Genomic DNA, 72,089 nt, shown 5'->3' with positions numbered 1-72,089 from the left:
AGGCAAAGAAACAGGAGAAGTAAAGAAGAAGGGAAGAAAATGAGGAGAAAGAAGAGGAAAAGACGGTGAAGAAATTCAAAAAACAGAGAGACTAAACAAGGAGAAGGAAGAAGTCAATGAACTTTTTATTAAAGTGTTGTGTTGTGAATTGGATTGTAAAAAATGGATAAAAAGAATAAATGAATGATATAAGGTAAGTGTCTTTGAGTTTTGATTTTAAAATAAGAACGTACACTCATGCACTCATACACAGAAACGTACTATAAGGGTAAAATGGGTGGTTTTTTTTTTTTGATTGATTGGCAAATTGAAATTGTATTTCTTTTCGAGAAATGTTGGTGGCCCTGAAAAGGGCCTTTTTTTCTTTATGGTGTAGTTTAAGCAATCAACTTTAACTGTCTTAAGCCTTTGCCTCGGCCAAGGCCTACTTCTGGACCGCGTAATGTTGATGATGATGATTGGGTTGAAATCACTAAGGGTGGTACGGTAGGCTTAGTCACAGGGTTGACATGTTTAGCTCGGGAAGGTCGTATTCTCTTCGGTCGTGATAAAGAAGTCTGATACATTTGTTTCAGACTTCTTAACTCCGCTAAAATGTCCAACAGTACCGTGACCGTTTGATTTTCACCCTCTTGTTTCTTTGCTGCTACTTCTTCTTGCTGTTGTTGCTGTTGTTTTTTTCTTACCTCTTCTTCTTGCTGGTGCTGTTGCTGTAGGAGAAAAGCTTGTTCCGCTTCCTTTTGTCGTTGTATAAATTTCTCCAATTCTTCTTTCTGTCTCTGTCTAAAATTCTCCACTTGCGGTAATGAAGAAGGTAACGAAGGTTCCGGAACAAATTCTTGCGAGGAGAGAAAATCCACAAAATCCCAATTCACCTCTTCTGAAAGTAAGTCCGGGTTCCCTTGGGTGGTCTCCACTGCTGGTGCACCCCAATGGATCGTTTTCTGAGTTTCCGTCATGTTGAATCACTGTCTCGCATAGATTGACTGTACACATCTAGCGAATCTATATAGACCACGTGACGTCACAGACTGCTCTCTTCGGATTGGATGCGAGCTGACTGAATTTTGTAACGCGTGTTCGGATTGGTGAATAAACTCAATCCGTTTCAATCCTACCTGTACCTATAAATAAGCGCAGTTCACTGCATTGATTCACCTGTTCTCGTCGCTTCAAGATGTGGACCACAGTTGAGTCATCCACCCTTGTGTCTTCCATGATGTTTAGGACGGACATGCTCATGTATGTCCGATCCAAGTGGACCGTTGTCCACAGGACAAACACCAGCCTGTGGATACGTAGGATCTACGTTGAAAGACAAGGATGCCTGAAAAGAGTGCTGATTTACGGACCAACAGTAAGACGCAGCCTAAGGACAAGAAGAAGACCAATGCGGTGCCCTTTATGTTAATGAATACATTAACATAAACCCAAAGGCCCTTTTCAGGGCCAGCCATATTTCTCGAAAAGAGATAGCCTTTCAATTGCCTACCCCTTTTTTAAATCTAAATTTAAATTTAAATTTTTAAAAAAAAAATAAATCCTATGTTAATTTCCCTTGTCGCTAAACAGTCCCACAATTTTTCTCCATGTTCATTTCCCTTGTCGCTCAACAGTCCCACAAATTTTCTCCATGTTAATTTCCCTTGTCGCCAGATTGTCCCACGATTTTTCTCCATGTTAATTTTCCATTGTCGCCAGATTGTCCCAAGGGGGTCTGTAATGCTAATTCCCATTGTCGCTAGGGTATCCCCCTTCACTACTTACGTGTTTCCTGTGATTTCTACAGTTATTTATATCATTCCTTGAATAAGTACGTATCTGCAGCAATTTATCTATGGGGTAGCTGTTTCATATTTAAGAATAAATTAGTTTTCTCTTATCCATGGTATACACGTGTTTTTCCCTCTATAAATATTATGTTATTGATTTATTTTAACATCTGTTTTGAGCAAGGACTACATTGGGGTTTTGCCTTCGATACGATATAAAAGGCAACATTTAGCACACAAGCATTTTTTTTATAGGTTAATTGTAAACGTGTATTAGACTGAATTATCTATTGGATAATATATCATGAATACTATATTGATGTGAATTATCTGTTGGATAATATATCATGAATACTATATTGATGTGAATTATCTATTGTATGCCACATAAATCCCAGGAATCAAGATGAACCACAGTTACATCCCTAATATTTACCAAATGTTTGGAATTTACTTTCAGATTTAAATTACCGGCAAATGTTGTGCTTGCTACAAATTACCACAAAAATGGTTAATTGGTCTCTGTGTTATGATTTATCTTTTAAACGTAAAAGGTAAAGTAATGCATATTGGTACGATGACTTGATTCCATGAAGAAGAAAAAACAATAATAAATCAAAATACAATCGGATGTTTATATGAGTTTTTCCTCATAAGTGTTTTTTTTTTTATTAGTATACATTTCTTTTGCAATTCAATCTTTCTGTTATCTAATGCAATACATAACTGACCCATTGCGTGAGCAATCTTGTTTTATATTTACATATCTTCGTTAATTTATCGTGTAAATCAACGTTACCTTTAATCCTACACAATTCCTTTCTACTTCCGATTTGTGTTCATCTATTGTTTGTTGTAAGCTACTTTTGTTAATTGGATTGGGACTTTGATCATTTTATGTATTTTGTCAATACACGTACTGCCTAGCATAATTCATATTATTAATAACTTATCTACAGCAAATTATTTCATATTTATTCTGGTTCAACACTGGTCTCCAATTTGTTGGAAAGGTTTTCTAATGAAACGCCCACAGTGGTCCCATAGATCTATCATAATTTACTTAACACATTTGTTCTGACTCCCTGTAATACTGATTATGTTTGGTATATATATATATATATATATATATATATATATATATATATATATATATATATATATATATATATATATATATATATATATATATATATATATATATATATATATATATATATATATATATATATATATATATATATATATATATATATATATATATATATATATATATATAATCAGTGTATTTCTGAAGGTGATGGACTCGCGAATGCAATAGCGCGAGAAGATAAAGTTGTACAAGGCGATCTGAGAGCCCTAGATGAGCAATATATACTTGAATATCCGAATGATAATCTTAAACGAAATATTATTTAAACAGTACAACACCTGAACGCGGTGAGATAGATTTTACATCTTCTGAAAAGTTTTCAATAGAAAAGGCTATCAGATGGGGTAATAGTGAGGTTGCAGCCGTTACAGAATATTAAAAGTTATTTTTTGAGCATTATAAGATCACGGAACCCAACTGCGTACTTTCAAACTGTCTGTGTTGGACATCGATGAAATACAAAAGCATCTCAGTGACATAATCAAAGCATATTTTCTGAAGATCTATGCGGCATGGAGTGCGATAAAGCCACACCAAATATTCTAAAACATAACAACAATCCAGATGGTAGCGGTTGTCATGTATCACTGGGTATAGTTACTATTACATAGACCATTTCTGTAAATCTTGTCTGTGATTCCGTAGATGGTAGTTATCAGGCGAGTTCTAATGAATCCCTAGCCAGGCAAGGATATGTTCTTTATAGCTTTTACTCCATCGGTCCCCCTGGATTTTTTTGATTGTGTCAGTGTCCACTAATCAAATTTATTTACGCTGTCACGAATACGATTTCGTCTCATTGATCAAGCTGAACATTTACTGGTATTCCTAAGTGAAGAATTAACTGTAAAATAGACCGTAAGCGACCAACGGTCGCCAGGATAGCCTCCCAAAAAGGGTTAAAAAAGAACAAACAAGAGCACTAAGAATAAACAAAACAAGATTATATTTTAATATTGATGCGTATTAGGCAGTCCACCGTAAACTGTGGACGTGGAGGGAGAGTGTTTGCCTCGAGCCAACATACGGGGTGCTTCACTGCAGGTATAACTCCATGTTTAGGATCCTTGGATTCGGCATCAGTGGAATCCGAATACTTGGTGGATTGCTTGCAATCAGAATCCAAGGATTCTACTAGAAGTTTCTTCAGATGTCTTTTTCGGTTTTTGTTAATCATCTGTTTATGTCCTTTGACAGTGGAATGAATTCAGTAATTGATTAGTCATATATGACCATTTGAAGGTGACGTTGTCACTGCCTGCTAGAGTAATTTGATAAATCAATATTATGTCGCTAATGTATATCTACAGTTATCTAGTCGCTCTTGAAGCATTTCAAAATCGTAGTTTTGTTTTCGGGATCAAGTTGTTCGAAGTGTGTAATACTATTCTTTTGCAATTTCGCAATCGCAGAGATAATCGCATTAATATTTTCTTGGTATTTTTTAGTAAATATATTTTTTTAATTAAGCGATTTATAACTCGCCAAATGGAGATGGCCGTACTCAGGTGATGTCTTTAGCATTATTTTCTGAGATTTAAAACATTATTGGCATTAAGGGAGAAATATATTTAGCTAACTGGAATTGAGGTTCCATTCCCTGGGTCAAAAGTTGCCCAAGAAAATGTGCGAGATAAGATTAAATATGTAGCAACTGAAAAAGAGAGTCTGCAAGATTTGCTATTCTTAACCCCCAGAAGGCTACGACAAGGTTTGATAGGGCAACCGGCAAGAAAAAAAAAGAAAAAAACAGCCGTAATAGCTGACCTTCGCATTCATGCGTGGACTACAAACGTAACGCAATTTCCACATACAAAACTAGCAGATTTTGTAACGGTAATATGTTTTAGTATATTGATAATATAGCAAAAGCGATCAAGTCTCAGTCTGGATGTATCGGTGTGATTCTGAATCCGATGGCGGGTTTGATCAATTTGTGCTACCATCTGGTAAGCTATATCATCCAGAATCTCTTCATAAGCAGATGAGATCGACGGCACACCCAGAAATGAAGCATGCAACACAGTTGTTCTTGAAAATTCAGATGGTAGACAATTGTGAATAAAACGTAACATATACTTCTGTTGTATGTTTCTATGTTTCTTAGTAGAGATGTTTTTGCACAGTTTTCAATGTTTTCTGTGCAGATATATGCATACAAATCAAATTAAATTATATCAATAAAACTTTCAAAAATCCACTATTATTAACTGAAGGATAGATAAGTGCCTATAATTACTTTCTTGTCAGAAAATTAATAATTGAATTCGTCACTTAAACAATGTGATCTATGATTTATGAAGATAATTTCTGAATTTGATCAGTGTCGATGCAGCTATTAAATGTTAGTGCCTCATTCGTCTGCTTAATGGACAAAGCAGTGAAGTTTTCCTGTGAAATTTGCTTAAATCTCCTTTACGAAAAATATAAAGAAGAGGATGCGTGGCAGTGATTTACCAAGTGCAACCTCTTAAAAAGGAATCAGGAAATAAAAGTCAGTAAAAATATCATGAGTGAAAGACTGGGAATGTTAGAAAGTGCAAGAAAACGATGACAGCTACAGTTTGTCCTGCCATTTATACTTATTGTTATTTATTATACTCACCAAGCCTGCTTTAAGACCAGTGTTTCTGAAGAACCTTAGAAAAACACCCTAATGATGCAACACACGCACACACCACAAACACAGAAATACAAAAACGCCCTAAAAGTGAAACACACACACACACACACTCACACACATACCACAGAAATACAAATACATCAAAAGTGACGAAACGCACAAATAAACACACAAGTAGTGAATGGGGCCACCCTAGGGACAATGGAAATTTAACATGGAGAAAAACGCTGGGCTACTCTAGGGACAATGGGAATTTAACATAGAGTTTGGGCTTGTTTAGGGACAAGGGAAATTAACATGAGGAATAGAGTTTGGGCTTGTCTAGGGACAAGGGGAATTGAACATGGGATTTTTTTTATAAAGTTTTTTTAAATTTAAATTTAAATTTAAATTTAAAAAAGGGTAGGCAATGGAAAGGCTATCTCTTTTCGAGAAATATGGCTGGCCCTGAAAAGGGCCTTTGGGTTTTCTTCTTCTTCTTCTTCTTCTTCTTCTTCTTCTTCTTCTTCTTCTTCTGCTTCTAATTTCTTCTTTTTCTCCACCAAGTTCTTATTTTATCTCCTACACTCTTTCTCTTCTTCTCTTTCTTTTTTTTCCCCTGCTCTTCTTTCTTCTTCTCTTCCTCCTCTTCTTTCTTCCTCTTTTCATTTTCTTCTTTTTCAATTTTTTCGTTCCATTTGCTTATTCTTATTCTTTCCTCTTCATCCTCCTTCTCCTCCTTTATCTCTTTCATGACACCACTAATCTTGTCCTTTACCTTTTTTAAGTTATTAATTTCCATATTTAAAAGATGGGGACTAAAAGGAATAATGGTCTTCAACGAGTCTTATTAACATCTGTTCCATCATTCCTAAGTTGTCTAAAACGTCTTGCAATGTTTGTATTTTGTCCATTTGGTTAGAAGCCATCTTCTTTGTAGAATGGTTTGAACGACGAATACTGTGGGTTCTTATAGTGAAAGCGCGGACGTGAAGGAAAACATCCCCCTAAAACATAAAATTGATCTTACCTAGATCATGACCAAAGAAACAGCAACGCGCGGACGTGAAGGAAAACATCCCCCTACTTTTCTCATTTCATATAATAAAACCCAAACTATACTCTCCACATACGCTAAGAAACAATAAACAAAATCCATAATCTACTATCCACACAATCTTACGTGAGCGGTTACAAAACCCAAACTATACTCTCCACATACGCTAAGAAACAATAAACAAAATCCATAATCTACTATCCACACAATCTTACGTGAGCGGTTACAAAACCCAAACTATACTCTCCACATACGCTAAGAAACAATAAACAAAATCCATAATCTACTATCCACACAATCGTACGTGAGCAGTTACAAACACAAACACACAAACACATACCCTCGCACTATGAAAAAAGAGTTAGTGTTTATAATCACACTACTCTACCTACACACACACACACACACACACACACACACACACACACACACACACACACACACACACACACACACACACATTGGCAAATCGATAGTTATTTCTTTTCTAGAGTATTGGGTAGTCCTTAAAAGGGCTGTTTTCTTTTTTGAACTCCAGATGCAACTATCTAATGATTGCACCTTCCTGGCCTGGCGCCACACACGCATCTTCTTCCCCAGTCTCCTTTCACCTTTCTTCTGGGGAGCGAAGAGGGAGGATGATTCGCTTCAGCACCACAATCCTCTGTCTCGGGAATATTGAACGACATCCTCTCTTCTCTTTTCTTTTCCTCCTCTTCCCTCTGTCTTCTCTCCTCCTCTTCCTTCTTTATTCTTTCTTCTTCTATTATAGCCTCCGCAGCCAGTTCATTTACCAGGCGCCTGACATATTCCAGATGTATCTGGAGTTCAAGAAGTTTGCTTATTCTGCTACTATTCATTCTTGTGTTGATCAATCAACAAGGGTAGCTAGACTGCCGAACGAGTTTCAATTTATAGTGAAAGCGCGTACGTGAAGGAAAACATCCCCCTAAAAACATAAAATTGATCTTACCTAGATCATGACCAAAAAGAAAAACAACAACGCGCGGACCTAAAAGAAACACTCACTCACTTTTTTATTCTACCCATCACTATTTTAAAATTTTTTATAAATCACTTCAATTGACTATCCACATACGCAAAGCAATCCAATCTAACCCCGAAATCTACACCTCAAACACCAAATAAAGACATCATTTTAATCTACTATCCATACCAACTTAACCACTTACAAACACAAACACACAAACACATACCCTCACATTTTTTTTAAAAAAAGAGTTAGTGTTTATTTTCACACTACTCTACCTACACACATTGGCAAATTGATGGTTATTTCTTTTCAAGAGTATTGGGTAGCCCTGAAAAGGGCTGTTTTTTGTTTGCTATGGCATTCTTTTTTAGTTTCTAAGAATGCGATGTCCTCTGAGGATAGACTTTCTGGCGATAGGTCTGCTTCTTCGAAAAGAGAAGAAGAACTCTTTGGTGTCGATACGACAATCGACAAAGCCTCTGTCAGCTTCAGGTTGCTGCTGCTGCTGTTGTTGTTGCTGCTGTTGCTGCTGTCTCTGAAGTCTGTACTTCTCTGTCCATTCTTCTTTTTCCCTGTTCATTTCTTCTCTGAAGAGCTCTTCTATCAGGTCTTCAGTGATTTTTAACATTCTCACGTTCTCTATTTCTTCTGGCTTCGGTATCAGACTGTGTCTGACTCTATGCAAATTCACGTAGGCTTCGTTGAGCTTAGCTAGTTTGGAGCACATCTTCGTAGGAGGATGAGTCGACAATGGATGGTTAGACTGGAAACAACCCCGGTTCTTAAAGTCAAAGCGCGGACGTGAAGGAAAACATCCCCCACACGGTTTTTGAGTCGCAACGTTTAGTGAGTGTCATGAGAGGGATAGTAAGAAATGAAAGAGCATCAATCCAACATTCTTATAGCTAAACAAACCACAAAGGCATTTTTTTCAAAACACAACATTTTTTATTCAAAAATCACTTAACACTAAAGAACAACTCTAACATTTTTAACAATAATCCAACAATATAACATCAAAAATTTTTTCAAAACACAACATTTTTTATTCAAAAATCACTTAACACTAAACAACAACAACTCTAACATTTTTTAACAATAATCCAACACTAAAAGTTTCTCCACTAGGTAAAGAGGGATAACAGTCTTCCATGGTTTCTAGTAATCTAGGATGACTTCTCTCAAACTGTTGATTTCTATGGTATTATCGAATTCTGCACACAGGATGACGTTCACCGTTTCATCAGGGTCTCGGTCTTTAAACTGAATTTCCACACGAATCTGGCCGGATTTTATAGGGTGGAAATGTCCCTCGTCGCTTCCTTGGTCTGGAGTGAAATCGAAAGCCCACAAAGCGTAGCCTCCTACATAATCCTCGTACGTAATACCGTGACTGGTATTGGTTCCTAACTGTCCGGTGGCTTCGTACAGGGACAAGTACGATCTCAAGTAATTCTTCTTGGTAAAGTCAGGTTCGAAAAGTCGGGTACACAAGGTCTTGCCATCACGACTGACTTCGATTTTGGACACGCCAAAGTGTTGAAAGTAGAAAGGATTTTTTTCGGCAGCTCCGTTGAAGGCTGTATTCTCGACGATACCAACAATCAAACGTTTGGGTAACTGTCCTTGGAACAGATGATCTTCGATCATGGATCGCTGTCCCTTGGGAATGGTGAAGGTTTTCACTTCCACGTGTCGTATGGGATACTTGGCAGTCGTTCTGTTCAACGTCTGACTGATGTCGTTTCCCACTTTAGGTAACACTTCCACACGGCGTACGTAGAGTCTGGCTTCTAGGATTTTGGTTTTGTAACCGTCACTATCAGCCATCAAATGGAAAGCGGCACTGCTACGATTCAGTCTCAGACGGACATCCACCCCGTTCAGCAAATACTTTTCTTGCAACCACATGTCCAAATGCAAACGATCCATCAGTTCTAAACTTGTGTCGGCTCCCGTGATTCTCTTTCTTCGTTCTAGAAATCCATCATTGTTGTCTTTCTTTTCATCAGTTTCCAATATTTCAAACTTGGTAGGTTCGTCAGCTTCCCATACCACACAGGCATTGAGATGAGTGTTCTTGGCATCTATTCCGTACGTCAAGAGATTGTCCAGGTAGGCACGATAAGGGTAAGTATCCATGCTGCTACTGACCAGTTTGTTATTCAAGTACAAGTCCACTCCACTGAACAAGGAATGCATGAAATTGTTGACGGAGCTACTGCTTCATTGTCTATAGCACCTCCAGTCTTATCTAGAATTTTGACTTTCATGTACAAGTAACTGCTATTAAGATCGATGTAATCTTCGGGCTGTCCTTTGATTTCAAACTCGATGGGAGCGGAATCGGTCAGTGAGGAGACGGGGTGAAATTCCACCCACTGGGATTCTTGCATCGTCATCATCGTGGGGGGCATGGCAAACAGATCCAGTTCCGTCTTGGAACAAGCGCAAGATTCTCGGTGCATCATTTTTTTGTCTCTTTTCTCAATAATCGAAAACGTCTAAGTCTCGAACGGTTCTTCTTTTCTTGGCCTTTCTCGCTTGAAGTCTGGTGAAAGGGTGTTTTCTTCGTCGTCTCTTTCTGCCTTGTCCTTGCTGAATGCCTGACTCGGTAGCGTGCAGGGCATTTATAGGTGTTTCTCGTTGGCCTAAAATGTCTTTGCCCGTTTACAGCAAGACATTTCTGCCTGCCCTCATGAAGGCTTCTTTAGGGTTTTGTTTGTCGATGATGACATTTTGGAGAATTTCTTTGCCTTGCGTCAGTGCCGCATCTTTCAAGGCGTGCAATCCGCGTGTCACCATCGGTTTCAACACCGGGGCCACCGAACGAAAGGCCGATTTTAACATATCTCGTAAGCCGTGTCCTCGCTGTCGAGCAACCCCTCGGTACACTGGATACATGACTTACGAGTCGTGAGAGAACCGTTTTCGAAAATGGAGTTTCACCGTGACTTTTCCTTTGGTGAATGTTATATTTTGTCCCAAATCTCCTTTTATAGCAATGTTGACCGTGTCCAAATACGACTTGCTGACCGGCAAATAGTGAGGATGGACAAATTCGCGGTGAACGTGGTAAGTGTTTCCACCTTCCTCGTCAGCGTTCGTGGCAGAATCTACTTTGAAAGGAATGACACGCACTAACGGTACGGAGGTGTGTCCCACCACGTTGTACTCCACCACATCGGAATACACGAACATCAAATTCAGTCCTTGGTTCAGTTCTACCGGGGCACGAAATAACTTGCTAAAAGACTCGTTGTCGTAAACGATGGGTAATTCGTTTTTCTTGATCATGGCCTTTCTCATGTCCATGTCTCCGCCCAACATGTCAAACAATTCAGGACAAAATATAATGGACATGATTTTACTCCGTTCAAATTTCATCAAGAAGCGACGAGCTGCTTTGTGGTACTCCATGGTGACATTTTTGTTGACATGCTCCAAAGCTTTCAGAAACACGACATTAAACCTGGAGGTTATGGTGCTGACCAAATGTTGACCACTAAAATAATAGCCTGGGGGAATGAACAAGTGATAGGTGGTGTACTTTTGTGTACGGGTTTTCTTGTCATATTTGACATTGCTATCCATCCACTGTTGCATTTGCTCGTCATGAACTTCCACATCAAAAAAATTTTGATTGGGAAGGACATTGAGGACTTGGGTCGGGTGAATCATTTCTACTAAAGCCACTTCCCAATGGGCTTCGTGATCTAACTGGATGGCCTGAGGTAATTTGGCCGTGTAACAGCACAACGTGTTCTTGGGAAACACCTCCATGGAACTGTCACTGGGTAAAGTTAAGTAAAATTAGTTTTGGTGACTCATAATTCCAGAGTTCTGTGGCTGTCCGAGGGGTTACTGGACGTCAGAGGCGTGTCTCCGTCTAAAATGGGGTTCTGGTTGTGATTGAAGTGGTGACTGGCACTGGCACTGGACACAAGGTTCCCGGGGTTCCTGTTCGAGGTGAATTTCAGGGAGGGATTAGGAAGCAGGTAACCGATGCAACTGCTCAATAAAATGGTCCACATTTGTTTGTCTCCTTGTTGCAAACACAAATTGGCGATGGCTGCCCCGATGACACAATACACCACGAAGATTTGGCAGAAAAAGACGATTTGCGTTTTAGGCACACGTTCTCCACACCACACCCACAAGGGTTGTTTTTGTAAATCTTGCACAGAAGAACTAGGTGAAGGAGGAGTGGTCGACGTAGCTGCGTCTGCTGTGTGAAAGGGCATGATGGTCACTTCTTTTTATAGTCGATGACTTGCGAAGCGTCGATCCAAGAATCAAAACTGGGTGGATATCCTTTCCAACGTACTTTGACTTCTTTGACACGTCGTTTGCCCACTTTACGGGTTCTGCGTTCGAGAATGCTTTCGATGTCGTACACGTCGTCTTCTTTTTTGGTGACACGTTGTAACTCGGGCAAATAAAACGTTCCTTTGAGCACTCCTCCGTTCATGTCTTCCAATTTATAGACGGCAGGATGACGGCCATGCACTCGTCCAGTGACGCGAAACAATTCGGTCGTCCAGTTAGGTAAGTAACCTTTGTCGAAAGTGCGTTTGGTTTTGCCAATGCGCACCCAATCTCCTACGGCCAACTCTCCACTTTTCTTGGGGACAGCCCTCGTCGGGGACGTACCAAACAGGTGCTTAAACACCAACACTTGGTTGTCGGGAGTCACGTCTTGCGCGGCACGTCCAATGCTTCGATGGTAAGATTGGTTGTACGCTTGCACCAGGTGCGGTAAGATGTCGATGTACTTCAGAGTGTGGTGATGCGTAAAATATTTCCACATGCGTTCTTTCAAAGTGCGTTGAAAACGTTCCACGATGCTGGCTTTGGTTTCGGGATTCTCGGTGGTAAAAAAATGAATGTCACGTTTCTTTAATTCTTTTTGGAAAGCTTGGTTCAGAAATTCGGTACCTTTGTCCGTTTGCCATCGAAGAGGGTGACGACCGCTTTGTTTCAACACCCGTTGCAGGGCTCGCACTAACTCGCTGCTCGATTTGGAAGTCAAGGGTACGACCCAAGCAAATTTGGAAAAGACGTCGATGACACAAAACAAATATTTGTAGCCACGATTGTAGCTGGCCAAATGAGAGACATCGGCTAAATCGGCTTGCCATTGATGATCGATGCCTTCCACTCGGGTGCGACTTCTGGGAAACTTGCGTCGAATGGGTTTGTGTAAAGTGTAGGTAGCTTGTTCTTGTAACCATCGTTGCACTTGAGGTAAACGGAGACTTTTCAGTCGCGTTTTGGCAGCACGATACAATTTTTGAACTCCTGCGTAACCTGCAGGATGGGAGGGATCGTAGTAAATGCTGGCTAAAACTTTTTCCATTTTTATTTTTTGTGTTAATAAGACACCCACTGTTGGAGGATGCTACTCTTTTTCTCTTGGGGTACTTTCTTGGACTGCAATGCTTTGCGTGTGCGGCCGGCAATAGGTGTCGAAGAGAAGGATGTCTGAGCGAGGGATATCGGTTCTTGTTTCACTTCTGTCTTCACTTCTGTCTTCACTTTCTTTTTCTCTTGTGATGAAGAAGGGGTGGCCATCATCTTTTTAATCCATCCAATTCTGGAGGTAGGTGGTGTTGTTAACTTGCGTACTTTTTCTGGTGGAGTTTGAAACCCTTCCTCTTCTTCTTCTCCTTTTTCTGTCTTGGTCACTGGTACTGGTGGTACTGGTACTGGTACTGATACTGGTGATGGTGCTGGACTTTTCATCAAGGTCTTAAAATCTTTCAGAGTGGGTAGAGCTGTTTCGTCTAAATCTTTCTGGTGAAAGAGTTGCAGTCGTTGCAAGAGTTGACCGTACTTTTGCGATTTTTCTGTTTCGGACAAATCTTGGCGATCCATCAAGGACTGCAATTCGTGTTGTAACTGGGACATCTCGCTCAAATTGGGATTGGGAGGTAAATGCGGGGTGCGTTGTTCTTGCCACCGATGGTATTCCATCCATCGTTTGTAAGGCACTAAAGCTAGTTTTCGTCCTTCCATGGGGTTGTCAGGGGTCGATTCTGAGATCTTGGGACTTCCGAGGGCCTTTTTATCTTGCTCCCACCAGTCCTCCCAACATGGTTCCCAAGACTCCTTTCAGTATGGGACCTAACAAGAGAGGCAAAATGCCTCCACGTTGGACCAACATCTTCTTTTTTTGACGAATGGGGATTTTCTTTCGAACCATTTGGCGAAGAACGTGACGATGCTTGCTTAAGCATTGTTTCTGGTGTTTGGACAAAGGGATCGTGCCTTTCAAAACGTTCAAACAACATTCGCACACGGTATCGATGACCTCTTTGGAGGCTGTTTGAATGAGTTTTTTTCGTAAGGGTGGAGAAGCTTTGGACAGGACAGATAACAGGTCCCCATGTTTGGCTAAACGTGGTGGCAGTCCTTCCCTTTTCTTTCCTTGGGGTTTTCTGGAGGGTGACATCTTTGAGTCTTCAGGAGCACCAAAAAAACACTGATAACCTACTTGGTCACAGGCCTTTTTTATACTGGAACGCGTCGCCACTGATTGTCTTTACGTCGTATCAGTTTGAGGACAGGCATGACACGTCGTGCAGGGGTACGCAACGGACTAAATCGAGCCAGTTCTTGCTTGGACAAATCGAGCAAACTTTGTAACATGCCCGATCTTTCATGGACTTTGATTTTGGGAGAAGGTACTTTGTGAGCAGCAGCCACTGCCACTAAATTGGAGGGTCCTGCCACTGGGTAAGTTCTTTTGGGGGTCATTAACGGAGAAGTTCTTGGTGTGATCAACGTCTCCAAGTACTCTTCAGTTCCTGGTGTCATCAACGGAGAAGTGGATAAACGTGAGGATGCCGGAGACGCAGTCACTGCCGTGGCAGATCGTGGTTTGCAAGTGTAAGGTTGCGTCCTGGCCGAAGTGCCTCTCTTGGGACCAGTTTTCTGTGGACTTTTCTTTCTCTGGGGACTTTTTCTCTGTTTCTTTTTCTGGGGGCTTCTTTTCTTTTTCCGGGGTGGTGGTGTCTGGTCAGAGGAGGGTCCTGCCACTGGAGAAGTTCTCCTTGGGGACCTGGTCTTTTTCTTCTTGGGGCTTCGTTGGACTTTTGTCTTGGGTATAACTTTGGGGGCATTAGGATCCCATCTTAAGAGTGAGCGAATGATGACCCCTCCTAGAGTACCGCTCCCTCCAGGTTTCAAAATGATTTGTTTTTTGGTTTGAGTGTCGATGCGAGGATCGGCCAGTTGGACCAAAGCGACTTTGTTTCGATCGAAAAAGCGTTTGGTTTGATGAGGAATCTGAATGATTCCTTGCAGTAATTGACGTGCCGTCACCGTGAACCATCGTAAGACTTCTTTGAGACTAGCTTCTAAGACACGATCTCGTGTTTGTGGATCTTTTTCTCGACTGATGCGATACAAGGCACGAATCAATTTGACGGGAAGATGCGACTGAAGGGACGTCATGTTCAAACTGTGTGAGACAGACGAAAAAGGGTCTGAGGTTTTTATAGATTTTTTTATGGGGAGTGAAATGAAGTCGAGGACGGAGACGTGTACAGGACAGGCCCTCCGTCTTGGCACCAGTGGTGAAACAAGTGGGTACGAAATCGCAAATCCTCGGGAGTCGTAGGTTTCAAATCGACGAGTAAATAGGCGTGTGGCGTTTGAGTGGCATCGTCGTACGCCTGAGTCAGCCAAGGCGTTCCTAACTGTTTGGCTAAGACTTGCACTTGCGATTTATCTCGAGGGCTTTTAAACAAGACCACGTAATGCGCATTGAGACTGATGGTGCGATGGGCTTTACTTTGTTGAAACAAATTTTGGGTGATGTAAACGACACTGGCATTACGGTGATGCCCTTTGCGCGTGAACCACAGTTTAATTTCTTCTTCGTCTTCTCCTAACATGTCGTCGAAAATGACCAAATGGGTTTGACGGGAGTCAGAGACGATGCCGTCGTCTTCTTTAGGAATGCCTTCCACAAACACGATGGAATCGCCTTGACTTTCTCGCAAGAGGTTGTACGCCGATTGCCACTCTTTGTAACACCACACGATCCGTTGAGGTGGCCGATCGATCAAATGATGTTTATGTTCGATCAAACGTTTGACGAATTCGGTTTTGCCTGAACCGCTAGGTCCAGCAATGAGCATGTTAAAGGGATGGCGAAGACACAAAGCCTCCCAACTGGCACGATCTAAGTGTTCGTCGATGACTTTGACAGTAGAGGAAGAGGGAGCAGAGACAGCAGAGGTAGCCATGGTGTGAGAAATGTCACTTGTGACACGAAAAACAAACAAGACAGGAGTTTATATACTTTTTCAGAACACGTTTATTGAATGTTTTTTTTTCAAACATGAATACGAAAGACAAAAATACATAAAAGCCAAAGACTTAAGTACAAGAATAAAAGGCACATGATAACCACGAACGTGGAATAAAAACAAGTGTCTGTACAACAACCACATGTTTTGGGTAAAGTTCTAACCAGTTCTATAGTAGGGGGTAAGGTCACACAAGTGTCCTCCCGAAAGGGTCTTTCAGGCCTGTCCACGACAGTCCTGTCCTGGGTGACGGGTTCTTCTGGCACCGTCACTAACACGGGTTGAAAAGTAACTTTTTTCCTTGAATAACTCTCGTGCATACTGGGCTACCTCTTGTGTCCAAGCCTCAAAATCCTGGTCTCGGTGATGTCTAACATTTGACTCCTAACCAATCTGGTTTCTTCTTCGTCAACGACATGGTAAGTTACTTCAATGAACAATGAACTATCGATCTTGCCTAGGGTTCCTTTTTATATACAGACCAATACCGACGTGACCGTACGGCAACGTAAAGTGATTGGGAAGTCGCACTCGCTTCTGGTATACAATTTGATAGACTTTTTCCAAGGGTCGACTGACGATGTGGTGAGTGGGTAAACGTACAATCTTGTTCGGTTGATAGGTGGTCACTTTAAAGTTTCCATCCTCTCCCGATTGCAAGGCTTCTTTCAATATCCCAAAGTTGACCACTCGACTGGTACGATAATTCAGAGTCAGTCCTTTCACTTTGCACGTCGTGTGCACTTCTCCTTGTTTGTCCCGGTATTCGTAGCCGTAATTTTTGGGACCGCCACTGACGAAACTTAGAATCTTGTCGTCGGGATGCTCGTCTGTCCAGGCTCCTAAACGGTCTCCTTCGATGTCAGGGTGCTGTTGACTCGGGTGATGGATGTAAATGCAACTGTCCGTGTCAAAGTACAGGACGCGTTCTTCTAACAGTTCTAAAGCTTCGTACAATTTTAAGCGAGCATGAGCTGTCACGTAAGCCGCAATGATGACATTTCCAAAAGGGTCGTCTTGTACAAAGTCCAGATCTTCTTCGTAATTGACCAAGATCAAATCCTCTCGAACGACGTCCACGTGTTTGATGTATTTGGTTTTGTCGTGAATCATCTGGAAGTAGCGGGAAGGTTCTGTCAAATATTCCGTCTTGGGTAAACACGGTCGTTGTGCCATTTTACCCCACAAGCAATTTAACATCACTTTGGCAAACGATCGCCTGCCTTCGTTTTTCTCGATGTGGTCTAAAGAGATGCCTTCTTGTTCGTAGTATTTCTCTTTGAATTTTATTTGGTCTTCGGGAGTGTGACACCAGGAAGGATAGCCGCTGGCTTCTTGCTTCAGTTTCAAAAAGGCATCCACGTAGTCGGCGAAAATGCCTTTCTGAGTTGGGTCACCCTTGTGGTATTGTTCTGTCTTGGGAAAGTGGCAAATTTCGTACACTTCTAACAGTTGGTATCCCATGTCCAGAGCTTTGAACAATTCTACGCTGACCCAGGTTCCCGTCAAGGCACGTTCTTCCTGGGTGTGCTGACAAGGTTGGTCTTGGTTGCACGTTTCGGCACAAGTACGGCACAATGGAAACATCAGTTTGCCTTGACAATGGTGAGGTAAGACGGGATGGTATAGGTTCGTGGGAGGCAAAACTTTACACTTGATCAAGCCTTCGTATTGTCGAATGTTTTTCAGGTCGATGTGTTCCGTTAACAATTGTGGGTGCCCTACAGGAAAGCGACAATATTTGCACACGTAGGGATACAGCGAACACACGTCCAAGTATTTGATTTCTTCTCCTTTCTCTTCGTCGGCTTGGTACAGCAAACAGGTGGCATTGGTCCTTCCTCCGTACAAACTATCCCTCGGGTTCAGCGGGTCCATGAACTGGTAACTTTCCACGAGGCGTTTAAACTCGGGATCGGTTTTCATACGGTGATCGTACTCGTGTTCCCACATTTCCACCACTTGGTATCCTTGCTGTTCTAACTTTAGGCGCCGCTGACAAGTGTCCTGGTACAAGTCTTCCATGGTTCGTTGCAAAAACTGATTTTTAGTGCCACGGTCAGGGTAACAGACGGGACATCCGTGAAATAAGCAACCGTTAAACTCGTACACGATCTTGGGGTTTTCTAAGTCCCAGCCATCGACCGAATACGTTCCGATGGGCTTTTCGCCCCCTCCGTTGCGGACATGCTGAATCCACTTGTCTTCCTTGTCGCACAAGTAATGTAACCAAGGTAGGGCTTTGACCGAGTATTGACGTTTGACAAAGTGGGTCGTTTGAGGACTTATGACAGCCACACTGTTTTCAGGCATGAATCGTTGTCGATACACTAAGGAACACGCTTTGGCAATGGTGCAAGCTTCTTTCAAAGGATCGACCCCTCCGTGTTCCATGAACAGTTCTCGAAATTCCCCACAGCAACGTCGTAAAATGTCCACGTCGGAACGACAATACTTTAGTATTTCTTCCTGAAGTCGAAAGGGTCCGAGGAGTGAGCTTGGTACCAAGCGTAGAAAGCTTCTCGTTGTTCGGTACGCATGTTGTCGGGGTCGTAATAGTGAGCCTCAGGTAAATGGGGTAGAACGGCATGTTGATTGGCTTCCGTATTGAAAAAGTGTGGAAAGTACCCTTTAGCCATTTCTGTCATTCCAAACGTTTTAGGCATTCGACTCAAAGGCATGGCCAAGTAACTCATCGAATCTTTAAACTGCACTTGTCCCACTTGCATGAAAATGATTTTGGCTCCGTTCAAAGTCACTTTAGGACGCTCGGTGCCTTGTTCCGTATAGTATCTGAGAAGAAACTGTCCATCGTATCCGGAGAAATTGTGAGCCATCACTGTGGCATGACGATGACAATCTCCGTAACGTTCGATGTCCTCTTGGCTCCACGTCTTGTCGATGGGATCTAAGACCCATTGGGCAAAATCGGCTAACGTGTTCGGTCCTCGAAAGATTTTTTTACGCCCTCCAGGAATCTTGCTGCAGTGAGGGCAATGACTGAAGATAGGTTCTTGAATGTACTTCTCGCACGCTGGATGAGCCACGCAGAAATTAGGAATGTGAATGCCGGTCTCTTGCATGCATTCTAAATCGAAAAAGATGAAATTGATTTTCTTCTTGTGACCGTCCTCTTTCTCTGGTGGGGGTTGGTATTTTTGCACGTAGCATTGGTGTTCCAAGTCCACGATGTGGTGACAAATGTGACATTTTTTCTTTCCTCGACATACGTGTGCCTTGGTACTGTTGGTACGTATGCCTTGTCTACACGTAGGGCACAATCTCAGGAGTTGACAAGCACATTTCTTCTGTGAACCTTGTGTTTTCAAATGTTGTTGGTAACAGGTAGGGCTGACAAACGTGCGCAGACAAGTCGAACAAGGCAATGGTTCTTCGCTCAGACAGGGTGGAGAGGCCAAACATCCTGGGCATTTCCATCCACAATGCTTGTGTTGCTCTCGATTATTATAACCATAGTCACATTTCTCACAGTAATATCTGTATCCCAGGAATCCGGTGATAGTGGTAATGGTATCGAAATGGTCATCGTGATGATAAACATGAATGTATTTTCCGTCCTTAAAGTCTTGGCCTCGAAACAACAGAGGTCCGCGCATTTCTTGAGGGTGCACTTTCAAGGTGTAGAGTGGAGCTAGGGCATCTTGCAATTTTTGCATCTCAGGAATGCCACAGGGTGTGTCTTTGGACAGGCCAGCTTGTTGCAACAGGAGTTCTGCTTCGTTTCGTTGTTTGGTTCGGTTCGATTTTCGAATGTTCTCCCAGGTTCTTTTCCATTCTACCGTGTCGTTCTTGTTGGCATAGGTTCGTCGCACCACGATGGCACGGGCTAAGCACATCTGGTCTTGAGGGTTGTTAATTCGGACGAGACTTGTTTTGGTGTTGCGAAGGTCGTCCACCAATAACACCTTTTTGCGTCCTGTCCCTTGAGGAAGAGAGACGTGAGCCATTTTCAGTGTGGCTTTACCATCGGTGATGTCAAACTGGTCATTAGATTGTTGTACGTGTTGAATCTTGTCCATGACTTTGGAAGGGGTTAGTTCTGCGGGTCTGCTAAACTCGATCCAAACAGGGGATTTCAAACCGTCGTGAAGCGATCGTCTTCTTTGGGTTGACATTGTCGCTTGAGTGAGGTGAGCAAAGAATCCCACATCTCGGTGATAAACCCTTCTGCTTCCTCCAAGGGTACGTCGGCCTTGAAATCTTTAAACTTCACCGTGTAGGTGTAAGCCGTGGTTCTAAATTTTCTAGAGGAGCGCTTTTCCGTCTCTCGAATGGAATAGTACTTTTCAGGGTTGACTAAGGGTGGTGAACTTGGTTTAGAGGGTTCGGATTCTGGTTCACTCATGTCCTCTTCAAAATCACTGGCATGAATTTGTGCCAAGATTTCAGCCCTGGTACGAGGCGATAGATCACGTTTCTGCCTCTTACTTTCTTCTTTCTTCTCGAATGAATAGGATCGTTTCATCTTGAGTGCAAAACGTCAAATGACTCAAGTTTAAACACCATAGACTAATTTATAGTCATGACAAACCAGCGTATATAAAAGGGTGTGTGTCTTGTTCTTTCACTATTCATTTCACTCTCAAACCGAGCACAACGATGGAAGAGACTACCCAGATGGAACGTTTCGTCAGAGCTTTGCGAGGGGTCATTAGAAAATTCTCTTCAGACCAGCCTACGGACTATTCTCCTTCCTTTCGAGATAAAAGTCAGGATGCTTGCTATATCTGTCAGAAGAAAGGGCATTGGTCTTCAGAGTGTCCAGACCGTCAAAAAAGAAAAAAAAACAGGGGCTAAAAAAGACAAAAGTCAAGATACCTGTTGTTATTGTAAAGAAAAAGGACATTGGTCTCCAGATTGCCCAAAAAAGAAACAAGAGGAGTCAGAAGAAAAGAAGGATTCTTCAGAAGAAGAGAGGGATTCTTCGGAAGAAGAGAGGGATTCTTCGAAAGAAGAGAGGGATTCTTCAGAGGAAGAAGAGGAAGAAAGAAGACAATTCTATTTAAAAGAGGCGAAGAAACAGGAGAAGAAAAGAAGAAGGGAAGAAAATGAGGAAAAAACGGTGAAGAAATTCAAAAAACAGAGAGACTAAACAAGGAGAAAGAAGAAGTGTACGAACTTTTTAAAGTGTTCTGTTGTGAATTGTGAATTGGATTGTAAAAAATGGATATAAGAATACATGAATGATATAAGGTAAGTGTCTTTGAGTTTTGATTTTAAAATAAGAAGCTACACTCACGCACTCATACACAGACACGTACTATAAGGGTAAAATGGGTGAGGTTTATTTTTGAGTTATTGGCAAATTGAAATTGTATTTCTTTTATAGAAATGTGGGTGGCCCTGAAAAGGGCCTTTTTTCTTTATGGTGTAGGAGTGAGTTTAACCAATCAACTTTAACTGCCTTAAGCCTTTGCCACGGCCAAGGCCTACTTCTGATGATTGGGTTGAAATCACTAAGGGTGGTACGACAGGCTTAGTCACAGGGTTGGCGTGTTTAGCTCGGGAAGGTCGTATTCTCTTCGGTCGTGATAAAGAAGTCTGATACATTTGTTTCAGACTTCTTAACTCCGCTAAAATGTCCAACAGTACCGTAGCCGTTTGATTTTCACCCTCTTGTTTCTTTGCTGCTACTTCTTCTTGCTGTTGTTGCTGTTGTTTTTTTCTTACCTCTTCTTGTTGCTGTTGCTGTTGCTGTAGGAGAAAAGCTTGTTCCGCTTCCTTTTGTCGTTGCATAAATTTCTCCAATTCTTCTTTCTGTCTCTGTCTAAAATTTTCCACTTGCGGTAATGACGAAGGTTCCGGAACAAATTCTTGCGAGGTAAGAAAATCCACAAAATCCCAATGTACCTCTTCTGAAAGTAAGTCCGGGTTCCTTTGGGCGGTCTCCCCTGCTGGTGCACCCCAATGGATCGTTTTCTGAGTTTCCGTCATGTTGAATCACTGTCGCATAGATTGACTGCACACAAGCGGTAGCGAATCTATATAGACCAACTGACGTCACAGACTAATCTCTTCGGATTGGATGCGGGCTGACTGAATTTTGTAACGCGTGTTTGGATTGGTGAATGAACTCAATCCGTTTCAATCCTACCTCTACCTATAAATAAGCGCAGTTCAGTGCATTGATTCACTTGTTCTCGTCGCTTCAAGATGTGGACCGATGTGCAATCTTCTACGCTTGTGTCTTCCTTGATGTTCCGGACGGACATACCCATGTATGTCCGATCCAAGTGGACCGTTGTCCACAGGACAAACACCAGTCTGTGGATACGTAGGATCTACGTAGAAAGACAAGGATGCCTCAAAAGAGTCCTGATTTACGGTCCTACAGTGAAACGCAGCCTAAGGACAAGAAGAAGACCAATACGGTGCCCTTTATGTTAATGGATACATTAACATAAACCCAAAGGCCCTTTTCAGGGCCAGCCATATTTCTCGAAAAGAGATAGCCTTTCCATTGCCTACCCTTTTTTAAATTTAAATTTAAATTTAAATTTAAAAAAATTTAAAAAAAAAAAAAATCCCATGTTCAATTCCCCTTGTCCCTAGACAAGCCCAAACTCTATTCCTCATGTTAATTTCCCTTGTCCCTAAACAAGCCCAAACTCTATGTTAAATTCCCATTGTCCCTAGAGTGGCCCAGCGTTTTTCTCCATGTTAAATTTCCATTGTCCCTAGAGTGGCCCAGGGGTGTTTTTAATGCTAAGTCCCATTGTCCCTAGGGTGGCCCCATTCACTACTCACACACATATACAAATACACCTTAATAATGGAATACACACGGACATACATCACACACACATACACACAAATGCTAAGACACCCTAATGATGAAACATACATAACACACAAATACAAAGACACCCTTATTATGCATCAAACCACGTACACATATAAATACACTCTCGCTATGAATTACACACCACACACACAAATACCGAGACATCTAAATGACTAAACACATATACACCACACAAACAAATACAAATACACTCTATTGATGAAACATACACACATCACACAGAGAAATACAAATACGACCTAATGATGACACACACACACACACCACCAACACAAATATACACTAACGATGAAACATTCACAACAAAAATTCACAAACACACTAATTATGAAACACACACTACACACACAAATATAACTAAGCATAATTGCGAAACACTGTTCATTGTTGCAAACGCATTTCATCAGAAATGAAATCAGGTTAAATTGATTGTACATAGAGGTCTAAAATGGATTTAGATTATATACATTTCTTTCTGGTACATGCTAAATAGACCTGTTATCTCTCTGAAGGTCACGTGATCTATATGAGCAGTACATCAACGTAAATATTAAAAATCTAGTCGGAATACAGTAAAATCAAGTTAAGGTCGGGCATTTTGTTTTGCACCTCTAGTCAGAATATAGTAAAATCAAGTTCAGGTCGGGCATTTTGTTTTGCACCTCTAGTCAGAATATAGTAAAATCAAGTTCAGGTCGGGCATTTTGTTTTGCACCTCTAGTCAGAATATAGTAAAATCAAGTTCAGGTCGGGCATTTTGTTTTGCACCTCTAGTCAGAATATAGTAAAATCAAGTTAAGGTCGGGCATTTTGTTTTGCACCTCTAGTCAGAATATAGTAAAATCAAGTTCAGGTCAGGCATTTTGTTTTGCACCTGTAGTCGGAATAATAGTAAAATCAAGTTGAGGTCAGGCATTTTGTTTTGCACCTCTAGTCAGAATATAGTAAAATCAAGTTGAGGTCGGGCATTTTGTTTTGCACCTCTAGTCAGAATATAGGAAAATCAAGTTGAGGTCGGGCATTTTGTTTTGCACCTCTAGTCAGAATATAGGAAAATGAAGTTGAGGTCGGGCATTTTGTTTTCATTCAGCAGATTACATTTATGATCTAGACATGCTTAAAATGAAGAAGCTACCAATAACTATTTTGTTTTGATTCGTCCTTGATATTCATGTTACAATCAGGTGAATTAATGAGGTACACGTGTAATGTAGCCTTTTTGAGGAACATTTACCATGTTCTTATTCGATACTAGGGGAAATACGTTTGAGACACGTTTTCTTGCAAAATGTGTGCGACAACAAAAAAAATTGTGTGTCACAAGCATGCCAGAAAATTCCTTCGATCCCCATTTGCAATATTAGGTTATAATGAATACACAGTTATATAACCCTTTCAATTTACGATAATATTAGGTTATAATGAATACACAGTTATATAACCCTTTCAATTTACGATAATATTAGGTTACAATCAACACACAGTCATATAACCCTTTCAATTTACGATAATATTAGGTTACAATCAACACACAGTCATATAACCCTTTCAATTTACGATAATATTAGGTTACAATCAATACACAGTCATATAACCCTTTCAGTTTACAATAATATTAGGTTACAATCAATACACAGTCATATAACTCTTTCAATTTACGATAATATTAGGTTAAAATCAATACACAGTCATATAACCCTTTCAATTTACAATAATATTAGGTTAAAATCAATACACAGTCATATAATCCTTTCAATTTACGATAATATTAGGTTACAATCAATACACAGTCATATAACCCTTTCAGTTTACAATAATATTAGGTTACAATCAATACACAGTCATATAACCCTTTCAATTTACGATAATATTAGGTTACAATCAATACACAGTCATATAACCCTTTCAGTTTACAATAATATTAGGTTACAATCAATACACAGTCATATAACCCTTTCAATTTACGATAATATTAGGTTAAAATCAATACACAGTCATATAATCCTTCCAATTTACGATAATATTAGGTTAAAATCAATACACAGTCATATAACCCTTTCAGTTTACAATAATATTAGGTTACAATCCATACACAGTCATATAATCCTTTCAGTTTACGATAATATTAGGTTAAAATCGATACACAGTCATATAATCCTTTCAATTTACGATAATATTAGGTTACAATCAATACACAGTCATATAACCCTTTCAATTTACGATAATATTAGGTTAAAATCAATACACAGTCATATAACCCTTTCAATTTACGATAATATTAGGTTACAATCAATACACAGTCATATAACCCTTTCAATTTACGATAATATTAGGTCAAAATCAATACACAGTCATATAATCCTTTCAATTTACGATAATATTAGGTTAAAATCAATACACAGTCATATAACCCTTTCAATTTACGATAATATTAGGTTAAAATCAATACACAGTCATATAACCCTTTCAGTTTACAATAATATTAGGTTACAATCAATACACAGTCATATAATCCTTTCAATTTACGATAATATTAGGTTAAAATAAATACACAGTCATATAACCCTTTCAATTTACGATAATATTAGGTTAAAATCAATACACAGTCATATAACCCTTTCAATTTACGATAATATTAGGTTACAATCAATACACAGTCATATAACCCTTTCAGTTTACAATAATATTAGGTTACAATCAATACACAGTCATATAATCCTTTCAATTTACGATAATATTAGGTTACAATCAATACACAGTCATATAATCCTTTCAATTTACGATAATATTAGGTTAAAATCAATACACAGTCATATAACCCTTTCAGTTTACAATAATATTAGGTTACAATCAATGCACAGTCATATAATCCTTTCAATTTACGATAATATTAGGTTAAAATCAATACACAGTTATATAACTCTTTCAGTTTACAATAATATTAGGTTACAATCAATACACAGTCATATAACCCTTTCAGTTTACAATAATATTAGGTTACAATCAATACACAGTCATATAACCCTTTCAGTTTACAATAATATTAGGTTACAATCAATACACAGTCATATAACCCTTTCAGTTTACAATAATATTAGGTTACAATCAATACACAGCCATATAACCCTTTCAATTTACGATAATATTAGGTTAAAATCAATACACAGTCATATAACCCTTTCAGTTTACAATAATATTAGGTTACAATCAATACACAGTCATATAATCCTTTCAATTTACGATAATATTAGGTTAAAATCAATACACAGTCATATAACCCTTTCAGTTTACGATAATATTAGGTTAAAATCAATACACAGTCATATAACTCTTTCAGTTTACAATAATATTAGGTTACAATCAATACACAGTCATATAATCCTTTCAATTTACGATAATATTAGGTTACAATCAATACACAGTCATATAACCCTTTCAATTTACGATAATATCAGGTTACAATCAATACACAGTCATATAACCCTTTCAATTTACGATAATATTAGGCTAAAATCAATACACAGTCATATAATCCTTTCAATTTACGATAATATTAGGTTAAAATCAATACACAGTCATATAACCCTTTCAGTTTACAATAATATTAGGTTACAATCAATAGACAGTCATATAACCCTTTCAGTTTACGATAATATTAGGTTAAAATCAATACACAGTCATATAACTCTTTCAGTTTACAATAATATTAGGTTACAATCAATACACAGTCATATAATCCTTTCAATTTACGATAATATTAGGTTACAATCAATACACAGTCATATAACCCTTTCAATTTACGATAATATTAGGTTACAATCAATACACAGTCATATAACCCTTTCAGTTTACAATAATATTAGGTTACAATCAATACACAGTCATATAACCCTTTCAATTTACGATAATATTAGGTTAAAATCAATACACAGTCATATAATCCTTTCAATTTACGATAATATTAGGTTAAAATCAATACACAGTCATATAACCCTTTCAGTTTACAATAATATTAGGTTACAATCAATACACAGTCATATAATCCTTTCAATTTACGATAATATTCGGTTAAAATCAATACACAGTCATATAATCCTTTCAATTTACGATAATATTAGGTTACAATCAATACACAGTCATATAATCCTTTCAATTTACGATAATATTAGGTTACAATCAATACAGTCATATAACCCTTTCAGTTTACAATAATATTAGGTTACAATCAATACACAGTCATATAATCCTTTCAATTTACGATAATATTAGGTTAAAATCAATACACAGTCATATAATCCTTTCAATTTACGATAATATTAGGTTAAAATCAATACACAGTCATATAACCCTTTCAATTTACGATAATATTAGGTTAAAATCAATACACAGTCATATAACCCTTTCAGTTTACAATAATATTAGGTTACAATCAATACACAGTCATATAATCCTTTCAATTTACGATAATATTCGGTTAAAATCAATACACAGTCATATAATCCTTTCAATTTACGATAATATTAGGTTACAATCAATACACAGTCATATAACCCTTTCAATTTACGATAATATTAGGTTAAAATCAATACACAGTCATATAACCCTTTCAGTTTACAATAATATTAGGTTACAATCAATACACAGTCATATAATCCTTTCAATTTACGATAATATTAGGTTAAAATCAATACACAGTCATATAACCCTTTCAATTTACGATAATATTAGGTTAAAATCAATACACAGTCATATAACCCTTTCAATTTACGATAATATTAGGTTACAATCAATACACAGTCATATAACCCTTTCAGTTTACAATAATATTAGGTTACAATCAATACACAGTCATATAACCCTTTCAATTTACGATAATATTAGGTTACAATCAATACACAGTCATATAACCCTCTCAGTTTACAATAATATTAGGTTACAATCAATACACAGTCATATAACCCTTTCAATTTACGATAATATTAGGTTACAATCAATACACAGTCATATAACCCTTTCAGTTTACAATAATATTAGGTTACAATCAATACACAGTCATATAACCCTTTCAATTTACGATAATATTAGGTTACAATCAATACAGTCATATAACCCTTTCAATTTACTATAATACGAACAGAACATTTACTGAATAATTAAAACAACCCTCAACTTCTTTATATTTTGTTGATGCAAATTAACTCTGCGAGGACATAAAAGAGGGGACACCATCTGACCGAATGGCCTAAAGCACTTGCCTCTACAGACCTTTCACCTGCGTTCGAATCCCTGGATCGGCCAACCTGGGTATGTAAGAAATCTTGTCAGTAACGTCCCGTGGGTAGGTGATTCCTTGGTCGGGTTTTCATAGGTTCTTTCCCTACACAATATGCTGGATGCCTATCATATGCTAAACAATGGCATGAAACCCATAACAACAACAACACCAACCAAAAAAAGAGGAAACTTAAAATTGTATGGCATGTCGTAAGTGTAAACATCATGGAGACGAATAGAAGAAATTAATTTGCTTAAAACACTTAAATAAGACAGAAGTAATTAAGTGTATTATATCTTCAATATTTATCTGTTCCGATTATAATCAATATTACGAATATCATATTTTCTAAAAATGTATTCATTTCTTGTTGAATATACACATTATACGGACAACGAAGAAAGTAAAGAATTTTTGTTTGAATGACATACAATATTGACACGCACATTTTGTATTCAACATTTTAAAATTGTAATTATCAACGCAAGAAATTGAACTTCCAACTACTGCTGCGCAACTCAACAGAAAACATATGAAACTATCCATTATAAAAAAAACTATCCCCCACAGCCATATAATTGAAAAGACATAATACTTTGAAAATTCAGTCATCGATGTGTACTTGGAGAGTTAAAAGGTAACAACGAGACATAAGGAAATAGAATTTTCCAAATAATAAATCTGAAACTCGGCATATGAAATGGTCTTTTCAACTCAAACAGTTTGATTAAACATGTGAAAGTTGAATTTTTAATATACGACATTGCAGTTTCAGCCATCGTTATTTAATTCAACCGTTAACATTTTAAAACTACATTTAAAAAAAACGGAACCTTCAACTACCTCTATTTAATTCCACAGAAAAGACGGAGAAACTCAACATATCAAATATAACTTGCAACATTACGACTTTGACTCAGCGAGTGTAACTGGAATTATGGAAATGTGAGATTGACATGTCAACTCCTTTCTCATTAGACTAAAGTTTGTCCCCAACTGTGCCTCATACCACGTCCTCTCCTGACAAACAACGTGTTCTCACACTTATCTCCAGCAATGAAATGCACTTCAGAATTATGTCAAGGTTATATAACCGATGTACATTTTTACCTCAGCAGTAACAGTTGTAAGCAAGCTGATGGAGATATCAAAATGTTAGCATTATAGTTGGCAGTGATCATTGTTACTTTGTACTCGTATATTACAAGGGTGAAAGATATTGCCTCAGTTCCTTCGAAACGAGGTACGACGGGATTGGTCAGTTATCTCAACGTTCCGTGATATCCATATATTGTTAACTCAGAAATCGGTATCAGTCTTAGCAAGCGGAAGGTCGGGATTTTTGTTTACTGTCTGTAGCGATTTGTTTTTGCACCAAGGATATATAACAATGTTAGCATTATGGTTGGCAGTGATAGCAGTCATTTTGTTTGTTCTCTTTTCATACACAACAAGCTTGAAAAATGTTACCCCTGGTCCTTCTGGATGGCCTGTGTTTGGATGCCTCTTTCAACTTGAACCCAGTCGTCTCCACTTCAGCTTTGACCGATGGGCAAAGAAATATGGACCCCTAGTTTTGTGCAAGATGGCCTCTACAAACGTGTTTGTGATCAGCTGTCCTCGCTTGATGAAGAAAGCCTTTGCGGAGAAGGGTTACTCCGATATCCTGAATGACCGACCGGACACATTCTTTGCAAAATACATCATGGATGATTCAAAGGGAGTAGTATTTGGTGAGTGTCTTTGTCTTCTCATCTTCCTTTAGCTCTTTCATGTTATTCGTCCCCGCCTTAGTGTTTTCGACGATTTTTTCATGATTTGCTAAAACTGTGTATATATGAATCCTCACCTTTCAAGTTTTACACTCTTTACTGAGAAACGTATCAATTGTATTTTGGCTGTACCAAGGCTATATCGTTTGATAATATTGTTCTGTAAAATATATAACCAAAGAGTTGGGATTCACTCTCATGCATACTAAGACATGTTTGAAACTAAGAGAAGATTTTCTTGAATCAAAAGGATGTAGACGTAACAATTGTTAAAGCAACTGCCACTACACGTAACAGAAGCAGTGTTAAAAGGATATAGCTGATAATGAGGATACATTAATAGAGGATTAGCTGAACGCGTGTTATTTTTCTACTTTTACTTGGGCTTCTTGACTTATGTCATATATAACGTTGGTTTTATGTACTTTGGGTATCGGATGGAATAACTGTACATATTATTGTTGATATTTTGTTACCGTCAAAGAAAGGAACTCGTATCATTTACAATAGTGTCGGTGTTTAAATCGATACTGCATTCATATTAACTTGATTCTAGTCAGTGTCGATATTGTTCATTCCAACATCCCTTATTAAGTTACATTATGTTTTATATTATGGTGTGATAATGTTTTCAGAAAATGAGTCCATTATCACAAAATACAATAACATTTAAAAAATGAAACATTTCATAAATATAATCAGTGGCCTGTAAGGCCGGACGTATGTACAAAGAGAAAGATCTGACCAATACACATGCAAACACAATGTCCAAAAGGTTTTTATTTTAAATAGCGAAAGACTGTTTTAGAAAACTAAAAGTCTTTCTTGAAGGTGGTGCTGTTAAAAATAGCTCAAACAAATGTTCTCATAATGTTTAATCATCCCGTCGACAAGAACACACCAGCATCAAGTCCTTTAGGGAAAACATTTTGCACTGCACTTATTTGCACATAAATTAAGTCCACATCGCCTATACAACAGATAAAGAGCATATCTACGTTGAGGACAATAAGGATGCCTCCAGTATCGTCACACTAATGTTCAAAGACAGTTTCAAAGAAATAAACATCATGTGAGTCAAGCTTATATAAAAGTGTAGTCGTGGTCTCACAATGTAAGTCCTTTCAAAAATACCAAAATGTATCTGACAAGTTCGTCAGCAGTGAGCAATTGCCAGTATATTCAATGATATTTCAGTCATCTAAGAGAGATTTGATACATGGAATACAAATTTATAATTCCGTTCACGGAAGATGAAGTTCACGATAATACCATCTTTAAGATTGGATGCTGTTTTTGAGGAGCCAAGTTAGTGAAGAGCTCCTAAAAATATCAAGTCCATATTAAAGATTAATTTGATCAAGGAGGTTTTCGTTTAATACTTGTCGTGAGACAAGTGAACATTTAGGGTTAAGTTCCAAAACATATATAAGTATAAGCATCCAGGAGTCCCTAACTACATGAATATACGCTCAGGATTAAGCATCGGCATCTAGATACCATAGCGTCCCTAACCAGAGTCAAATAGTACAGAATTAGGTATGGACCTATAGCCACTCTAACGTATTAGGTATGGACCTATAGCCATTCTAACGTATTAGGTATGGACCTCTAGCCATTCTAACGTCTCTTGCTAGAGTCCTTCCTCTTAACATAAATAACAGGAAAGAGTAAAAAGCAACAAGCTTTGTAAATTTCAACAAACAATATATTTCCCGATAATACAAGGTGAAAATGTATAAGAAAGTAAACTTAATGTACTGAGAATTGAATCTAAATAATCGTAAAATACAGACACAAACCCTAATAATAAAAGTTCTAAATAAACATACGTGGAAATCCAAATTGAGTCCAATGCTAAAATTATTGATGTGCTTGTGATGGTTCGTAAATTGTTGATGTCCCAACAATCTTTTGTTAGATAAATATCATTTTTCCAACACTCATTGTATCTCAGTACCCATCAATAGTCTATTCTTAATAGCTTCAAATAAAGATTAAATGCTTAACACTTAGATAGCCACCTCGGGTCCATTTTAAATGCTTAACACTTAGATAGCCACCTCGGGTCCATTTTAAATGCTTAACACTTAGATAGCCACCCCGGGTCCTCCATTTTAAATGCTTAACACTTAGATAGCCACGTCGGGTCCATTTTAAATGCTTAACACTTAGATAGCCGCCCCGGGTCCATTTTAAATGCTTAACACTTAGATAGCCACCCCGGGTCCATTTTAAATGCTTAACACTTAGATAGCCACCCCGGGTCCATTTTAAATGCTTAACACTTAGATAGCCACCTCGGGTCCATTTTAAATGCTTAACACTTAGATAGCCACCTCGGGTCCATTTTAAATGCTTAACACTTAGATAGCCAGCCCGGGTCCATTTTAAATGCTTAACACTTAGATAGCCACCCCGGGTCCAATTATGACCCTGGACTGGTAGTCTTTAAAACGAAAACCTTAGAACCTTATACCGTTTGTTGCTGCTACTGGATTTATAATTTTCTAGGAATGGCGTTCGCATTAATATGGTATTACGACTCTAAGATATTAAAATATGTAATAAAAAAGACTGACAAAGAACATTCGTTGTTAAAGTTAACAAATAATTAACTTCCCTAGAATACAAAGAAAACATGTAAAAAAGGAACTTACTGTATTGTGAATTAAATCCCAAATAATCCTAGAATTACAGATACAAGTCAGAATGATCAAAGTAATGAAAAACAACTTTAGCGGAAATCCAAGTTCGATCAAACGCCGGAAGTGATGACGTGAATATTGTATGCAAATGCCGGCCGTAAAACATCCTACCTGTTCTAGCACAAAACAGGTTTATTCTGATAAGTGGTTATTATGTCCGGATAATACCCGTATGTGCTAAGACCGATATCGTCTTTTTTTTCTGACTAGAGGTGCTGTCAGTGTATGGGAGTACCTACCAGTTGTAGCACAAAAAAGGTTTATTTTTCCTAAGGAGCTAACATGCTATGATAACCCTTTATCTGACAGAACCAGCATGCCTTAAAGAAACTAGTGTTGCTGAAATCTCTCATTGTCCGGTCCCCCGCTGGTCTTTTTCATTGTGGTGGCTTGAATTAATTACAGAAGTTGGTCCTTGCCAGTACAGCATGTGCTGTGTTTCATTACGAGATCTTCATCGTACGTGACATGCAATATTTCCTGGTCATACAATTCTTTATCTTGCTTTGCTGTAAGCAAATCGTTATCAGGTCCACGTCATATTACGTCATATTACTTTAGTGAGAGTCAAATTGAGAGAAATTTCAATGTATAAAGGGTAGGCGTTAATGATGGTATCTTCGAAATCCCTACGGTTTTCGATGTGGGCGTGCATGATGTATTTCGTTTCAGACATTCTTATATGTTATCAGGATTGTGATAATTCTGATACATTTTTTTAAAGTACGCGCTACTCATGCATCACGCAGAATGCCTCCGAATGAGGTCTGAATCATATCTTTTTGATGATACCTAGATAAGTTTTATCACTGCTCTGGCGTTGGTAATATTTGTCTTTGGGAGACACCGATGGCTTTAGTGAGTTTTAAGGTGATGCCAACGTTATTTCTAAAAATGGAGGCCTTATCAAGAGTCTTGGGATTTTGTACTATGACGTCGGAGATGTAACATTTTCCCGCCATTTTGTCGTGTTTATCATTACTAGTAAAATGACAATAATAGACTTGCACCAACAGTTAAAAGAGTTTATTTTAAAATATCGCGTAAAACAAACATATGCCGAATGGTATGAGCTCATTACAACGACCTTAGGTGGGTCTGAAACAGTTATAGGTTGTTGTCCGTTTGGAGATTTTGATTCGATTATGGATACAAAATATCTTCTAAAGTAATTTTTGCGACATAACATTGTTTGTGCGGGTCTTTGTTTGAACCAGTACTCAGAAAATATACTGAGAATAAATTTCATTGCAAAATCTTGGGTTATGATATTTGTATCGATGACATCCCCTGTTTTAGTTATTCGCCAAACGGTTACACCATCGTCACAAATAAAATTTGACAACTGGAATTCAAATGTTCGTTTGCCAGACGTGCATGTACAATGCCAGAGTACTTTTTCACCCCAGTTGTTACTGGGTTTTGTTGTTACCCCCATTCAAGTGAATGTGATTAGATCGAATTTTCATAATTTATTTACATACTCGCTCAACAAAGTGGGTTTATCTTTTTTTAGGATGATAAACGACATATTATTGACGGAAGTCGGAGGTCAAGTTTGAACCCCGTCCGAGTCATACCAAAGACTTACAAAAATTATACTAACAGCTGCCTCGCTAGGCGCCCAGCATTAAGAGGTTAGTGTTAGGACTGGTTGGCCTGGTGCCAGGGTAATGTGACTGGGTGGGGCATCATGCTACATGTCTGCGGCATGATGCCCCAGTGCTAGACATCACTATAAACTGCCACACTGCAGACATCGTAGCGATATGACTGAAATATTGTTAAAGGTACGTTAAAAATTCAAATCACACACACACACACATATTCTTGTGGATGGTGTTAACACTTTGGCTTATGGCTAGAAATATATCAGAGGAAATGTTAAAGAAACCTTAATCGCTTATCTCGGATTGATGTAAACACCAGCTGAGGCCTGGGGAGCGGGAGATTTCAGCACTTGTAGTCTATTCAAAGCATGCCAGTTCTATTTCAGTACATGTAGTCTATTCAAAGCATGCCAGTTCTAGCACACGAGGGCTTATAATAAAGTGATAGCTCCTTAGCAAAATAAACCTGTTTTTTTGCTAGAACTGGTAGGGTGTGTTAGAATCGGCATATTTCCTTACCGTGACGGCACCTGTAGCCAGACAAAGATGATGAAGGTCCTAGCACTTCAGGGTCCTATCATGACATGATAACCCATTAGCATAATAAATGTTTTCTTCTAGAACTGGTAGGGTGTGTTAGAACCGGCATATCCCATACTGTGACAGCACCTTTAGTACAAAAAAGATGATGCCGGTCCGAGCATATAAGGGTGTTATAATAACAACATGATAAACCATTATCAGAATCAGCCAGTTTTGTGCTAGAACCGATAGGTGGTGTTAGGACCGACATTCTTCCATAATATTGCTGTGCCTGTTGAGGCTGTGTAGTTGTGATGTTCCTACAGTATTTTGTTGGATCACAAAAATACAGGCCATGAATATCTCCTTACTTGAAATTTCACTATAGATTCAAGTCTCCATTTCCAAGAATGTTAGTTTTATCAGCACTTTTTACTTCCAGTAAATAAATAATTTGAATAAATAAAATTGCATCCCAAATAAACTACTGGAGACAACAATAAAACAATTGGTTCTGCTCAGACCTTAAAACACGAATGAAAAACGTAAAGAAAAACAAGATTGTGTAGTCCTCTACTTGACTTCATGTCGCAGTTAGCATTTTCTCAAAAAACCCATCTGTTATCTAATAGAAGAAAAACAAATCCAGAAGGTCCCTTCTGTTTACTATATAAAACCTCAGTTATTAATAGAAACTCTATCACTCTAACTATGCTATAAATTTCTCAGACAAAGATACCAATCCTAATACTAATTCATACTCATAGAGAACACATTTAGCTATGTATTAGTATTTTACAGAATAAAAGAAATCAATGGTGCAGGTCGAGTAGAAAATGAACTTGATTTTGGACAAAATCATGTCAACAATACAGTTATCCATAACCAATAACATAAAATAAAATATGATATATGAAACAATGCAATTTAAGTATACATGCACCGGGTCATACTGATCTAAGCTGTTTGACTTGAATAAAACTTGTACCACAAAGTTATTCGGTTGTATTTGCTATATACGGTCATGGCTAGTAGTTCATGCTCAAACAGTTGCTCCGCATGATTATGAATAATAAATTAAATAAGCCTGGCATGCCATATCTTTAGCTGGTCTGTCATGATGATCGCTCATTGTATTTACATTCGGCTAACTAGTTGTCCCAATTTTATCAGTCATACATACTCTTGCACATTATTCGCAATGCGGAGCTACTTTGATTTGGTTTTACAATGCTGATGATAAGTACAATGTCCTGTGATTTCCTTACTAATCCATATGTTTAATTTCATAACTTTTCTATTTGCAACGATCCCCTCAACGACACATCGTTATGTTCCTTAAAGAAGAATCCACGTGTTTCCTTTTGTCGCCAGTCTCAAGTTCACGCTTTGAACTTTTTTCTCTATGATCATTATTTCCTAAGGTCTATCTGAAAGGCAGTGTACTTGAACTGAAGTTGTTATACTTTCTGGGCTCCTTGTTCCACCTCCGTGCCGTCTTTAACGTTTATCACGTCTGTCGTCGTTCTCCCTGAGCAGACGCAGTCTGTTTACACAGGATCTCGATGCGCGCCATTAATATGAATTAACATTCTAGTCTTTCTGTTTATATGTTAAAAAACTGTTTAGAAATAAATCCACTGCATCAGGTTTTTATCTGATAATAAAACTGTATTTTTTTGAGGCAACTTTTAATTTTGACTTCAGCATTGTTGTCCTGGCATGGTAAATGCGTTCTCCAACATATGGTGTCTGCGATTGTTCTTAGCATGTTGGTGGTAACAGCTCCAGGCAAACCAAGATTCAGCGACAGTTTTATTTTTTTGTTGTCAAAGGGTTCTTCCTTCACCTCACGCTCCTCCTCCTAATCGTTCTTACTCTTTCCTTCATTTTCTGAACCTCGTCATACATAATACTCGTTTTTAAGGGAAATACGGACCGACTGTGATTCGTATGAGGAAGATCATGTACAAAGGTCTGAACCTGTATGGAGAAGGCGTTCAGCAGTTCGAAAGCATGGCACACAAAGAGCTGGAATCGTTGGTACAGAATATAACAAATTTAGGAGGAAGAGACTTCGACCCAAAGACATTACTCTCCCGCTCACTGGCCAACCTCATAGGGATTCTGGTAATCTCTCTCTCTCTCTCTCTCTCTCTCTCTCTCTCTGAATGTATCTTTCCTACATTTTGTCCCTCTTTTAACATCTGAGAAGAGGCAACCGGACATCAAGGCCAGTTAAACATGACTGCGAGGTATGTGATAGAAACTTAAGAGAAAATCATGAACTACAGATAAACTTACACACAGTGACTGAGCTAGTTCTGCTATGGGTAATTTGGATGGTACAGCGTCATATTTGCAGCTTCTGTCTTCGTTTGTTTTCAAACAATTTTTATATACAATCACCATTCGTATCGGTTCAGTTTTATATAGAAGATTGGATCATGTGAATGTATCATTCCAATAGATGCACTGTCTTTTTGCATTCAACTGTAATGGTTAAAATGTAAATGAGTAGATAAAACTAAAAATGAAACATACGTTAACTTGACAGTCGATTAAACTCCAATATGTGAAAAACTAAGTTAGAGTCTCTATATTAAAATGAACATTCCATGTACGAGCTCCCTATTCACATTTCTAAAACGAAGAAAGTTTTGAAATATAATTGTTGTCAACCCCTATAATGGTATGTTTATTTTGATCAAAGTTTAGTATTTAGTATAACCACATCATTGTCAGGAAATATTTATCACATGATTGAAATCCTCATCATAGATCTAAACACTGATTATGTTTAGAAACGCAATCACTAATATATTATCGTATTACCCATATTTTACCGTATTACCCATATAATAACATATTACCCATAGAATAACGTATTACCCATAGAATATCGCATGACCTAGAGAATGTCATATTACCCATATAATATCGTATTACACATAGAATATCGTATGACCTATATAATATCGTATGACCCATATAATATCGTATTACCCATAGGAAATCGTATTACCCATAGAATATTGTATTACCCATATAATGTAGTATTACCCATAGAATATCGTACGACCTATAGAATATCGTATTAACCATAGAGTATCGTATTACCCATATAATATCGTATTGCCCATAGAATATCGTATTACCCATAGAATATCGTATGACCTATAGAATATCGTATGACCTACACATTATCTTATTATTCATTTTTGAAAATTCGAATGTCTGTTTTTAGCTTGGACAGGTGTGTAGCTTATGAAGCAGGCTTATTTTAGAAATATCAGCCTTGACAATGTTTGGAATCAAATGTGTATTCTACCATTGAAGCTTGTTACTGGGGGTGGGGGGTAGGATATCATCTATGTGACTCCATTTCATACGCAGTTAACTGGATCCCTGGTGGACGAAAATGATGTAGATTTGATATGGAAATACAACAACAACATCAACGATACCGTTGAAATGTCGACAGATGTTTTTCTGTCTGCGTTCCCTTTCTTACGTTTCATGCCAGTGGAAGTTGGTCGGAGATACAGACGTACAATGGAGGCTAAGAAGGAGCTGTTGGATAAATACTTCTTTTCGCACAAGGCAATCACAATTTATTTTTAATAATCTATTTTGTTATTTTATAAACGGCACAGAAAGAAATTTTTCAGAACTATATGGATTATAGGCTGTTTTCTATGTGAATGACGAAATTCCGAGCACACCGAACATGACTGTTATATTTTCGCATAAACGATTATAAAATTAATGAACCATTAATGATTTACGGAGTGAAAAGTGTTTAATACAGAGAAATATAATGCTGCTTAATTCCAAGTATAATTGCAGTTTTATAGTACGACAAACGCTCCAAACTTGCAAAAGATAACTGCAGTACTGAGTACTTTGGTTTGTTTTCCTTGCTCATTTAGTTGCTTCGGCAAAATCAGCTTGCCTAAACTTTTGTCGAACATCGCGAATTTATTTTGGAGTACTTCAGTTAACTAATTGGTAAAAAAATGTCGAGTTTGCTTCTAGCCATACATTAGTTAAAATCGTTTCAGCATACACTTCCTGAAATGTCGAGATAAACATGCACGCATTTTCGTAACTCATGAACCTGCAAATTCTTACAGCTTTTTCTGGTTACGTAAATTTCTGATAAATGTGCAAGCTATGCAATTCACAGATAACAGCCCAATCAAGTCCGCAATAATAATAAAAGGAGATAATTCGCATTTTTGGCAGTGATACATGATGTAACTAAAGTCACCGAGTCGAACTCGGCACAAAGGTTAACGTCGTGGGTGATTCAAATAACTTCGCTATGCAACGATTAATTTTTTAAAGACAATTTTCTTGGCAGAGAATTAGGAAAACTTAAATCTTCGACTGGAGATTCGCTACTTATCATAAACTTATATAATATACATATATACTCAGAATTTCGTTCATCATAAAATACTTGATGTTATGCATTCTAAAGCAGTATATGCTATTCAGCATTTCGCCCAAACCATCGTTATCCAAGAATTGTGTATTTACTATGCAATGAATCTCAGGAATATAATGAAATATGTGCAATGCATACTGAAATGTTTGAATTCGTGAGGAATTATTCAGATGACGATATTGGAAAATATTTAAAAATCAAATGCAGTTGTGAAAATAGAAGTGTGAATATTAAACGCTCAAGCGTATCGATCAATCACACTAATCCTTGTCACCCAAATAAAAATTAGATTTAACTTGTATTGTTTCATAGAGTTTTTGCCAATAAATATATTCCTTGTAGATATGATGATATGAAATTATTTGCTAGTTTGAGTAAACTGAGATTAAAACTGCTACACAGCAATACAGGCTGTAGGAACTGCTATTCGGCAATGCTTAATGAACTATTTAGATTTCTAAAGTTTTACTTACATTTACTGACAAAGAGGATATGCTGTGTTGAATTCATTTACTTTGTTATTTAGTCATTTCAATTGTAAATATTTCAAAAACTGGACATTTATTCATTATGGAGGTTGCCAATTTGCCAAACACTGCGCGATTTTCACACTTAATGATACAGAATTGTAGTTGAATATTTCCAATAAACTAAAAATCCATGCTAATTTGTTTATTGAATAGCGTAGATCCTATGATAACGAACAGTTAATTCTTCAACTATCTTTACAATTCGATATGGCTACAGATAGCTGTTTTACTTTTTCCAAAAGGGAAATTGCATTTTGTGACCCTATGAGATGGTACCTCTACAGAGCGTGGTTTAGTGCAGGGTAGCGTTCGTCATGTGACCCTATAAGATGGTACCTCTACATAGCGTGATTTAGTGCAGAGTAGCGATCATCATGTGACCCTATAAGATGGTACCTCTACATAGCGTGGTTTAGTGCAGGGTGGCGTTCGTCATGTGACCCTATAAGATGGTACCTCTACATAGCGTGGTTTAGTGCAGAGTAGCGATCATCATGTGACCCTATGAGATGGTACCTCTACATAGCGTGGTTTAGTGCAGGGTGGTGTTCATCAGGTTTTGTTTAAGAGTCATTTACAGACAATAGTCACTGAATCAGTATTGAGTCTTCCGATTATGAGAAACATGTATCATGCACATAAGAAAGACAAATATATTTTGTTTTAATTAGTTTGTCCCATCGTAAAATGCATTATTTTTGGACTTTATACAATGGAATGAAACAAAACGAGATTGTTTTGTCTAGAATCAAAGAATCAATGCTAAAACTGATCACGTCACGTGATGAAAGTCACACATTAATTTTGACCATTCAAATCAGAGAATATGCTGCACTTACAGATGCATTATGGTTGACAATGTTTGCAAAGGGAACTTACTCTACCAACAATAGGAGATATCATTGTTGATTTGGTATGTTTATGACGGAGAATGCATGCAGGTGTATATATATATATATATATATATATATATATATATATATATATATATATATATATATATATATAAGCCTATCAGAAAATATGTTGTCGTTAATGATATTAACCTTATATGAACTAGCAAAGTTTATTGTGTAATTGTTATGGCATTTGGTAAAAGTTATCACTTATCCCCCACTTTCATGACAATACAAAATTAGGAGAGTTTTACTGCAAAGAAAAGTGATTTCATTGTACTATGTTACCACATTCACATTTATTATATCCAATATATCGATGTACCGATCGTGTGAGGACCATGCGAAGTTCGATGGCATAAATGAAACTGTAATATTCTGCAAACAATGCCTCAGTTGATGTCAGATGCAGTATATAAAATACAAGTAAGGCAAATTCGTGTTCGTACATTAAAAGTTATATTACGTTAATGTGTGCATTCTTTTGAATATACCTTTTCATATATAAAACATAATATAATGTACTGTTGTGCAACAGGAAACGTACGTACCCGGACGTGAGCGTGGATTGGTCGATGTCCTCTTCAAGATCCAATCGAAAGAAAAGAGTGTTGGAGATACACAATGGCTGACAGACTCCCAAATCAAGGCTTTCATCCAGGATATTATATTTGCTGGTATTTCTCATATATTTCGCCATTTTAGTTCAATTTATTTTCTCACAGGAGACTAATCTATTTGGAAAGAAAAATGTGTCTGTTTCTGCCAGTATGGTGCGATGGTCCATTTTAAATGTAGCAACACGTGTTACTCCATACAGACACTGGTGGAGTAATCCCATTTGAAATATAAGCTAATCCCCTGTTCACGCATTGCCAACAAAAGTTGAATAGTACAAAAACACGTACTGCATTGCACAGTCATGCTATATAGCGTAATTTAAATGGTATTAAACACGTAGTTTATTCAAAAGTCATAGTGTGTACTACACAGTCAAAGTATATAGTAAGTTGAAATGGTACAAAACAAATAGTGTATTAAGTAGTCATAGTATATATATATATATATATATATATATATATATATATATATATATATATATATATATATATATATATATATATATGCAATAAATTGACAACGAAAAGTGCGAAACTAGTATCTAACTAGAATGAGTGCTTTCGACTCTTAATGTGTCTTTTTCAAAGGCAACTACAAAACATGGACAAGACAAACAAATAAAACAGAAAAACCGTTGTGTTTGCAAAACTTTACATGGCTGTTTCTACCGGAATTACACATTTAAATGTATTATTTCTCAACTAGTCTATTTCAGATTCTTGAGGATGCTGGATAATATTTTTATGGACCTAGAAATCAACGAGGCATAACGGCATCTTTTATTTTATGTAAATTTATATAACCTAGAAATCAACGAGGCATAACGGCATCTGTTATTTTATGTGAATTTATATGTCCTAGAAATCAACGAGGCATAACGGCATCTGTTATTTTATGTAAATTTATATAACCTGGAAATCAACGAAGCATAACGGCATCTGTTATTTTATGTAAATTTATGTAAGCACAAATTATATCCCTGATATTTATAATAATACTTATTGGCTACTAAGTAAATTTAGAGAATTCTTTAAAAGAAAATGTGTCGGCTGCAAAAGATAATTTCATTTGTGCATGCAAATTTTGTTTATGCATTTATCATAATCAATTTTGACACACATGATCCCTTGCTAGATCCAGTGCACATGAAAGGTTTGTTATTTTGCATTTAGAGATTATGGGGATTTTCGCCTTTCCCATTGTGCTTGAATACCTTCCCTGGTGAATTGCTAAGTGCGAAACGAAATTTTAGAGATCCCGAGAGCTGTCCAGGCTGAATTTTAGTTTGTTAATTTATAGTCAAGCACGCCCCTTCAAATGAACCCCGGGCGCTTTAAAATGAATGCCCTTTTGGGGTGGTGGAGGCAGTTGAGTTGCACCTGGGTTAGTTTTCTACAATTTACAATTACCCATTTAAGTTTAGCTCGTCTTTTCTCAATGTATCGCAAATAACCCCAACTATAATAGTATCTGTTGACGACAGCGACAATATGTCTACCGCTTTTTTTGTAACTCGAACCCATGAAGTGTAAAATAATCAATTTTACCCATGTACATTCCAGTAGAGAAATCGACCACGTGACCAGGGCAATATATAAATATCTTGGAAAACGCTGCGTGCAATTAATATCGCATATGTATTTTAGCGCAAACACGTGACCAGGGCAATGTCTAAACTGTGAGTATAATTGAGATCAGGCAATTCATTGTAGTTGGCAAAATACGGTAATAGAGTAAAACCTTGTATATCTGCTGACTTTGTCATTTGTAATCAAATCGTTGTTTTGATAATAATAATGAGTGATTCTTTGCTTACTATGGAATCTCATACGGCAGAATTAGCTCGACATGACTAGACGAAATTAAGAAGTGTCTTCCAGTCTGTGATTCTGCAGCAACGCCAGGATATTCGTGTGGATTTTACAGAGTGTACAGAACAGTTATTTAAATCAGCCACAAAAGAGAATCCCCATTGCTCCGGATTACATCACACAAAAGATCAATATTTGGAGCATCTCTTGTAGAGGAAGAAGAACCGACTGAAGCAGCAATCAGAAATGGCCTTGCCACTCGTGATCGATGTCTTAAAAAACAAAGTTAATACGATCTCTGAATCACCAGTGATTCCAGATAAACTTTGTCCAATTTACATCCTCCCTGATGTTGATCGACTAGAAATTCTGATTGGTGGAAGACGAGTTGGCAGCTATCCCCACGAAATAATTAATGAAGCATCTAATATTTGTCAGCGTTTATTTCCCATTATGGAGAATAGCGCTTATCGGGCGCTGATCGATGAAATTACTGATTGCTACAGTGAGTGATAAATTAGATCGGCGATAACAAAATTACATGAGTATACACAATGCACAACGTGGAAAGCGTCAAGGGGATAAATTCATGATTATCAGTTTATTAAAAGATCTACGGAGATGAACGAGGCGATGTTAGTCAGTTTTTGCTAGAAGGATAGCCCCAAAAGCTATCCCGATTACAAAACAATTACGTACGAAAGCCATCGAAATTGTTCGTGTACAGTATATTGACACTGTTGGTGATGTTGCTTGTGAAGCATTCTCGACGATCAAAGACAGACTCGCGCGATTAGTGCGACGAACACTACAACCAGTAAAACTGCCTAGCAACAGAATGATGACAGCATGTGTCAGTAAAATAATAAATCAAACTGCAAATGAGCGGTTGAAAGAATTAGCTGGTGGGCCATCTCTGAAAAAACAAGCCGCCGACAAGATAGTAAAAACATAACCGCAAACCTAATATCGGGTACTGGTCTGGTCCGTCGTCATCGCTGATCAACCACTTATTGTTCTATGTTGGAAAGTCGTTTTAGACAGCATCGAATATAATAAAAAATGTTCAAACGTGTATCTGATCCAGCATTTAACATGGACGCACAAGTGCTCAAGGATGAGTCTGTGGTGATTATCAATTCTTTTCTTATGAAGCACGAGAACCAAACCAACGTGGGCGAATCGAAATACAAGTCAAATATTCAACGAGATAACAATAATCCATACGCTACAGGTGACAAATGTGGATTTGTTAAGAATGATGTTATGGCGGTATTTGATTTAAATGATTGATAGTAGATAAAACGAAGTATGTTACAATTACGTCAATGCTGCTACGATGCTACTTGGTCTTGCAAGATATTCCGATGATTATTCAAGGTCCGCTGGTCCATCGATGATATTCTCAAAGGATATTACTGACTTTCCTAATCACATCAATCTAACAAAGAAGGCTGTGGTTGATGGTGATGACATATTAACTGGAATGAGTGAAGAATATAACTTGGAATTTGCGGCACGACGATCTCAAATTAATGCTCATGGTAGATTCAGCTGTGTGATACCGTTGTTGCATATCTTTGGATTCTGCAGACATGTTAGAACATTGAACTTCGGAGCCAAACAAACAGTTGAGTTAGTACGAAAGTCAGCTGTCAACGATGAAAGTCAACTGTCAACGATGATAATGCTGCAGCTGTAAGTAAATAAATACTAACAAAACTTGCTTTGTGGATGCCAGCAATGATTCCATTGCTCACAAAAGAAGCTTGGTTATTATCGTTCATAGATAACGCCGGAAAGTCAACGTTGTCGTGGCTGCTGACAATGACCGCAGAATCTGTTACAAGCACAGCAAATTCATTTGCATGGCAGAGAGGGTCTCAACAGGAAATTTAAGCACCACGACATATATTCGTTGCATTTCTAGGTAACACAAGATAAGAAGATCAAGAAAGAAACCCGACGGTGCTTGATAAATTAGTGGTGTCTACGATTTTGCGGAGGGTAAATGGACATCAGGAACCATCCGAAGACATAATACTGAATTGTGAACTAAACAACGTAGCACGAGCGTATCATAGATGATATTTACGGGGCGTGATCAGAATGTTGATTCTGGTTTTCAGATATCTCAACGTGATTTATCAACGCTGTATCCAATATATTATATCTCACTGGAACATCTGGATTGGTTCAGACAAACTGTCGTTGTTATTCATGTGCTTCTGTTACTGATATACAGGCTGGTCCCGATGGTTACAGAGCAATCGCTGTTATACTGTCAGACAAAACAAAGTTGGTTGAAGGTGTTGGAGGACGAATGAGTCATTGATGAGCTCGTAGAAATCATGTAATGCTAATTAGATCATTCATGATGTTATAATGTCATATCAAAACGTCAATGTTACCCTGATGCCTGGTCAGACTAAAAGACTTGAATTTGCATCGAAGAAGAATTTTGGGGCAAAAGTATCTATAAATTCAGCAGAGTAGCAGGGACCAAATAAATTATCGTTGACTGAAATTCAGCTCAAACACTACAATAAAGCCAAGAACTAAAACATTTGCGTTCAACTTTGTCTTTCTGCAAAGGCGATTAGCGATACAATACAAATTGATGGTTCATTTCCGTTTCTAGCGCCATATCAGCGCTAATTAAACCAGTGGTCCCATCCATTGCATCAGCAGGTCCATCTACTGCAAAAGAAGTTGTACTTCGCGCTGTTGGAACTTATTCCAGCATGTTACTGTTTATTTGATGCTGCTTGGTGTTTAAACAGAGAAAACGTCAGAGGTATTTTCATGCGTGATCAACTACCGGAAAACCCAAACCATATTGAAATGGGTATCATTGATCTCGATGGACTTTCTGGTCCAGGTACTCATTGGGTTGCATGCGCGGTTGATCCACGTTGAGTTGTTTATTTCGGTTCGTATGAATTGGCGCCACCTATTTTATATGTACGGTATTGAGGCTTAGCCAATGACATAGCAATCTGTATTCAACATTATCAACACAGATTTTAACGGATCCACCAATATGGGGTTCAGAAGTACTTGCTGTAGTTAATGCTGTGGCAAGGTCATCCGCGCCTCCGCATACAGTTGTGCATACGTTTGCCACCAGACTTCATAGCCATTCAACGTCGTTTTAAACAGGTTAATGTTTTAAAATTGTATATCTTTACGAAAGATCTGCCTAAGGCAAGCCCCAGGATAACATTGATTTATCCAAATATACAAAACAAGATGAACTTATTATAGACCATTTCTTTGGAAATCCAACGGACATCAACACCAAACATTCTGAAATTCACACACATCTTGTTGATCTGATCAACGTTATACAACAATCGAAATTATTAATAATGAGCTGCCAACATCAACTCAAGAATCAATTCGACATAAACACTGAACTCCATAAAATCAAAAAAATTGTCGAGTCATTTGATTGTGTCGGTGCCCGTTAATCTTGTTTATTTGCGATGTCATAATCCAAGGCAAATATTACAGAAAGAAAGAAATTAACAAACACTAGTAGCCGAAAGTACCTAATTCAGAAGTCGAGACAAAATCATTCCCCCAACTGATATCATGCAAATTTCAGGCCACATAAATGTACAGTCTATACAGAGCTACTCAAACATTAGTGACAAACAACAACAGACGTACTCCAGTTACCTGGGCAATACCGGCTACTCAAATAATGATGATGTCAACCCACACCCCCTCAACAAAAAAATTTCAAACTGCACAGCAACAGACTGTAGTATATCAAGTTCCCAAACGTGTAATATTCAGCAGAATCAGATTATCAGCAACCCATTCTACGGATCAAACATCACCGTACAAAATATGTTTGTTATGAATCTCCCGCAAAACGTGAACGAGATCCCTAATCCCTAACTGGGTCAACTTCTTTCAACAGGCGAATACTCAAACAGGGCCCACACAGCGGAAACGTAGGATAATTATTGAAAGTGACACTGACAGTCAGTAGAAATAGCGAAATATGGACAGAAACGATATCAGTGAAATGTAGTTACTGTTAAATTATTTAATTACCTCTTGGTCTTTCATTTTTATGCTTCTGGCTCGAATCGTAGTGTTATTATAGATGCAAATGGCCGCCCATTTACTGTTCATGACAACGAACGTTGCAAATTCAATGTTTCCATGCACATTATTCAAAAACGTTTGAATGTTAACTATCAGCCGTGTGTTTTCGTTTCATTCAATATTGCTAAAGGAAACATATATCAATTAATATAAATGAAGTATACAGGAAATTATAAATCACTACAGAACGTCTTGTTTGAGCGTACATACATGCTAGAGGTTGCGAAGAGTTCTCTCCCCTAAAGGACACTGTTACTGGCCGTCAGTTTAATCTCCCATATAAAATGAAAACTTGTATGTGGTATAAATAAAATATATGTATAGTATGTACGCTGAATCGATGATATACCAGTCGTATAAATTTTTCAACGAAAGGAAACTCGGCAAGCCTCGTTTGCTTTTAAAGAAAACTTTATACATCTCGTGGTATATCATTGATCCAGCGTACATACTATATATATATATATATATATATATATATATATATATATATATATATATATATATATATATATATATATATATATGTACAAGTGTGTGTACACACACGCACACATATATGTCAGTCCAAGTCAATGTATTTGTCTGCGTATTTCAATATAAATCAGTTTGTGATTTTGGTTGAAACATTCTTGTAATAAGAAGATTTACATCTTTCCAGGATTAATTACAACCAGAAACGGTCTCCTGTGCTTTCTTCTTGTTCTTCTGCATCACCACGAGTGTGTAGATAGGATATATCAGGAAATCTTTAATGTTGTTGGTTTGGAAAGGTATCCAAGCCTTAAGGATAGACCTGCCATGCCGTACGCAGAGGCAGTAATACTAGAAGCACTGCGCTACGTTACACATGCACCTATAGCTGTCCCTCACGGGTATGTTTCTTTCTTTTTGTTAAGCTGCTATGATTCAGAAGTAAGCGTGTCGGTCCAAAACAAATGAGGATTCAAATCCTACCCAGGTCAGGCAAGAGCTTTTGTTATGATATGCCTTTAGGCAAGACTTGTTACCCCAGTTATCTTGCGCGATATGACCTTTCGTGTGTTGATATGCCGTTAAACGACTAAAGTATGAAGAATGGGGTTAGTCGCAAAATGGTAAGGATATTGGACCGTGTCAAGATGCTATTAACGCACCTTCTTCCTTTTGATGTATACATGGTTACCAGTTAACGTCATAGAGTAATATCCTTTTGTTTCTACTGCTCGCCATAGGACAGCAGTACTAATGTCTCGTACGTGAACTGTTTTCCTGAATTTGATGGACAATATTTTTTCACGCTTTACTGTAGAGACTTTAAGAAAGGTAAATATTGTTTTTAGCAAAGAAAGTATTCCTTCACTGAACCTAAAATAAAAGGCACATAACTTTTATTTTTATGCCTCCGACATTTTACAGAATACTGAATGAATTCTTTCACGATGCATGTTGGAGCAGTTCATACATACTTAAACACTGGAAGGTATTGTCACAGGAAGATCTTTTGTGCCGGATTTTGCCAATGGATTTAAGTCTTGAATAAAGTTATTTATATTATTATTATTATCATTATTATTATTATTATTAGTAGTAGTAGTAGTAGTAGTAGTATCATCTGTATTAACCTTATCCAACAGCAAATGATGGGAAGTGTCTCGTTTGCAAGTATTTGTCAGATTCTTCAACCCATGTTATGTCATCATCTATTTGTGGAACAATATGTATGCGTGTGTGTGTGTGTGTGTGTGTGTGTGTGAGAGAGAGAGAGAGAGAGAGAGAGAGAGAGAGAGAGAGAGAGACTATTGGTGAAAGTTATACATTTAAGTGAAGACGGCGATAATTCAATCGCTTATTATCCATTTTCATACAAAACCTTGCTTAAGCCAGTCATTGGTCAAACCGCAATATTATTTTGAGTATACAGTAAACAAGTTCAGTTGCTTTCCTGGCAAATCTATGGAGGAGGCTGGTTCACCAGAAATCCAATCCAGAGATGTTCTTTAGTTAGTTTGTCTGCGGAATGGACAATTATAGGTTTCTAATTGTATGGTTCCAAGGATGACCTCAATGAAAAGTTTTAGCGTCATTTTAGTCAAATAGTCAGCAGTGCGTTCGCAATGGTCATTCATCTTCGCCAACTAACTTCTGTTTACATAATATTATTCAGACTTAGCATGACCGCTATGTCAATTTTAATATCTCTCTTTTTTATGCAAGAATGAAGATGTAAACGTTAATGCAACTTTGATGACGCTGATCCTCCAGATGAGTAAATACTAGATGGATGGGATCTTACAAATAATAGTTGCATGCACTGTAAAAATTTAAAACATTTATTTCCTTTACTTTCTTAGTGCAATGGAAGATGTGGATTTCGAAGGATATAACATACCCAAAGGATCCAGGGTAAGACATTCAATGTGAAATCATTGTCAATGTGTTCTTATTTTAGTAGTTGTAATCCAAGCGTAAAGATGCACTGAAAAACATTTTAGGATAAACCACATTGTGCAGACCTACAAGATCAATTCTCACAAAACTATGCATGTGATTGTATGTATCTCTTTGCAAAGCAGGCAAAAATATAATATTATACCATGCATGATCGGCTGAGGGACAAACCAAGCAAATAATACATTATTTAAACAGAGTCTTAAGTAAATATAGAAGCGAAGGTATAGTACATGCACAATCGACAGAGTTTATTTCATTTATTACATTATACTATTGTATGTCCCGCTCACATTAAAGCGCTCACCGTCACGGATCACTGCCATCTCACCTCTGTCTGTGTGAGTTTGAGTCTCGGGCTCAGCCAGTGTGGATATGTGAGAAAGCTTGCCGGTAACTTCTCGTGAGTCGGTGGTTCTTTCCGGAGCTTTCCCGGGTTCTTCCTCCACCATTAATACTGGCCACCATGTATAGCCAGTCTTGTGCAGAAAGACAGCGTTAAACCCTATAACAACAGCAACAACAACGACCTGTTTGATTATAAGCATCATTATATCTATTGCAGTATTATTTTGGCTTTCAGGTCTCCCGTTAATCAGTCGTTTAGCTTTATTCCGTTTATTGAATTAATTTCCAAGTTTTTCATATTGGAAAAATCCTATTATACCCTATTACACCCTCGAAGCTTTATTTAAAAGATGGTTACTTTAAGTTGACGCAGACACAAGTTTAATTTCATAATTTAGCTTTTTCACTCTATCGTATGACTTACATGTTAACGTAGTCTTTTTTGTCTGCTCTCTTTTCTCGTGGTTTTTGTTTATTTCTCTTCTTAAATTGGGATAACAATCTTAACATATCCCAATAAAAGCGTAACAATACTTACCCTCTTTATTCTCATCGACGTAGTTGCTATCCTGAAACACTCATCGTCAAGAACCAATGCCGTTAAAGATCATTAGCAAGTTAGCAAATATGTGTTTCCTTTCTTGTCTATAATTGCTTGCACGGATTTCATAGAAGCATTTTCTATCTTTTCCTAGACATTGACAATTATATATATATATATATATATATATATATATATATATATATATATATATATATATATATATATATATATGTATATATATATATATACATACACACACATATATATATATATATATATATATATATATATATATATATATATATATATATATATATATATATATAACAATTGTATTTGTATAAGATTTGTACATAGTTTATGGTAGTGTTCAAAAGGCTCAACGGCATATAAGAAGCATTTAATATTTTGCTTTTCAACACTGACGTCGGCTTTTCCTTTTAATCCTATCTGGTAATCATGTGTGTGATCTTCCTCAGATCGGATCAAATGTAAATGATCCGAGTCAAGTAATCAATCATATCAAACTGCATACCTCGTAGTATCTTTGATCTTCTCATAAAATAGGATGCTGACGTCACTGAAATGACCGTTCTTCATAGTAATCGTTTCAAGTGTTAGCTATTGGTCAGAACATTAGTTGAATGGTTAAATTGCTTCACGTATTACATTGCAATCTCTACACGTGTTTGTCTCAACTCTAATTTTGAAAACTAACAAGCTTTGCTGTTTGCTCATATTGGTTTTCATACATGGTTCAGCCAGACGGAAGAGCATATTTGTTCCCGACCATGACCTCCAACAAATTCGTAGACTTTATCAACTTAAATGGAAATATGACGTAATTTTGAACTATCACACTGGGGATGAACTGATTATCAAAATGAGTTTCATGCTTTTTTGTTTGTAATGATTTACATATTTCATCACCTGTGTGCACATTTAATATTTCTTTCTTTTTTATTAAATGTGATAGTTCGGAAGCTATTTAAATAGTTCTAATTTTTATTCAGGGAAAAAGACAGACGTTGGGTTTTGATGAATTTATTTCATGCTAAAAACGCCAAAAACGAAATGGGGAATATTCTTGTTAGTCAGACTATTGATTGTAAGAAAGAAGAAAAATATAGAAAAAAGCAACTGAATCAAAGGCACAGTAAATTAGTTCAGGAATTATATTATACTTGCAATGTGTTGTTTCTGCGTTTATGTTGGTAAAAATTGTCGATTGCCGAAACACAAAGCTTACTAAACGCCTAAGTGAGATATGCAAACTTTGATTCGGTAACTAAATTTTATACCGTGATTAATGCAGAAAACGACAATACATTCTTGATTATAACGTTAACTAATCGAAACTGAATACCTATGTTGATTTGAATAAAGATTCGAATTTTTTAAGTTAATCCTCAACATATGGACAGTTCATCACGATCCAGTAATATGGGGTGACCCGTGGACATTCAGACCTGAACGTTTCCTTGACGATAACGGTAAACTTCTGCCGGCAGAGCACACACTGAGACAATCGTAAGTGTAAATTATCTGATGCTCAGTGACGCATCCATATGAAGGATTCTGTTTAAGAAATTATATATAAACCCCCTTGCTATATTGCATTTTCATTTTAAGTCTATATGTAAATAGTTCCTGACCATTAATATGTATGCAAAGAATAATTGCTCTTTGATCTCTATTCAACGAACACCGGTCCCGTATTGACAATTTTAACTTTAATGCCACGATTATTCTTGTAGATAGATTACACTCGAAAATGAAGACTTAATTAGTGAATTTCGAAGTTTATACACCTTAAATAAATTAGAATTCAGAATATATTTGCTGCGATATTAGCGTAATTACAAGTAAAGTATAAATGTTGTAAAGTGGCATGATCAAGTATTTTCTGTAGCAATGTTGCTCGTACCAGGATACAGGGGCCTCGAGTGGCCGAGTGGTCTAAAGCGCTCTCCGTCACGGATCACTGCCATCTCACCGCTGTCTGCGTAGGTTCGAGTCTCGGGCTCGGCCAATGTGGATATGTGAGAAAGCTTGCCGGTAGCTTCTCGTGGGTCGGTGGTTCTATCCGGGGGTTTCCCGGGTTCTTCCTCCACCATTAATACTGGCCGCCATGTATAGCCTGTCTTGTGCTAAAAAATGGCGTAAAACCCTAAAACAACAACAACAACAACAACCAGGATACAGCTTTGTAGAGCGTCACAAAATCCAGTAAAAGTGTCATTCTGTTTCGGATATACCCTAAAATATGTTATGCTCTCGGTAGTTATTCAGCTCTTCTGGAAATATATTGTCATCCATCATATAGTAGCTGAAGTGTCTTCTTTATTTAGTCCGAATATCCATGCGTTCGCCCATGAGTCTTATCTCTTGTACAATATTTTGCATTACTGATTTATACATCTCCTGTTATACATACCATCATACCAACCAACCTAATTGTATAGCTACATACATAGCGTTCATAATATATGTTCGTATATATCTATAGATGTGCATGTACATCTCTTTATACAATGTTTATGAAACGAACGAATGGACGGGAAATAACTTTTTCTGTGTTTATAAGCCGCGATGGAAAAAGTTTTCATAGAGATTATAGCTGACATTCATGCTCGTCATCGTGTTATTCTACAGCACCTGTGGCATTTACTGGCATTTGTGACATTTTTTTTTCAGTCCCTAACGCAATTCTGTAAATAACACTTGATGTGCATCGTCCTTGCTATTTCTTTATGTTCAAACGGGGATTGTTTTATGTTTTTGAAATTTAGACTTGTCACCTTTGGATCAGGAAAAAGGGTTTGTGTCGGCGAAAACCTGGCTAAGTCTCGGATCTTTCTCTACCTGACAACACTTATACAGAAGTTTGACTTTCTTCTGCCAAAGGTAGGCACCGTACCTTCGGATGATCCTCGGACGTTTCTTCCCGGAGCGGCTCTGCGACCACAGGATTACAAGATGCGATTAAGAGTCAGATAAAATTACTGTTTGTCCTTAAAATTGTTTTTTGATTTAGAAGAATAAACACTTCGTATGAGAAATGCGTTAGATTTATTACAAATGCTTACTGGATCTTGTAAAGTTGTACTGTGATCTTTAACAATTAAAAATGAATTATTACCTTATTTTAATGTCACTTAAGATGCAGTCTCCACACTCAGCTGCAACCCTATATGATATATGATAGCATTAATGTAATCAACTAAATTGGATGCATTTTTTTCTCTTAGAGTTGTATTACAGCCACTAAAATTGTAAGAATTGTGCTGTAATCTGTCATAACAAGTCTTTTTAGAGTTATTATAGCCATTAAAGTTGTAAGAATTGTGATGTAATCTGTCATAACAAGTCTTTTTAGAGCTATTATAGCCACTAAAGTTGTAAGAATTGTGTTGTAATCTGTCATAACAAGTCCTTTTAGAGTTATCATAGCCACTAAAGTTGTAAGAATTGTGTTGTAATCTGTCATAACAAGTCTTTTTAGGGTTGTTATAGCCATTAAAGTTGTAAGAATTGTGATCTAATCTGTCATAACAAGTCCTTTTAGAGCTATTATAGCCACTAAAGTTGTAAGAATTGTGTTGTAATCTGTCATAACAAGTCTTTTTAGAGTTATTATAGCCATTAAAGTTGTAAAAATTGTGTTGTAATCTGTCATAACAAGTCTTTTTAGAGTTATTATAGTCATTAAAGTTGTAGGAATTGTGATGTAATCTGTCATAACAAGTCTTTTTAGAGTCATTATAGCCACTACAGTTGTAAGAATTGTGTTGTAATCTGTCATAACAAGTCCTTTTAGAGTTATTATAGCCATTAAAGTTGTAAGAACTGTGTTGTAATCTGTCATAACAAGTCTTTTTAGAGTTATTATAGTCATTAAAGTTGTAAGAACTGTGATGTAATCTGTCATAACAAGTCTTTTTAGAGTTATTATAGCCACTAAAGTTGTAAGAACTGTGATGTAATCCGTCATAACAGGTCTTTTAGAGTTATTATAGTCATTAAAGTTGTAAGACCTGTGATGTAATCTGTCATAACAAGTCCTTTTAGAGTTATTATAGCCATTAAAGTTGTAAGAACTGTGTTGTAATCTGTCATAACAAGTCTTTTTAGAGTTATTATAGTCATTAAAGTTGTAAGAACTGTGATGTAATCTGTCATAACAAGTCTTTTTAGAGTTATTATAGCCATTAAAGTTGTAAGACCTGTGATGTAATCTGTCATAACAAGTCCTTTTAGAGTTATTATAGCCACTAAAGTTGTAAGAACTGTGATGTAATCTGTCATAACAAGTCTTTTTAGAGTCATTATAGCCACTACAGTTGTAAGAATTGTGTTGTAATCTGTCATAACAAGTCCTTTTAGAGTTATTATAGCCACTAAAGTTGTAAGAACTGTGATGTAATCTGTCATAACAAGTCTTTTTAGAGTCATTATAGCCACTACAGTTGTAAGAATTGTGTTGTAATCTGTCATAACAAGTCCTTTTAGAGTTATTATAGCCATTAAAGTTGTAAGAACTGTGTTGTAATCTGTCATAACAAGTCTTTTTAGAGTTATTATAGTCATTAAAGTTGTAAGAACTGTGATGTAATCTGTCATAACAAGTCTTTTTAGAGTTATTATAGCCACTAAAGTTGTAAGAACTGTGATGTAATCCGTCATAACAGGTCTTTTAGAGTTATTATAGTCATTAAAGTTGTAAGACCTGTGATGTAATCTGTCATAACAAGTCCTTTTAGAGTTATTATAGCCATTAAAGTTGTAAGAACTGTGTTGTAATCTGTCATAACAAGTCTTTTTAGAGTTATTATAGTCATTAAAGTTGTAAGAACTGTGATGTAATCTGTCATAACAAGTCTTTTTAGAGTTATTATAGCCATTAAAGTTGTATGAACTGTGACGTAATCTGTCATAACAAGTCTTTTTAGAGTTATTCTAGGCACTAAAGTTGTAAGAAGTGTGTTGTAATCTGTCATAACAAGTCTTTTTAGAGTTATTATAGCCACTAAAGTTGTAAGAACTGTGTTGTAATCTGTCATAACAAGTCTTTTCAGAGTTATTATAGCCACTAAAGTTGTAAGAACTGTGCTGTAATCTGTCATAACAAGTCCTTTTAGGGTTATTATAGCCATTAAAGTTGTAAGAACTGTGTTGTAATCCATCATAACAAGTCTTTTTAGAGTTATTATAGCCATTAAAGTTGTAAGAACTGTGTTGTAATCTGTCATAACAAGTCTTTTTAGAGTTATTATAGCAATTAAAGTTGTAAGAACTGTGATGTAATCTGTCATAACAAGTCTTTTCAGAGTTATTATAGCCATTAAAGTTGTAAGAACTGTGTTGTAATCTGTCATAACAAGTCTTTTTAGAGTTATTATAGTCAATAAAGTTGTAAGAACTGTGATGTAATCTGTCATAACAAGTCTTTTTAGAGTTATTATAGCCATTAAAGTTGTATGAACTGTGTTGTAATCCGTCATAACAAGTCTTTTTAGAGTTATTCTAGGCACTAAAGTTGTAAGAATTGTGTTGTAATCTGTCATAACAAGTCCTTTTAGAGTTATTATAGCCACTAAAGTTGTAAGAACTGTGTTGTAATCTGTCATAACAAGTCTTTTCAGAGTTATTATAGCCATTAAAGTTGTAAGAACTGTGTTGTAATCTGTCATAACAAGTCTTTTTAGAGTTATTATAGCCACTAAAGTTGTATGAACTGTGTTGTAATCTGTCATAACAAGTCCTTTTAGGGTTATTATAGCCACTAAAGTTGTAAGAACTGTGTTGTAATCTGTCATAACATGTCGTTTTATAGCTATTATAGCCATTAAAATACGTCGATAGATGTTTGTGTTTGTTATTCTACAAAGCATACAACATTATAAGAATAGGAGTTTGTATTTAAAGTACCAATACATAAAACAATTTTATGACTGATCTAACTGGTGCTAGAATAAATAACACAGGCGTACGTTATATATGGATCGTACAGGCAAGGCGATTGGTGCCGCTTACCTGCGGACCCGGGATTGAATCTCTCTTGAGTACAAATTAAAATTCTGTAACATGCATGATATTATTTAATCGTAGCTTTGAAAACAAAATAATATGTTGTTGTTATCAGGCGTTTTCCTGTTGAGTCCATGGATAGTACTTTGTGTTCTGTTTAGCATATATATATATATATATATATATATATATATATATATATATATATATATATATATATATATATATGGGGGTGTATTTTTGTGTGTGTGTGTGTGTGGTGTGTGCCTTCATGCAGCCAAATCAGGTTTCTACTACAGTACTAAGATCACGGAATAATCAACTGTTAAGAATTCCTCGAGATACTGAACAAGCTAAATACTAAGGAATAAATGTACAGCTTTACCAGGGACCACCGTGTCTCCCGTCGATCTTCCGGACCAGTTTTCAAATGTCTTCCGTCATGAAGTACAAGCCATAAAAGATATTCTCCACAACACAATTTCATTTAACTGACCGTTACTAGAGTTGTGACACAGAATATCAACCTTTTTTTTGAACCTATCTCTGTGTAGTTGGTACATACAATTTTGATGAATAGCGCTCCAACATCGTATGAATTCGATTCTATTCCAACATCACTACTGCTTGAGTGCTTAGACTCAATGTCGAATTAACTGACAATATTGCTATCTTATCCGGGGAATTCCCAACACTTCTGAAACCTGACATTGTGAAGCCACTGTTGTGTACCGGACCCTTGAACTTGGCGATTTTTAAAAAACCTGTCCTATTTCTACCCCCCACCCCCACCCCCATGTAAAACATATTTGAAAATGTTGTTCTATCCCAACCTGTGTCTCATCTAAATTTAAATTTTCTCGTTTTGCAATGTACAGTGCACATAACATCATCGCCATAGTACTGAAACGGACCTGCTGACAGAGTTAACGACCTTCTCTCTACTTTTATAGTGGAAATACTACGTGGCTTGTATGTGTCATTTGGAACAATATACCAGGATATATTTCGTCGCCGTCTACAACGACTGTGTTTAATTCACGATAAACTGACTGTGATTCAAATCCTAGTTAGTCAACATGACATTGTATCTGTAAATGGAAAACATTCCAGTCCAGCTGATCCGTGGATTGTGTTCACAAGTCTTTGTTCTCGGCTCCGTTTTCTTCATGCTATACACTGAGCCGCTCTCAAGCGTATTAGATCGACATCCGGTGTCCCACCAATTGTTTAGGTATCATGGTACCAATTGTATTTCCATATACCTTTCTACTAATGTTTTGTGAAATAAATATACTTTCTATCCTACCTCAGCATGCATGTCACACACTGTCATAGAGAACAATGTTCGATTGGCAATTTGACAAGGACAAAACCAGGTACTCCAATGCATTTAAGAGAGATGACTCTGTTGGAACTAGACACGGGTAGGAGTTACATAGTCACAACAGGCATTTTCAGCCATGTGTACCACATTTTAAAAAATCTTAAAAAATACAAAATAATATCTAGATATGAATTAACATAATCTCAATTAGACAACTAGACCAGGACAATTAAAATCAAAGTGAGAAGGAATAGCATCTCTTTAATAAATTACCTACAATTACTCATATCAGAATATCCTACATGATACAAGTGATTTATTCACAAGTGTACCCTAGAGTGTTCTCTATCCTGGTTTATGGCATGCCTTGCATGAACAATATAGTTGTTTCTGTACACACGATGTTTCATCTTTTGCAGGTAAAAAAGTCACTATTTGGCCCAAATCAACTATATTATGTTTACATAAGTTATCTTGTTGGATGTATGCCAGTCTAGGAACTGACAACACAGACATAAGCCATCAGGCAATATAAGTCCATATGTCATAGCTATAGTTATCAAAAGTCCCCATCCAAAGCCAACTTGTGCTATTTTCTGAAGATTTCATAAATTTTTTTCTTAAACAACTTTCAATATTTGACCAAAACAGTTCACCATCCATTCGTTTTCCTACATCAGACTAATACAGTTCATAAATGCCTCCCACATGTATGTTTCTATGGAAACACTGTGAGGCTGTTCTTCCATTTCGGTATCACGGTACAAATTGTTTTTCCATGTACCTTAATGCAAAGGTCTTTTGAAATAAATATACCTTCTCTCCTACCTCAGCATGCCTGTCACACACTTTCATATAGATCAATGTTATATTGTCAATTTGATATGGACAAAACCAGGTACTCCATTGCATTTAAGAGAGATAACTCTACTGGAACTAGACAGGAGTAAGAGTTATCTAGTCACAACAGACAGTTTCAGCCATGTGTACCACATTTTAAAAAAATCATAAAAAATACAAAATATGATCTAGATATGAATTAACATAATCTCACATGTTGCCAAGAGGAACAACTTTTAAGCCTAACAGAAAGTATAACTCTTACATAATGCACCAATCATAGCTAGTGGTGATGTTTATTTCTGAATACAATGTTCCCTACACCTTAAGCTCCCCCACCTGGGGTTGTTCAATTGGTACCATTATACCTGTACACTAGCTACACTCACATATACAAATGTAACTTCCCAAATGAAGTTGAGATTACCATCCAATGCGTAGGGAGGTGCCTTTACGACATATAGGTCATGGATATATAAACCATCCAATGCGAAGGGAGGTGCCTTTACGACATGTAAGTCATGGATATATAAAACTCTGCAGGTGAATGATAAATTCCAACCGGATCATCTTACCAAGATTTTCTCATTCAAATCCTTAGCCTCAAAAATACGAATCAGTAATACCAACATTAAATTTACACAATATGAAATCTTGGTGTCACTCTTGACAGTGCGCTGTCATTACACCAGCATGTAATGAACATGTGCAAGGTAATATATAAGGAACTAAGATGCATTAGCTCCATTCGAAAAATTCTTTCGTTTAATACCACTAAAACGTTCGCGCGTTTCTTAGTACTTTCAAGACTGGTCTATTGTAAGGCGCTTCTGTCTGGTTTGTCTCAGCATCTACTTCTGAAACGTCACAATTTTCAAAACGCAGCTGCTCGGATCATTCTTAGAGTTCGAAGAGCTGATCACCCCTGCCCCTGCTGTCACCTCCACCAACTACCTATTCAATCCAGAATAAAATACAAAATATGTTCACTATGCTACATTTCGTTGATTGGCTTAAGTCAAATATACCTATCTGACCTCACCCTTATGTACACCCTGTCTAAAAACGTACGCCCCTCTTCCGAAACTCGTATTCCCAATTCTTCCCACGGTCAGAATGAAGTCACACAGAAAAGATTCATTTGCTTACCATGCCTCAGGGGGCCCCGAGTGATCTAAAGCACTCGCCGTTACAGATCACTGCCATCTCAACCATCTGCGTGAGTTCGAATCTCGGGCTCGGCTAATGTGGGTATGTAAGAAAGCTGGACGGTAGCTTCTCGATGATCGATTGTTATTTCAGGGGTTTGACCGGGCTCTTCCTCCACCATTTATACTGGCCGCCATGTATAGCCCATATTGTGCTTAAATATGGCCCTTAAACCCTGCAACAGCAGCAACACACAGGACTCAGCTACTTGGAACGAATTTCCCATTCACACAAGAATACTATGATCTCATTCAACAGTGCCCTTAAAACTCACTTTATTCGACTACAAGAACAGACTTAAAGACTAAATAATGTTTACATCCATAATTACTTGTAGTATGTTTTAATTTTGTAATCTCGTGTTTCTGTTTTTGGAAATGTTGACATTCTATATATTTCATACGTTATTCATTATTAGATCTTGTATGGTTTCTAACTATGAGGCGTCCACATCATATATATATATATATATATATATATATATATATATATATATATATATATATATATATTCTTCCGGCTGAATGGAACTGAACTAAGCAGCCGAAAGGATCGAGCAAAATTTTTAGTAAAATTGTATTTCTATAAGTTACAAAGTTTAAAGTTAAGAGAAACACCCGTTATTGTGAACTAAATTCCAGAATAACGTAATTGTTCTTTCAGAATTCCAAAAGTTAGAAATTTCCTAATGAGTTCCAATACTGAGTCCTTGTATACCAATAGTCTTGATGTATCACATTTATATAATGCAAAATGTCTTTGTATGAATTCACACCAACCTCAAATTTTTGGTATGGTCCTAAAGGACAATGAGTACATTGTAATTGGAATTATCACTTTAGATAACTTTAAATAATGTTCTGCCTCAAATTATACATGAACACAACATACAAATCTTCAGCGACTGAACTTAGCAAGAGTAATGAATAATTGTGTTTATCTCTTGCTACATGTTTTAATTTCGCTTGCACTAGAGCACAATGCAACGCTCAGGATGTGAGTCACAAAATCTCTTTCAGAACATTCCAAGTGTTACACATAGCTAGTTCTTAGACAAAAATCAAAGTTAACATTTTTTTTTTTTTTTAGGAAACTGCAAAAGTTAGGTGGACACAGTCTTCAGCCAAAACATGGCCACCATAGTATGAGACTCTTAACCAACTCCTGAAACATTCGGAAATACATATGTACAGAAGAAAATATACTAGTTCTAAGTGCTACCAGCAACTAATTTACGAATACCAGCAACTAATTTAGTCTGCCATAAAGTGTCAGGATAACTTGGTAAGTTCAGTCTGTGGATATAAGTACAGATTTGCATGTTTGCATATTCAGACTAAAGAACAGTAAAACAAATATGGCCACTTCTTTACTGTCTCAGTGGATCTACTCATTTTTCAAATCAGATTCGATTCATTTTCAGGATTTACCCAAGATGATCTCTTAAATGATATAAAGAATATAGACACATTCAGTACTAAACAGAGGATGTCTTAAATGATATAAAGAACATAGACACACTCAATACTGAAGAGAAATATTGACTTGAAATAGATTCAACCTACCAAGATTGTTTAACACCAAAATCCAACATGGCTGACTCCTCTTCTTCAAAAACATGCTTTCTTAAAATCCGACATAATATGCATAGTATAACAATCACAGCTGACCCCAACAAAATTGCAACAATCAAGAAATTCTTGTTCCAGCAGGGACAATCACATAACGGACTGATCTATAAATTCATGGATACAGATTCTGCCACAGTAACTCTATACATAACAACTGGTAAAATTCATGTACAAGGGCCAGGCTATACAGAATGGGTAAATTATTTTATCAACACTTGTCAGCAAATGGTAGATAACACCAGATTGAAATTAATTACCTCTCAGCCAAGGGCTTCAACACCCATCCCTGAAGCCCACAGATCTCAAAATCCATTTAATAGTAACACAGCTTTACATGAACTAAGCCAGATTGCAATAATGTGGAGGAAACTCCAGGACCCCAGTTTATGATAGGTGCAACAAATTCCATTGAGTTCCATGGAACCCATAGCCAGACTTGCACCTCCATAAAGTGCTTAGTATTGATCGGTAATCTCCAGGCCCAAGTAGAAAGGTTAGAACAGGAACTCTCTGCAATAAAATCAAAGAGTCTACACAGCATTTAAATGAATAAACCCGGTGCAAAAAAGCGTGCCAGTAAACCCAGACAACACAATGCACAAACATGTCAAAGGACCAAAACACAAGAGCATGTCAGGGCACTCAGACCATACCAAAACCAGCTATCAGGAAAAGATCATTATAAACAAAAACAGATGCAACCACACCAATTAAACAAGATGAGTCTCGTCTACAGGTATTACATGGACAATGTCACGGAATGGTGTAAATGTTGTTAATTAAATACGTGTACTCGGGTTTCGTTTCTTTTCGCTGTACAACGATACCCGAGGGTGATTATATTAGGGTCTATTGTATTTCGAAATCGTGAGTACCATTCGTCCTATGCCACACGTGCAAGGTGCCTTCGATAAGGAATAACGAAAATTCTAAAGGTATAAATACGTTACTACATGTAAAGGACCTTTACAATACTAATGGTTTTATCAGCAAGCGGCCTGCTAAAAGGATTCGCACAACTCCAGCTGTAGGGGTAGGTAATTTTTCGGTCTTAAGTGATAACTAGTGTATTACCATATTTACCTTTGCATGTTATATAGTTTTCTTTATATAGCATAATGCGTGCATTCTTTATTCTTGTTGCGACGTAGTACAGGATTTATATTGGTAATGTAAAGCTACGTTTTTTTAAAAAGAATTGTTTACTATTGTCTTATCGAGCAGGGTTAGGTTTACTATTGAACCTCTGTTTTGTAATTGCCATAATAATATAATCTTTATAACTTACCATGTATAACGTCCTTACGTTATGTCTGTATCAAGTTTAGTACACTGTATCGGGTATATTTTCAGCTGTTTTTTTTTGATGGTAGGAATATCCGGGGTGTCCGGTGTTGTCTGAGAGTAGGAATATCCGGGGTGTCCGGTGTTGTCCGAGTGTAGAAACGTCCGTTTGTCCGGAGCGTTTAAGGTGCCGGAGTGTCTAATGTCTAGCGTCCGGAGTGTCTAATGTCAAGAGTGACTAAGGTGACCCAGCTGTAGAGCCGTCAAAGGACCAGGGGGTCCGGAGGGTCTAATGTTCAAGTGATCATAGTATTCCGAGGGTCCGGAGTCTATAGCAGTTGTGAAATTGATTCGGAGGAGCTGTGGAGTGGATATGGTGCACGGGTGACGGAGTGCATCTCCACACATGTATTTTTAGCTGTATGCTAATTTTGGGTTAGTAAGACCCAGTGTATTATTCAGGACTGAAAGGATAGATTGTATATCGGTTCTTGTGTTTAGTGACATAATTTCGCTACCTGAGCGAATACATTTTTTACTATGTGTAAAGACTTACATCGTTTACTATTTGAGTGAACTATATTCATCTTTCCATTATTGAATCATTTGTGAAATCATTTATCCTGTGTTTTAGGGTTACTGAACAAATTTATTTGTATATTTTTTCCATCTTTGAAACTGTGCGTTGTTTATGTTAAATAGATCCAATATTTGGATTATAAATACGCACACATCTTCATAATCCACTATTCATATAAATCATCACATTAAATCATATATATCGGTGTCGTCAAAACGTGTTCTGTTGTTAATCCGAAATATCCCACCCGGTTATCTTGTTACAGACAAAGCCAAAACTTAGTTAAAGCACATACTGCAAACACTGACCATCATGTGTCTCACTCAACATCAAACCCAGGTACAGAAGGAACTGCTCTAAAGACAACCTCCAATTACCCAGAGCAAGGAGCTGAATTAAATGCAAATACTAAATACAGCAGTCACCAAACTCTCAGTCAGTATAGTCATGGAAATCAAGAAGTTCAAGCAATGCATCTGAACCCCCCACTTGTCAAAATCAACAACATAGTTAAAGACAGATCTCTTCTCATAGGATCATCAATAATCAAAGGAGTAAGAACAAGAAGGTTATATAAAACTGATGTAAAAACCCATAGAGGTGCAACTATTAATACTATTGCAGAAAAAATATTGGAAATGGATGTCACCATATCAGTCTGTAATTCTTCTCATTGGTGGCAATAATTACAGTATTTGCCAATCCTTAAAGGGCATTGAGGATGATTATGAAAGCTTGTTGTATGCTATCAGGTCCTAAAACACAGAATGTAAAATAATCAGCTCAGGTCTACCGCCAAGAAGCGATGTATGTATGACTCCAATAAATGACACCCTAAGTACGTCGCGTGAAAATTTCCAAATACTCTTTGTTCCGCAATACAGGACCTTCTTCAAAGACAATCGAGTGAACCAACAGTTATATCAGCGAGACCGAATCCACTTGTCCAACAGAGGTACTTCCATTGCTCGTTTGGAATATAGACTGGTGCAAAAGACTTATAAAAGGGGTTAGGCATGAGTCGGAAAACTGCTTGTATTGTGGAGAGCACGGTCATGTAACACAGCGATGTCTGCATGGAAAACAGATTCTTTGCCATCTTTGTAATGAACTAGGACATAGCAAAAGTTGTGCACATACCAATAGGTAGAAGGCAAAGATATGTAGGCCTATGCAACACATATCCATCAACAAAATGCGTTAGACTGTGTATACCTTTCAATGGAATACTTGTAATTCTGCAACTTGTTAACATGTAAACAACTATGTGATATTGTTCAAGTTACTTCTCCGTCTGATGCTCCTCAAGTATCTAATATATCAATATGTCTTCTTGTATGTATGTAAATCAGTCTCATGTTGAACATTCTCATGTACCCACTACATGTGGTCATGGTACAACATACGGATCTTGCATGTTATCTTTTTCACGTGTTTATATAAATAATCAAGGTGATGAAAAATCTGTCAAGTCTAAAAATAATACATTGCATACTACCTTGTCTGAAAATCAAACCTCTGATCAAAATTGTCATGTCTTTGGCCCCTCAAAAGAGGTCTATAAGTAATCAACCTAAATATTCAACACATCCTCCCTAAACTGAATTAGATAAAGTTAATATTACAGCAAACTAGATCAGTCAATATTCCAGGTCTATGTGAAACCTTTCTCTCTGATGATACTGATGATTTGGCCCTGCAAATACAAGGGCTCAACTTTGAAAGAAAATATAGGGAATCCAAGGGGGTGGGGTATTCTTCTATATAAAGACAGTTCCGTTAGTTATAACAGACGTGTTGATCTAGAGACTATTGGGGTAGAGAGCATCTGGATCCAAGTAACCCTTGCCCAATCAAAGCCAATACTCTTATATTCTGTTTACAGGCCACCTAGTTCCACAGCTGACTGGATTGATATATTTGAGGTTCAAATTCAAAAAGCATTACAAAAGGAAGATTTAAAAACTGTATTATTAGGTGATTTTAACATTGACTACATGAAACAATCCACCATTAACATGGATAAGTAACTTTGACACTTACAACTTTACTCAGTTAATTAACACCCCAACTAGAGTAACAGATAAACGTGCTACTATCATTGATCATGTCTGTACTAATACACCTGACATTAATGTGCCAGTGTATGCACTGAGTGACCACTACCCAGTCTGTATAACTAGACATGTTCCAAAATCATCTAAAAATGGCCAACACATTGAAATACAATACAGGGACTTCAAACAGTTTGATGAGGAAATGTTCTTAAATGATTTAGTTTGCAAACCCTTCCAATCAGTTTGCACTATAGCTGAGGTCAACAATGCCTTAGACAAATGACATAAGATGTTACATGCAGCCTTAGACAAGCATGTCCCAATTAAAACAAAGAGGGTTAAACATCAAATTACACCCAAGTGGATTACCCCTGAGATCAATGAGGCTAGGTACCTAAGAGATCATTTCCACAAGAAAAAAGACATGAAAAGCAATAGAAAGTGAAGGAATAAAACTAAGCACCTGATAAATAAGGCAAAAAGAAAACTGCTATAAACAGGCTTTTGATGAAAGTAAGAGTACCAAGACATTGTGGAAGCATCTAAAAGAGCTGAACCCACTCAGGAACAGTTGTCTTCCACCAGTCATAAGCAAAATGATGATACAGCAACACCTGTACAAGATATTGTGGAAATGTTCAACAATTTCTTCGTAAGCATCTCCAGTAACATTATTCGGAACCAGACTAACAGCCCAATTGTACTTGATGCTCTTATATTATTTATAAGAGCTACATATCATGATGATAATCATTTTTCAATAGCTAATGTTATTGACGCTGATGTTATTGATATGCTAATTAAGGTGAATATTAATAAATGCTCTGGATTGGATGGGATTGGTCTACGAATTCTTAAAATTTCAGCACCAGTAATAACAAAATCACTAACGCATATCATAAACTTATTATGAATGGCAATTTTCCAGAAACACTGAAATGTGCAAAGGTTACACCTATCTATAAGAAAGGAGAAAATGAGGATCCAGGGAGTTACAGGCCAATATCAATTCTACCTGTATTGTCAAAATTATTTGAAAAACATGTAGCCATTCAGGTCTATAAATTTTTTGAAACATACTCTCTATTTCACAAAGCGCAATCAGGATTTAGAAAGTACCAGTCGTGCCAACCAGAACGTACCAATTAATTGATCTTTGGCTGAAGGAAATGGATAATGGACATATGACTGGGATTATTTTCCTTGACTTCAAGCAAGCCTTTGATATTGCTGATCATGAAATTCTGCTGCAAAAGTTGAACTGTTACAGGTTCGACAATCCGTCTTTAAATTGGTTCAGATCATACCTAAATCAATGGTCTCAACAAGTAAGCATTGGCACTATTAGCTCTCAGACTCGCACTATTCATTCAGGGGTCCGTCAAGGCGGCTCAGTTTTGGGCCCTCTGCTCTTCCTTATCTATATCAATGATCTACCATTAAATAATGAATCCACAAATACAGATTTGTTTGCAGATGATGCAACCTTGTATACATCTAGTTCTGATCCTGAAGTTATCCAAATGAGATTAAACCAAGACCTTATTAGAGTTAAAAACTGGGCACTACAAAACAGGATGGTAAAAAATGAAGGTAAAACAAAATGTATGATTTTGGGGACATCACAAAAGCCACACAAGTCAGGGAACCCAGAACTATCTCTTGCAATAAATAATCATCCATTGGAAAATGTCAAACATGAAAAGCTTTTAGGTGTCACCGTAGGTAATAATTTATTATGGAGTGACCATATTGATAAGCTTTGTAAAACACTGTCATCCAAAATTGCCATACTCAGCAGAATCAAGAAATATTTACCTATGGAAACTCGAAATCTATACTACAAGTCATATATTCTTCCAACAAATGGATTATTGTTCAAATGTATGGGGAAACTGTGCTAAATCTGAGCTTGACAGGATTTATAAACTTCAGAAACGAGAGCACGTGTAATTTTAGATGCATCGAAAGCATTATTTACAGAATTCAAATGGTTCACAATATATGACAGGATAGATTTTCACAAGGCAGTTCTTTTATATGAATGTCTACAGGGAACGACACCAGAGTATCTTCAGGACTTATTCAGGCCTTGTTCAACACAATACCAGTTGAGATCAATATCACATGGAAACCTTCTAGCACCAAAATAAAGAACAGAGCAATTTAAAAAGAGCTTCCAATACTCTGGTACAGTTCTGTGGAGCAAGTTTCCACTACATGTAAAATCTGCTGAAAATATTAGAGTATTTAAGAAGAGATATCATGAGCATGTATGTGCTTCTAATAGATAATGGAATTTAGTATTTTAATACTAAACTTGTTAAAATAAACAGTAATTATTGTTATCTTCATATAATGTACATTGTTATATTCTCCTTAAGAGGGCATCAAGGAGAATAGTCCTTGACTAATGAGTTACACTCTATAAATAAATTATTATTATTATTATTATTATTATTATTATTATTATTATTATTATTATTATCATCATCATAATCATTATTATTATTAATCAACTAATCCAAAGTTTTACAATCAATTACGGACATAGCTCAATCACACAATATAAATTAAATATACATAACACATGCCCTCATAAAGAAAGAATGGATGCAAAAAATTAAGCTTTTCTTTACATATTGGTCTAATATACATATGTAATATATATATCAATTTACATAGCAAGATGTGTTATGAATGACACAAAAGATCAATGAAGCAATATACACTTGTTTCCACAGGATACTGCATTTCCTATCCTATTATCTGCTTCATTTTCGTATTCTTGATTTAATATTCCACCAACACCTGTATAACATAACATATAGCAACAGACGTGTTAATAATTGAATCGAATTTGAAGTCGAAAGAATTGGCGGACTCTTAATATTCCTATAGCCTCCTACCATTTCTCAGATGAATGAAACATTTCTTACTCAACACATTTACATTTGTTAGTGGTTCAGGAATTTTGTAAACATCTGAAACATTTTATCAAACGTTACAATCTTGTCCATTCATACGGATGCATTACATCATGGTCTTATTTTACTAACATGCACTGCGAATTCAGAGATAGCATTGGCCTTGACTTCTGCAGGCTGGACGTGTCCGCGTTCCACAATATGTCTTAAGAATTTAACATAATCACGGCAAGATTCATTTTTCCTCGACTAATCAGTCCGATTTTTATCACTGAGCCGAAAAAAGGTGTTTTCAAATGGCTTCCATGTGATCGTTCTAGGGGTATATGATGACATCATGAATAATTTCATCACAATTATCTAGCCCGGATGTTATGTTTTTCAAACGTTTGAGTGTTGCAAGATAATATTTCTGATTAAATGATACCACTTCATATTGAAAAAGACCACCTGAGGCTGCAAATGCCGAAATTTCTTTGTTCCTTCTGTGTATAGAGTCCATCTAAAATTTCAATCTTGGTTTCATATTTTGAATTTCCTATTTTTGTCAATGCAATCATGTATTCATTGCGATGAAAATGAAACTGTTGACCTTAATATAGTGAGTACACATGCGTAATGTATTTGCTTTTGGCACAATAGTGCATATATAATTTTTATCATATTAAATTTACTTGGCTCTATACAATTATTGTGTAGGAAATACTAAATTTCTTGTCTTTAAAAAATTCCTGCTTGAGAAGTTTCTTCTTTCACAGGTGCTATTTGACAGGTGTAGAATCGAACTTTGTAGTTTGTCGTGTATGAACATCAGGGAAAAGTCATCATATTCGAATAATAGCTGTTTTAGGTCATTTTGTTGTAGACGTGAAAGTTTCTGGTTCAGAATGTTTACTATTTCTGAATTCCGAAGTTTGGTTACGGATATCAAATTCATTTCACCAAAAATACGACTAGCGACTAAAGAATCATAAAATGTAACACTACACCAGTTTCATAAATGTCCATGAGTATATGCGTGTAAACAATATCAACATTGGAGACGTGACTAACATCCTCTACAGGTAATACTGCAACTGCATATATATAGCGTGTAAAACATGATATGTTGATAGTAAACTGAAATATATATCTTCATAGCGCTTGTTTCCATTTCAACGCAGAAGCCATTGAGCAAATTTAGCCCCGCAAATGTACCCATTGCAAATAAAAATCGGCCCTTGTGAGGAGATGGAGATCGTCTGGGGTACCCGGTTTGGATATTGGTCAGTTACCTATCTAATTCCGGTACAAAGTCATATTGACTGGACATTCTTAGTCTTTCCCAACAAACTATTTTCAATGGTCATTTAGGAGTCGCTAAGACTAATTTCAAGGTCTTAAATCATATTATTGTCCGAAAACTAAAATCGATGTTTCAAAATATTGCAAATCTTGTCACACTTATACGATGGTAAGAAAACTCAGTTAGAATATGCCTACGACTCATCTACCAGAAACGCCTGCATTTGTCTAACAATTTATCAGAAGAGTGGTATACTGTGTTAATTCCTTTCTTATGACTATGTCAGGCAATCAGTAATTGATGGCAATAATTTGTGCATCAAAAAGATTTCTAGAATCAATTGCTTTAAGGAATATTACAACAAAATCATATTTAAAGCTTTGAGAAAGTTTTGATTTACACATGTTCGCTTTCCCAAATCGGTCCAGTCTGATCAAGGGTAACATTTTATGTCTTTTTGTTTTCCAACAAGCCATGCATGAATATGGAAAAATATGATTCGGTCATATTGCTTTGATACAGGAGTGAATTTTAATGAGGATTTTTATTTGATGTAGTTCGCTGTTTTAGAAACGAGAACATTTTTTTTTGGTGGAGGTGTAGTTCTTTTGAATTAAGTGTTAAACATACTATCCATGGAAAGTTAAATTATTCAGATAGAAACGTCTTTCAAATGAATCTTCCAAAATTAACATTAATTGTCTTGACTATTTCTCCGATTTTAAATATAACATGGCGAAGGCTTGTAAAGTAGCATAATTCCATCGTCCATGTACTCTGATAAATATTAAAGAATGTATGACAGAGATGTATTAAATGGTGTTTTCTACTATGTTATTGAGTTCCGGCACTCTTGCCCGTTCTCCAAAATCCTCTTTTGGCTAAATTGTAGTGTCAGTGTACCATTCAAGAGAAAGTAAGTCACAGAAATCATATCTTTAATAACCCTAGGAGGATGAAGCAGAAACATATTTGTCATATGAACGTGTTAAAGGAGTTTTTCTTGGAGTTTTTTTGTGAAAAGGTATCGCAATCAATAATTCAATTAGTTTATTTGCGACTGTTCCAAGCAATGAGGAAGTGAACAAGGGAATGCAATCTAAGGGTAGCGATTTTGATTTAACCAAACTTCGGAAATCAAAAGTAGTAAACACACTTAACCAGAAACGTTCACATCTACAACCGCATATAGTTACGACTCAATATAATCGAACTAGGCAACCGAACGGAGCGAGCAAACAATTTGGTAAAATTGTATTTCTAGAATTTACAAAGTTTAACGTCATGAGGAACACACGTTATTGTGAACTAGATTCCAGATAAACGTGATTGTTCTATCACAATTCCAAAAGGTTAGAAATTTCCGAATGAGTTCCAATATTGAGTCCTTGTATACCAATAGTCTTGATGTATCACATTTATATAATGCAAAATGTCTTTGTATGAATTCACACTAGTCTCAAATTTATGACATAGTCCTAAATTACAATGAGTACAGTGTAATTGGAATTATCACTTTAAATAACTTTAAATAATCTTTTGCCTCAAGTTATACCTGAACACAACATTCAAATCTTCAGCGACTAAACTTAGAAATGAATAATTGTGTTTACCTCTTGCTACAGATTTTAATTTCGCTTGCACTGGAGCACAATACAATGTCCAGGGTGTGCTGCCATATCTGTCAGAACATTCCAAGTGTTAAACATGGCTAGTCCTTCGACTAAAATACAAATAAAGATCTTTATTTATTAAACTGCAAAAGTTGGGTGGACACAATCTTTAGCTAAAACAATAATCAGCTAATCAGAAGATCTATCCTCAATTATAGACATAGCTCAATCACACAAAATTAATTTAATGTACATAACACCTCCTGCATACAGAAAGAACAAATACATTCAATTAAGCTTTATGTTACATATTGGCCCAATATAGATATGATGCCATATGTAATATAACTCTAAACTTACATGGCAAGATGTCTTACGAATAATACAAAAGATCAATGAAGCAAGCAATATACACTAATTTCTACAGGATACTGCATTTCCTTTCCTATTATCTGGGCAATCTGCTCCATTATCGTATTCTTGAATCAATACTCCACCAACCCCTGTATTACATATATCAACAGATGTGTTAATAATTGACTAAAATTTAAAATTCAAAACACTGGCGGACTCTATAGCCTCCTACCATTTCTCAGACGAATGAAACTTGCATTTCTTACTCAACACCTCTACATTTTTCAGTAGTTCAGGAATTTTGTAAACATCTGAAATATTTGAGCAAACTTCCCAATCTTGTCTAGTCATACCGAAATATTACATCATGGTCTTATTTTACTAACATGCACTACGAATTCAGAGATAGACTCTTAATATTCCTATAGCCACACACACACACACACACACACACACACACATACACACACTCACGTGTGTGTGTGTGTGATGTGGACGCCTCACTTTTAGAAGCTATATGAGATCTTCAATAAGGAATAACGTATGAAACATGCATCAATATTGTAAAGAACAGGCGAAATTACAAAA

General features: G+C 36.9%; 1 protein-coding gene across 2 annotated transcripts; it reads left to right on the top strand.

Annotated features, from left to right (window-relative positions):
• Nucleotides 1-29,072: 29,072 nt before the first annotated feature.
• Nucleotides 29,073-56,230, top strand: LOC149777741 (steroid 17-alpha-hydroxylase/17,20 lyase-like). 2 transcript variants are annotated; one of them, XR_016415455.1, is made up of 8 exons: nt 29,073-29,730; nt 36,537-36,739; nt 38,006-38,212; nt 41,027-41,165; nt 47,704-47,917; nt 49,376-49,427; nt 51,789-51,894; nt 53,157-53,296. XR_016415455.1 is itself a non-coding variant. In XM_089938787.1 (8 exons), exons 1-8 carry the CDS (start codon nt 29,388-29,390, stop codon nt 53,362-53,364), a joined length of 1,494 nt encoding a protein of 497 aa, XP_089794913.1. In that variant the 5' UTR covers nt 29,078-29,387; the 3' UTR covers nt 53,365-56,230. The 2 variants fall into 2 exon arrangements, 1 of the variants encoding a protein (XP_089794913.1); XM_089938787.1 differs by having other exon boundaries at nt 29,078-29,730; nt 51,767-51,894; nt 53,157-56,230.
• The last annotated feature ends 15,859 nt before the right edge of the window (nt 56,231-72,089 follow it).

Source organism: Sinohyriopsis cumingii, chromosome 17, assembly GCF_028554795.1.
Source record: "Sinohyriopsis cumingii isolate HCF-2022 chromosome 17, ASM2855479v2, whole genome shotgun sequence".
In the NCBI taxonomy this organism is placed as follows: domain Eukaryota; kingdom Metazoa; phylum Mollusca; class Bivalvia; order Unionida; family Unionidae; genus Sinohyriopsis; species Sinohyriopsis cumingii.
Note: the sequence above shows the minus strand (reverse complement) of the source record. Positions and strands in the feature narration are given on the sequence as shown.

Coding starts and splice junctions, on each gene's coding strand:
- LOC149777741 (XM_089938787.1), top strand. CDS start 29,388: ATGTTAGCATTATGGTTGGCAGTGATAGCAGTCATTTTGTTTGTTCTC. Junction 36,740..38,005: donor CCAACCTCATAGGGATTCTG/GTAATCTCTCTC, acceptor TTTCATACGCAG/TTAACTGGATCCCTGGTGGA. Junction 47,918..49,375: donor CCTATAGCTGTCCCTCACGG/GTATGTTTCTTT, acceptor TTACTTTCTTAG/TGCAATGGAAGATGTGGATT.